This window comes from Glycine max, chromosome 15 (genome assembly GCF_000004515.6).
Source record: "Glycine max cultivar Williams 82 chromosome 15, Glycine_max_v4.0, whole genome shotgun sequence".
Classification (NCBI taxonomy): Eukaryota; Viridiplantae; Streptophyta; class Magnoliopsida; order Fabales; family Fabaceae; genus Glycine; species Glycine max.
In genome coordinates, this window is record NC_038251.2 from 36266863 (window position 1) to 36338951 (window position 72089).

At 36.2% G+C, this 72089-nt stretch overlaps 4 protein-coding genes across 8 annotated transcripts; 2 read left to right on the forward strand and 2 right to left on the reverse strand.

The window, feature by feature from the left end:
• Window positions 1-22129: 22129 nt before the first annotated feature.
• Window positions 22130-31181, reverse strand: LOC100797874 (NYC1-like protein). 5 transcript variants are annotated; one of them, NM_001358945.1, is made up of 13 exons: window positions 30845-31123; window positions 29839-29907; window positions 29187-29248; window positions 29000-29086; window positions 28160-28227; window positions 28028-28076; window positions 27856-27941; window positions 27168-27225; window positions 24477-24527; window positions 23391-23441; window positions 23274-23315; window positions 22467-22577; window positions 22130-22303 (listed from the first exon to the last, which is right to left on the reverse strand). In NM_001358945.1, exons 1-13 carry the CDS (start codon window positions 31110-31112, stop codon window positions 22256-22258), a joined length of 1050 nt encoding a protein of 349 aa, NP_001345874.1. In that variant the 5' UTR covers window positions 31113-31123; the 3' UTR covers window positions 22130-22255. The 5 variants fall into 5 exon arrangements, with proteins under 5 accessions (NP_001345874.1, XP_040865390.1, XP_006598008.1 ...); XM_041009456.1 differs by lacking the exon at window positions 29000-29086 and having other exon boundaries at window positions 22174-22303; window positions 30845-31180; XM_006597945.4 differs by lacking the exon at window positions 24477-24527 and having other exon boundaries at window positions 22174-22303; window positions 30845-31180.
• Window positions 31182-32748: 1567 nt separating this feature from the next.
• LOC100786049 (DExH-box ATP-dependent RNA helicase DExH3) lies at window positions 32749-53970 on the reverse strand. Its single transcript, XM_041009610.1, is given in 17 exon segments — window positions 32749-33662; window positions 33838-33948; window positions 34053-34205; window positions 34603-34662; window positions 34776-35084; window positions 37481-37554; window positions 37557-37755; window positions 45132-45240; window positions 45242-45300; window positions 49170-49300; window positions 49405-49564; window positions 49756-49944; window positions 51128-51223; window positions 51872-52075; window positions 52078-52113; window positions 52212-52299; window positions 53469-53970. Coding segments are annotated over 17 exon segments (2484 nt in total). The 5' UTR covers window positions 53504-53970; the 3' UTR covers window positions 32749-33191.
• Window positions 53971-65496: 11526 nt separating this feature from the next.
• Window positions 65497-66798, forward strand: LOC102670459 (uncharacterized). The gene is made up of 2 exons (XM_006598452.1): window positions 65497-66246; window positions 66322-66798. The coding sequence occupies exons 1-2, from the start codon at window positions 65497-65499 to the stop codon at window positions 66796-66798; spliced, it is 1227 nt and encodes a 408-aa protein (XP_006598515.1).
• Window positions 66799-68567: 1769 nt separating this feature from the next.
• On the forward strand, window positions 68568-69122 carry LOC102659385 (uncharacterized). The gene has a single exon (XM_006598453.1). The coding sequence runs from the start codon at window positions 68568-68570 to the stop codon at window positions 69120-69122; it is 555 nt and encodes a 184-aa protein (XP_006598516.1).
• Window positions 69123-72089: the final 2967 nt, after the last annotated feature.

Sequence of the window (72089 nt, forward strand, 5' to 3'; positions counted from 1 at the left end):
TTCATACTTATAATACATGGCAATAAAACTATATTTAAAAAAATAAAAATAAAAAATGCATTTAATTATATCCAAAAAGTGATGCATTTGCATCTTTTATTACTAAATATAGTTATGACAAAAATGAATTAATTTTTATATACCTCAAAATTACAAGTTACTACTTATACATTACAATTTATCCCTTTACTGAACATTTTTCATGTAGAATTCATTGTATTTACCTTTCATTGTGTGCTCCTATAACATTAATTTGATCATTTTTTATCACTTAATAAAAACCTATTAGTATAAAATAAACTTATTCAATATCTTAATATAACAAAAATCATTTAGCAATTATCAGCAGGATGTGGGAATTTAGAATTATTAATCCTTGCTAGACTTATCTCAGACTTGGTAAGAAAGAAAGAACAATAAACTGTTTGGTCCAATCATGAAATATTGGTTCCATCTACTTATTAAATTCATTACAATTAATTAAAATAACCCAACTATCAATTTACCCAGGTTTACAATTATAAACCTCTAACTATTTATCATTATTAACAAATTGTTTATACAAAAATTATTTAAAAACTACAAATTCTGTCTATAAATTTGCTAAATAAATAAAAACACTCTGTACGTATGCACGGGTGAGTAACTAGTTTTTATATAAAGTTTTATTTCTTATATCAACCAGTATATTATCGAATGCAAAATTACAGCTGCATCTTATTTCATTTTTTACTACTACATTTTCCATTCTGCACACTGATAATGTACTGCAATATGTTATCTTGCTATATACATTTAACCACACTATTGATTAGTTAATACCTTTTTAAAATACCAATTACTATGTTCAAACCTATAATTGCTATTTTTACCAATCTTTAAATTAATTTTTGCAATCTTCATAATATTTTTATATCCGACAAAACAATACATCTACTTATTTTATTCATTAGAGATTTTTTATATCAACCAATTATAAATTTTCCAAGTTTAACTTTCCAAAAAATAAATAAATTTGTTGTCATCATTCTAATATAATTTATAAACAGCTTATTCATCATTTAAATTGTAATTAAATTACATTAAATTCCAAAATTTTAAAAACTATTGAAGTTTTTTTTTTTTTACAAAAAAACAATGTCCATACAATTACATAACTCCAACTATTTCAATTTATTAACAAATTGCTTAAACAAAAACTAATTTAAAATTCTAAATTTCTTTACAAAATTATCCTAAACATATACAACATCTTTTAGACTAAACAACCACAAATTGCTAAACCAAAAATAACAACCCCTGCATTCGCACGGTGAGTAACTAGTTTCTTTTAAACATAAATTCAATGCCCATCCAATTATATAGCTTCAGCGATTTTATATTATTTAAAGGTTCTTTAAACAACAAAATAAAAATTCATAAATTATTTTACAAATTGTTTTAAAAATACCCACAACTATTTATACTAAACAACAAAAAATTGTGGAGCGAAGCGATGCGAAGCACCCCATGCATATGCATGGGTTAATAACTAGTTTAATTAACCACATCACATAACATCAACAAATCAGCATAATGGCTCATCCAAATGGGCTTATTTTCATGTTAACAGTTATATGCAACTGCCCCAATACAATTAATTAATCCCATGCTAACATGGATCAAATGAAATTGCAAATGGTAAAAACATTGGTTCAATTTACTTTGTGGATTGGGGATGTGCCTTCTTTGTTTTGCAATGATAGCATCTTTGTATTAACCAATTCAGGTGTAATCCAATAAAAAAAATTGCACCCACATTGTTCACCTTTTTTTAAGCTACAAACAAACATGACGCGTTTGTTGAAATAGCATTTTTGATACAAAAAGAATTTATGTTATAAAATTTGGAAAGTACAACCGTGACGAAAATATGTTGTGCTGTCTATTTTTTTCTATATAAAAGGAAAGAAATAACAACAACCAATTAAAGGATCAACAATGCAATAGGGATCTTGAGCATAAAATAGGTTACAACACTCATCTTACTAAGCTTATTAAGATGTTCAATAAATTATCAACAGAGTACTTTTTGTAAAGCTCATTGAGATGATGGCAAATATTTCAAGGAAGACAGTGCTTTAGTATTTCCCACAGGAGTACACCTGCACCAAAGAGGAAACTACCCCTTTCAACTATGTAGCCTTTTTTTTATATATTATGTGCAATAGTATCTCAAATAAGGGCAACTTGTTGCCAAAAATCTTATATTCCAAGGGCCCTCTAAGGTGTAGTCTTCAATTTGGAATGTTGTACTCAATAGAAAGGTCTTGAATTGTGGTTTTGTGCAAAAGGCCTTTATTCCACCTTTTTCCTGCTTGCCTCCTCTGTCATTGATCTTCCTACCTCCTCTGTCATTTATCTTCTCTGGCAACCTTCTCATTGCCAGTGACAGTTTCAGCCAACTTTCTACCAATCTTCCCAACCTCACCAATAACCATTTCAACCAACTTTCTAACTTATTTTTAGCAATCTTTCTGGTAACTATTTGTCAAATCTGCAGCTGCATCAAATTTGCATCTGCTTCAAATCTCCAGTTACTCTTATAATTGAATTACAATGAAATTGGGAAAGGTGCCAACCTTGTGATGTAATGGAGAAAGGGTAGCTTCCTATTGACTATAATTAGTCCTGCCATGTTCAGAAATAAATCTTAAGACATAGTGGTTCAATTACACAATATAATGAAGTTACATTGACATTTACTAGGAAGTTAGGAAACACAGACACAATATGCAAACATGCTAATATATAAATGAATATATATATATATATATATATATATATATATATATATATATATATTATTGATAAACGCCTTAAACATTTGCAACCACAATAAGTTGAAAAAGTGGTTTAGCTTCCTACAAATCCATTTGCTACATAGTCACTTTTTTTTGGGAGGAGGAGGGGGGGGGGGGGGGGGGGGAGTTTCGGGGCAATTTTGGAAAAATTGGGGGTGGGGGGGCAATCCCTCTCTTGGGGGGGGGAAGTTCAAAACTGTCCCCTGGGGGGGGACCGAAAAAAAAAGAGTTTCTTGAACACAAAAACTTTATATCTTTTTTTGAACAAAATACTTCAAAAATAAAATCAACAACCTAAGTAACACAACTATTGGTGTTCCGTAGAAAATGTATGAAAAGCACACAAATACACAATTAAGACACGTGGGTAAGACAAGAAAGCACAATTTTTTTCAAGCTTTTAGCCACAACAGCAGTCTTACGATGTTTCATGCTGCAAGAATGATCATGCTTACAAGTAACATAAAATCAATCACATGATAACAAATGATACAGGAGCCAATCTAGCAATTCATGTGCATAGGACACTTATTTACATCACAATTTGTTGAAGAACATTCTGACTTAAGTACCAAATATCATTCAATAAACATGAATTAAGAAAATTATAGATAAAACTCAAACAATTTGCCTCGCACTGCCACTAAAAGAATGAAACTTTAAACAAAAACACTTTTTTATCTCACAATTCAAACTTTTTCAAAATGATAGATCACCCAGGTTCAGGTCCATACACAATTGCCCTGTGAAGACTCGCTTGCACTACGGCTCCTGTGGTTTCCCTTAACGAAGCCACTGCCTTTGAGTTGCAGTCTTATTCTTCAACTCTTCAACAGACACGCACTTAGAGTCCCGAGCCTCCAAAGAAATAGATTACCAATGAAACCTCCCGATCATCCTATATTCATATTTATAAACATGATATAACTAAGTTAATCTTCCTTTTTCCTTCTAAAGTCTCCATCCAAATTTTCCCTTTACCACATTCCATACATTGCAAACTAAGAGATATATTGCAAAACTACTCCTCATACAAAGGGCATGCATGTTCAAAACTACAACACATAACATAGCAACATAGAAGAACATTGAGGCAAACCCAATTGTAAAATGAACATCAATCAAAAGATCAATATAAGAAGCAAACAATAAAAGGGACAAGTGAACCAAACTACAACCATAATAATAAAAAGTGACAAAAAAGTGGAAATACCTTCACACAAAGGGACTTCCTGGTAGTGATGTGCAGATTAGATGAGTCACCAAAGGTCTGGAAGGATTGCAGATTAGATGACTCCTGACAGGTGCCTTAACCCTGAGCCGCTTGCCCTTTGCATCGTGAACCAAGTCCGCACAAACTAAAAGTAACATAAAAACTGAAACATAAGCCTAAGGAGAGAAAAAACCTTAAAAATGAAAACTACAATCGATTGGGGCATACCCTTCTCGAGGTTATTGACGTGCTAGGAGGAAAGGGTGAATGTTAGTTGCGGATCTGCCCCAGAGCTTTTCCAAGCCGAGCTTTGTGGGCTTCATTGCAACATATGTTGCCGTTAGTGACACCGATGCACAAAAATGGAAGAAGAAGCCGCTGCTGCATTTGGAAATAAGAGAGAACCCTTCTTTCGTCCTCTGTTTCAATCGTGCTAAATTGGAGAACCCTCTGCTTCAATTGTTTAACTGCGACCTCTGCTAGGGTAACGTTACACCAAAGGGGGAGGGGAAGGCGAACCCTATTCCAAAGGGGAGATATCTCTCCTGTTACATATTCAACCGGTTTCCCTGAACGAATCTCAACCATTTAAATTTTATAGTTAAATCGGACGGACACAGTTGGTTATCACTTTTTTTCCAAACTTACGTTGGGTGCGAAAGGTGTTTCACCTTCGGACCCTAGTCTTCGCCAAGAAACAAAGGCAGAAGACACAAAACTAGAAATAAAATCAACCAAATATATGTACAAAATATGACAAGACTCAAATACCTTTGCAAGCACGATAATGGTACCATGAAAGGATGCAAAGGATGAACCCTAGCATGCGAGTCCCATCAATCACGCGACTGAAACCTTAGCAACCAAAATCACAAACCAAAAAGATTCAGAGAAGAAGGAAGGAGAACATGAGCGCAGTTCAAAGATGAAGCAAAAGGCGATTACCTATCACTATAGAGGAAAACATGAGCATGGAAGGAGAAGACGAGTCTAGCACCATCACGCAGGAGAAGACAAGGCAGAGGAAAATGACCCTCTATTTGCACGGAGAAGACGAGCCTAGCACCACCACAGAGGAGAATGACCCTCTATTTCTGTGGAGGAGAATATGACAGGGAGGAGAACACATTGCAAAGAAGACGATGGGGGGAAGAGTGTTTGCATGGAGGAGAAGACAGTGACGCCAAGGAGAGCACAATGACATGAAGGAGAAGACGAAACTTCATGTGTGTGTCTAGGGTTGTCACTATTTGGGTCGAGATGGGTTGAGAAAGAATTGTTGGGGTTCACACTACCAAAGATTAATGAATTTAAAAATTAATGTAAATTAATTTTAATTTCAAACAAAAGATTAACACCGTCAACAGGTGCCAAATATATGATTAAAAAAGGAGGAGATATATGTGTAAATAGTGTAAACCTGAAAGGAGGTTGCTGTAATTTACTCTATTGTTTTACATGTTATAAATTATAATAGTTGTGTTTCAAGTACTTGACTCGCTATATCTATTTATTTGCAGATATATAGAAGTGCAAAAACAGTTCTTGAGGACATCAAAAAGTATGTTTGTGCTCCATCTTGCTCCAGGGCACACACTAGTATATATAGAAGTGCAAGGAATACTTATCTCATTTTTCCTTTACTTTCTTACTATTGTAAAACCTCTTCTAGAAAAATGCACAAGTGCATTTTCATAGCACTATATGCATTTCATAAGGTTTTTTTTTATCTTGACTTAGAATTTCTACCCAATTTATTTTATAGTAATTGTATCATATAATAACAATTTAATAATCCATTTTGAAACTGCATTACTAGACTCTTCGTGCTCCTAAAGCTTATCAGTGGCATATCCAACTTAGATATGTTGGGATTCAATTCCAAATATTGGGATTCAATTAATCAGCCTAATTTTGATTCTAACAGACAATCATCAATCCTAACCACATGCTTTCTATTCATGTAGAGAGAAATTACTATACACAAATGAATAAAACCCCTTTGTGTTCCCATACTCAAAATCATGATGAAAACTAGATGCAGAATGTGACATCCTGGAAATTTCTACTCGGAATTTTTGTAAACGGTGCATTTTGGATGGTTATATATATATATATGAGTATTATTCAGTGTATGTATATATGTATATACTCCTGGTAGAAGCAAGTATATTGGGGGAAAGATACGCGAATTAGGCTAATTAACGAAGAGAAATCCATAACTGGATGGTAATAGGTTAATTCTCCATTAATTAGTCTAAAAATCATCGTTTTGCGTGCAACTTAAAATTTAAAAAAACCAACCTCTGCACCACACTCGGGGTTTTATTCTGAGCGTTTTGATATATATATTGCCTACTTTCGAAAACTGGCCCCGACAGGCGCAGAGAAACGCGAGGGACTGGAACCAAAGAAACGGCACGCAAACTGAGGCAGGATTTTGGCATTTCAAAAGGTCAGATTTTTCTCTTCATGTGGAAGAGCATGAGTCACATCAAGAGAAAAAGTGGGCCTTTTTGCTCCACTCAAATGGAGACATGTGGCATAGCTTAAAATAAAATAATAGAAAAGAGAAAAGCCTCTTTAAACCAAAAAGTTGTTTTCTCTCTCTCCTCACTCAACAGAAAATTTCAGAAGCTTTCTCCCTCTCCCTCACGTTGCTTTTTCTTTCTCCTTCCTCTCCATTGAAGCCTCCATTAAAGCTCTAACCTTTGGTCACCATTTCTGCTCCAAATCGCGAAAGGAAGGCATTTTCGGAGTCGTGAAGCGCATCTCTACGTGTGGGACCTCGAAACCTCAGGTTTGGGTAGACTTCTACTCACCTAAATTTCCGTGGGTATAGGGCTTTGGGAGATATGATGGGTAGTTTTACTTGGTTTATGCTTTGTGATAATTATTTGTGAAGAGATTTGTTGAAAGCGTGTTGAACTTGCCATGTTTGGTGTGAGTCAAGCTTACCCATTCAGTTTTAGGGTTTTTATGATGATACTTGTGATGTTTATGTGCTGAAATTGTTGATGGAAAACTGCTAGGGATGAAGGGTAGAGTTAACCTAGGGTTAGAAAGAGAGAATGTAGTGTTATGAGTGGAAAAAGAGTGAGGCTTTGAGAGTTGGAAGGCCAAATCTGGATTTAGTGGTATTTGGAGGTTAAAGGGAGTTAATCCTAGTTTGAAATGTCATTTAGGACTTATGAGAAAGCTTGGGTTGTGCAAGAGAGAAAAACAAATGACCAAAGTGAAGGCAAGAGCCATTTCCAGGGTAAAATTGGGTGTTGAGGAGTCAAATTTTGATTCGTTAGAATTTGTCATAAAACCAGTTTGAGCAAGTTTAGATTGATGATATAGACTTGTGTGAGGTGAGAGTTTGTTCCAAATTTACCCCATTCTCATTTTCACTTCTCAAACCTCGAAAATCCACTAAATTGAGGGGTTTTAGATACCTAGATTTTGAATTGCTTTGGTTTGAAGCTTGTCCTTGGTTTAGACATGATTGATACATGATTTGGGACTTGTAGGATTCAATTTGGGCAAAATTGGATGAGGGAAAGTGTGATTTCGAAAATCTGCACTTTATGCAGAATTTTGCTGTCAAATAGGTGCAGCAGAATTTTGGCTTTGTGCAGAAAGTGTTGTGTATTTGCTGGTTGTGGAAAGAGTAGTATAGATTTGGTTCTGGACGTTTTCTAGCAGATCCCAACGGTCATAATGTAGATTTATGTGCTAGAGACTTCCAGTAAAATTTTCGAGTCGATTCAACGGTTAACGAATTGGAACGAAGAGAATATTACTGGGGTATTTGAGTGTGAAAAGCTGTGATGTTGGTTTGTGTTTTGGGCAGAGTTTTCTGCCTCTGCCCTATTTTCTTGGCTGTGTTAGTTCCTGATGCTTGGATGTTGAATTACTTGGATTTTGTGGAAGCTTGGGAGGATTGATGGGGACCCGGCGTTGAGAGGAACGAGGATAAGGGCTACGTGGGAGTACGTGAGCTTAGTTAAGGTGGGCAACAAGGGATGGTGGGTTTATACGTGATTTGTGGATGTGGAGAATTGTTTTGCACCATCGCCCGACCGCCACCTAGTACCACATGTGATGGATACCCCATAATCCTACAAGCTTGAAATGAGAAAGTGTGGAAGGGTGAGACTTCCTACTTTTATCCGTTGACCACAGAGTGGTACCTGGAGATATGTCGCGGGGGTCAGGAGACCTTGGGGACGTCAGGTGGGGTGCTATTGCCCAAAACCAAGCTTGACCAATCCCGACCCAACCCGGGCATAGTCAGTCAGTGAGAACCTGTGATGTACCTAAACAGGCGAGCTCCTGGCAGTCAACCGATAAAAGAACAAAGACCACAAAGCAGGGAGGCTTGTGTGGTGGCTGGCCAGCAATGAGTCTTGAGTGAGATTTGGGATATGGCCTCTGGTAATCGATTACCAAGGGTAGGTAATCGATTACAAGGCTTAAAAGTGAAGACAGGAAGCTAAGATGACCTCTGGTAATCGATTACCAAGGGAGTGTAATCGATTACCAGGCTTGAAAACGAGATCAGGAAGCTAGGAGGGCTTCTGGTAATCGATTACCAAGGGGTGTAATCGATTACCAGGCTTAGAAATGGGACTGGAATGTTGAATGGGCCTCTGGTAATCCATTACCAGGCTGTGTAATCGATTACACAGAGGAATAAGCCACTGGTAATCGATTACCAGTCATGTGTAATCGATTACACAATGCATTTTGTAGGTTTTCACGTCCTGAAGCTATGTAATTCGAGTTTGGCCTCTGGTAATCGATTACCAATGAGGTGTAATCGATTACCAGAGATGAAAAGCCTTGAGATATCCCTTTTACTTGCATGTAGTGGTTATGGGACACATTGTGTTGCTACCGCAATTAGATCTCTCGTGAAAGAGTCTACCCCTTTCCTTTTCTTTCTTGTAGATCACGATGGCGGCGCAACTAATCCATGATCGAGTAGAGATGGAGTGCCTAGAGGGAGCTTGGGAGACCCTCAAAGGCAATGCGAGGTGCCGATTCCGGGGCACGATTCAATTCACAGCTACTTCATTGGTGCATCCAGATGAACCCGCGCGCACGCTTCAGCGCACTGTGGAGTGGATACTACCCACGCCTACACCATACCGTCTAGTGGAGCCAGTCCAAGTGATCGAGGTGACGTCATCCGAGGAAGACCCTGAGGAGCTACCTCCTGAGCCTGCTGTGCATGCTCTTGACTTTCTAGAAGGTGATGAGGACCCACTCCCTGAGGTGGATTCTCCCGAGGATGTCATGTCGGCATCTGAGGTAGACTCTACGGAGGATAGTGGCCCTGGAGAGATGGCGATTACTGGAGGCTCTTCATCATAGTAGACAGCTCATTGGACCAGTTTTATATACTTTTTGAGGGTGGGTGTATCTAGGATTGACTGTTAGGTTTACTCTTTTGTTTTTGTATGGGTAGACCTATTGTATAGGAATTTGATGATTGTATACATGTGGCTGAAGCCACCACAGTGGACACCTTTGCTCTGGATGACACTATGTATTTTGCAAAACTCCCATATTTTGGACAGTTTTAAATGATGAATGCACTTATGTTTAATCTTGTTATTTGAAAAGAAAGCATTAGCAAACTTTATTTGCAAAGGAGTTTATCGACCGTATTTTATTTTATTGTTTTCACGTGACGACCTAAAGTAATGGCTGGCATACCTTTCCTTTGAAAAAGCAAAATATATTAGATGTTATGCGTGATCAGAAAGAAATGACTTCGAATAGAGTTGTGAACTGGCCATTCAGGACTCCATGGCGATGATTTTCCTTCTGAACTTAATTACTGTGAAATAGAGAAAGAAAAAAAAAATTCCCATGTTTTGTTATTTAAATCATTACTAATAAACCAGACATTATTTTGGGGACGCCACACAGAAGAGTACCTGGATTAGCCATAATGCAATGATGATGAAAGGTTGATCATAAGATTGGTTTTATGATCTTCCAAATGTAGGGAGCCCTTTTCTTTTCTTTCTCTGAATTTTCTCTTCAGACGAGGATAAAGAGAAACTGTACGCGTTGCTCTCTACAAATGGGAACCATAACCTCTTATATTGGTAACTACCATCAGTTACCCCAAATTTGATAATTACAATTTGGTCCCTCATCAAATTATAATATTACTGATGGTATCTACACAATTAGCCTTTCATGACATATATGCCCTTAGCCATACTTTTATATTGATTAGACCACTTTAATATTTTGACTAATTATATAATGACCCTAACTCATTCAATTATGTGATATATATATGTATGACCCAAACTTGCTAACAATCTTTCATTGGTCACGAATATATATATATATATATATATATATATATATATATATATATATATATATCCTTACATCCTTATGAATGTGTTAGACTTTATGAGTTTAAAATTTGTCATTACATGCCTTGAGCATATTCCAAAAACCTTGTCCATTGATTACATCTGCTTGTAGAACCAAAGCAGTTTTCATTGTATCAATCACAACTAAACTCATCAATGATCACTAATGCTGACAGAATCAAATGACATAGACTCATCATGAAATGTGTAGCATGAAAAATTACGTGAAGGTGGCCTGTACACGTCTATTTTCAACTGGTCCTACTTTACCTCAATGAGATCATTTAATAACCTTAATGTACAAAGTGTAATAACCGAATAATAAACCATATATATATAACCAAATATATCCAAAAGTCAATGTATGCATACATAAAATCTAACATAGAACATAAAATACATAAAAGTGACTAATTCCCACTAAACCAAAGATTCCTCGAACTGTAAAACACCCATATGAGCAACATGCTCATGAAAGACCTTGGGTGGAAGTCCCTTAGTAAGAGGATCTGCTATCATGGAGTTTGTCCCTAAGTGTTCTATGAAAATTTGTCCACTCTGTACCCTTTCTTTAACAACTAGGAACTTGATGTCAATATGCTTCGACTTGGTCAAGCTCCTATTGTTGTTAGAATACAATACAGTTGATTTGTTGTCACAATATAACTTAAGTGGTCTTTCAATTCCTTCCATAATTTCCAACCCCGTGGCAAAATTTCTCAGCCATATTCCATGATTTGATGCCTCAAAACATGCCACAAATTCTCCCACCATGGTGGATAAAGTAGTAAGGGTTTGCTTGGCACTGCGCCATGAAACTGCACCACCAGCTAACATGAAAATGTAACTTGAAGTAGATCTCAAACTATCTAGGCATCCTGCAAAATCCGAGTCAGAATACCCAGTGATCTCCAACTGATCTTACCCTTGTATGTAAGCATATAATACTTTGTTCTCTTCAAATACCTCATAACTCTTTTGGTTGCTTTCCAATGATCCATTCCTAGATTGCTTAAATATATGCCTAATACCCCAACTATGTATGCTATATCCAGACGCGTGCATACTTGGGCATACACCAAACTCCCTACAACTGATGCATAGGCAATCTTCTGCATTTCCTGAATTTCCAAATTTCCTTTTGGGCACTGTTTGAGACTAAACTTGTCTCCCTTAGCAACTGGAGTATCCCCGAATTTACATTTTTGCATGCCAAACCTTTTAAGTACCTTTTCAATATAGTTCCTTTGTGATAATCCTAGAATACCCTGAGATCAATCTCGGTGTATCTGAATTCCTAATACAAAGGAGGCGTCACCAAGATCTTTCATTTCGAAGTTTCTTAATAGAAATCTCTTGGTTTGGTGCAACATGCCTATATCATTTGTGGCAAGCAGTATGTCATCAACATATAAGACCAGGAAAATGTACTTGCTCCCACTGAATTTGTGATACACACAATCATCAACAAGATTCATCTTGAAACCAAATGAGAGAGTTACTTGATGAAATTTGTGGTACCATTGATGAGAGGCCTGTTTTAGCCCATAAATGGATTTTGTCAATTTGCAAACCATATTCTTTGGGTCTCCTGACACCAAGTTTTCTGGTTGCACCATATAAATTGTCTCATCAATGTTGCCATTGAGAAATGTTGTCTTGACATCCATTTGATGAAACTCCAAATCATAATATGTAACAAGAGCCATGATTTTCCTGAAAGAGTCTTTCGATGAAACTGGAGAGAAAGTCTCTTTAAAGTCAATCCCTTCCTTTTGGGTATAGCCCTTCGCCACAAGACGAACCTTATACCTCTCCACATTACCTTTGGAATGCCGCTTGGTCTTAAATATCCATTTGCAACCAATGGGTTTCACACCTTCAAGTAATGGGACAAGTTCCCAAACCTTGTTGTCTTGCATGGACTTATACTCCTCATTCATTGCTTCAATCCACTTTTCTGAGTTAGAATCTTGCATGGCTTGATGGAAGTTGACTGGGTCATCTTCCATCATACCATTATTTTCCTCTTGTTCCTAGATAAATACCACATAATCATCTGGAATAGCACTTCTCCTTTCTCTTGTAGATCTCTGCAAAGGTATTGGCTCATGAAGCATAGGTTCTTAAGGATCTTGAGTTTGTTCTTCATGAACGACCAAATTATCTTGAGTGGGGGGTTCAATAACAATATCTTGTAGATGTTCTGAATTTGCTTTATCAAAAGCAACTGTATGAATCAGTTCTGGAATTGTCACTGATTCTTCCTATAAGACAAAGTCTCTAACCTTATTCTTCCCCCCAAACTCAATATCCTCAAAGAATGCGGTGGTTCCTGTCTCAAAAATTGTCTTTAATTTGTGATCATAAAATTTATAGCCCCTGGATCTTTCAGAATAACCAATAAAGTAGTTGCTCACTGTTCGAGAGTCTAATTTCCTTTCATTTGGCTTATAAGGCCTTGCCTCAGCTGGACATCCCCATACATGAAAATGTTTCAGACTAGGCTTTCACCCAACCCAAAGCTCATAAGGTGTTTTGGCAGCTGCCTTGGTTGGCACTCTATTTAGAATGTAAGTTGTAGTCTTTAGTGCCTCTTCCCAGAGTGGCTCTGGTAAGTTAGCATGACAAATCATGCTTCTTACCATATCCTTAAGAGTTATGTTTCGTCTTTCAGCCACACCATTCATGCTAGGTGACCCCGGACGTTGTTCACCTGAACCGTCATATTTGTCATAGTATTCACCACCATGGTCAGATCTGACACACTTTATTCTTTTGTTGAGTTGATTTTCAACTTCAACTTTAAATGTTTTGAACACATCCAGAGATTGTGACTTTTCATGTATAAGAAATAAGTATGCATATGATGAGAATCCTAAAACTGGCCAAATACAGGCTAAAGGCCCAAGTGGAGAAGGACAAAGCCCCCGAGTGGAGAAGGATGAAGGCCCATAGGTAGAAACACTATCAAGACTATTAATTGTTGCTGAAGGCCCAGATTAATTTGAAGGCCCATAATAAATATGTTCTAATTTTTTATTTATAATTTTTTTTCCCAAACTATTTTGAAGGCCCATGTCTATTTTTATCTTTTTGTTCAGATACACTATAAGTATTGGTTTTTGTTTTCAATGAAAAGACTTTTGGAATTTTCATAAAATTTGGTGAGAGCTTCTCTTTGGGTTCCTTGTTGAACCAGTCTCAGACTTATCAAGGTAATCCTTGTGGCGTCTACCCTGACTTATCTTCCTTCACTGGAAGTGGCGCCCTCCAAAATCTCCGTAGCCTGTATCAAGCGATCCGCTCCTAGTCAAGATCACATCATCTGGTATCAGAGCTTCGGCTCTTGATACAGGTTTTATCCTATCCTATTTTTTTTCTTTATAATTTGTCCAGGTTCGTGTTTTGTCCTTGTTCTGTTATTTGCATTCTTGTTTGCATCTTGTTTCGTTCTTGTTTGGGTCTTGTTGTGTTCTGGTTTTTTGTCCTTGTTTTGTTATTTGTTTTTCTTGTTTGCGTCTTGTTTGTGTCTTTGTTTCGTTCTTGTCACGTTTTTGTTCTTGTTCTTGTTTTTTGTTTCTTTCAGACTTTGTGTAAAAAAAAATATGTTTGAGTTTTGTTTCAAGTTAAAAAAAAAGTTGCAGAAATTTTGAAAAAAAAAGTGGGTGTTTGATCTTTGAACACGAAATTGAGGCAATTAGAGGCATTTTTTTTTTGTTTGGCAAGTCTGTTATTCAAATCTTTTTTATTCTATCTATTATCTTATCTATTATCTTATTTGTTATCTTCCTTGTTTATTCTATTTGTTATCCAAATCTGATCTGTTATCCAAATCAAATCAAATCAAAATTTGTTATCCAAATCAGATCTGTTATCCAAATTAAATCAAATCAAAATCTGTTATCCAAATCAAATCTAATCTGTTATCCAAATCAAATCCAATCTGCTATCCAAATCAAGTCTAATCTGTTATCCAAATCAAATCCAATATGTTATCCAAATCAAGTCTAATTTGTTATCCAAATCAAATCTAAATCCAAATCAAGTCTAATCTGTTAACCAAAATCAAATTTGATTTGTTATCCAAATTAAATCTGCTACACAGTCAGTGATAATTAAATTGTCTTTCCTGTTATATACCTTGTGTGTCTAATTTGATTCACCCAGGAACTTAAGAGGGAGTGAGTGGTAAAAGGCAAGAGTGAAAACATCACGTAAAAGCCTATATTGAGAGCATCAAATACGAGTGAACAACCATCAAAGAGAGAAACACGTGAGTAGAGTATGGTGAGGTCTTGAATCTTTTTTTTAAAAAAAAATTACTGCAAAATTCTTTGTTCCTTAATCATGGTAGGAGCTGGTGACAATGGTGGTGTATATCATCAACTGGACGGATCTCAACGCTTATTACTAGATGCAATGACTACACAAATGCAACATTTGTTGAACCGTAACAATGAAGAGCTCTACAAGCGAATAGAAGGACTAGAGCACCAAATGAATCCAAATGCTGGGAGACCTTACGGTGGCAATAGAAGGGTCCATGATGGATCGAACCGAATAGAGGGGCAAGACAGAATTGAGGGAGTAAAACTCAATGTATCCCCTTTTAAAGGCAGGAGTGACCCAGACGCCTACCTTGACTGGGAGATGAAGATTCAGCATGCATTCTCCTACAATGATTATCTTGAAGAGCAGAAGGTGAAGTTAGCAGTAGCTACATTCTCAGACTATGCCCTTGTTTGGTGGAAGAAAAATCAAAGAGAGATGAAGAGAGAAGAAGGGCGGGAGATAGATACATGGACTGAGATGAGAAGGGTTATGCGAAAGAGGTATGTTCCAACTAGCTACAGTAGAACCATGCGACAGAAACTCCAAAGGTTATCCCAGGGAAGTTTGATTGTTGAGGACAAGGAGATGGAGATGGCACTAGTGAGGGCCAACATTGAAGAGGATACCAATGCAGTGCATGATGGCTTCACCAACAAGATTTCTTTCCAGCACCATGACCAGAAAATTATTCTTAAACCTCTATCCCTCAGAGAAGTGTGTGATGACCAAATCAGAAGGAGAGAAAAGAGAGAACAAGAGAGAGACAACAATGAGGCACCACAGAGGAATAGAAAAAGGAAGAGTGATACACTTGAGAGATGGAGTGATACACAAGAGAGAGAGAGATAATTCTAATCAGTTAACTATTTATGTTTCTCCTAGTGTTCAACCCTTATTGCAGGAATTTAAAGATGTCTTTCCCAAGGAGATTCCTCATGGACTGCCACCTTCAAGAAGCATAGAACATCAAGTTGATCTCCTTCCAAAAGCTTCATTGCCTAACAGGCCAACTTACAACAGTAAGCCCCAAGAGACTCAGCATAAGGATGCACAGGCCAAAGTTGAGTATGTGAAAAGATTGTATGACCAAGTGAAGGTGCAAATTGCAAAGAAGAATGAAAGCTATGCCAAGCAAGCCAACAAGAAAAGGAAGGAAGTGGCACTTGAACCCGGTGATGATCCTGAACATTTGAGGGCAAATGTTTTCCAAGAAGGAGGGAATGATGAGAATCCTAAAACTGGCCAAATACAAGCTAAAGGCCCAAGTGGAAAAGGACGAAGGCCCAAGTGGAGAAGGATGAAGGCCCAAGTGGAGAAGGATGAAGGCCCAGAGGTAGAGACACTATTAAGACTATTAATTATTGATGAAGACCCAGATTAATTTGAAGGCCCATAATAAATATGTTCTAATTTTTTATTTATAATTTTTTTGGCCCAAACTGTTTTGAAGGCCCATGTCTATTTTTATCTTTTTGTTCAGATACACTATAAGTATTGGTTTTTGTTTTCAATGAAAGGACTATTGGAATTTTCATAAAATTTGGTGAGAGCTTCTCTTTGGGTTCCTTGTTGAACCAATCTCAGACTTATCAAGGTAATCCTTGTGGCGTCTACCCTGACTTATCTTCCTTCACTGGAAGTGACGTCATCCAAAATCTCTGTAGCCTGTATCAAGCGATCCGCTCCTAGTCAAGATCACATCAGCATATCTAGAGTAATCATCTATGAATGATATAAAATATTATTGATCATTCCATGAAGGTGTATGAAATGGCCCACAAATGTCTATATGTATCAATTCCAAGACGTCTGTAGCCCTATGTGCACTTAATTTCTTGCTTTTGGTCTGTTTACCTTTAATGCATTCAACACAAACATCAAAGCTTGTGAAATGAATGGAATCCAAGATTCTGTTTGACACAATTCGTTCAATTCTGTTCTTAGAAATGTGACCTAAGCGCTTGTGCCATAATGCTCCAGTGTTTGTAATATCAATTCTACACTTAGTACCACGCAAGTTTGCATTAAAGGATTCACCATAGGAAGCTACAGTATCAAGTAAATATAGCTTATCATTAGCCAAGAGTGAACCAGTTCCAACAATATTTGAATTGAAAGACAACCTGAGCATATTGTTTCCAAGTGAACACAAATAACCCAATTTGTCCAAATAAGAAACTGAAACCAAATTTCGTCTAAATGACGGTACAACAAAAGTGTCATTCAAATCCAAAAAAAAAGTAGTACATAATAATAATCTAAAGTGCCCTATAACTTCCACTTCCATCTATTTACCATCTCCAACATAGATCCATCTTTCAAAATGAATTGGCTTCCGGTAGCTTAGGCAACCCTGCATTGAAACACTGATGTTAGTAGTGGCACTAGAATCTAACCACCAAGTGTTTCTAGGTACTGAAGCTAAATTGACCTCAGAACAAAGTAAGAAATATACCCTTCTTTGCACGCCAAGCATGATATTTGGTACATTTCTTCTTTACATGTTCAGGCTTACTGCAAAAGAAACAGTCGTCACTTTGATTTTGTTTCTTTTGTGCTTGACCCTTAGCAGCTTCATTCTTGGGTTCCTTAATTCTTTTTCTTTTGCCCTTGTCTTTAGAGGTACTCACAACATGAGCACTTTCAATTCTTTCTTGCTTCAACCTTTCCTCTCCTTGCACATAGTATGAAATGAGCTCATTAAGAGACCATTTCTTATAAGAGATCTTAAACTGACTAAACTGTGAAGGTAGAGAAATTAGCACTAAATAAATAAGCAACTCTTCTGATAGCTCAAGCTTTAGTGTCCTTAATTTTGAAGCAATATTTGACATTCCCATATTCCTATAATGTATTCCCTGACATTTCCTTTACCTTGATACTTCATGGAAATCAAGTTCTGAAGGAGAGTACTTGTTTCCGCCTTATCGCTTTTTGCAAAGCGCTTTTCAATTTCAGCAAGGAATTCTTTGGCACTAGTTATATCATCTGAAACAGTGCCCCTAAAGACCTCAGGAATGGCACGCTTAATGAACATAAGACTCATGCGATTTGAGTGATCCCACTTCTCATGAAGTTTCCTCTATTCACATAAGAAGGGGGTTTCTTTCTCAATCCTTACTGCAAGGTCTAGATCCATGCAGCCAAGAACAATTTGCATGTTCTTTTTCCCGTCCTTAAAATTTGTACCATTAAGAACCGAAACCGAATTCAGATTAGCAGATATAGAAACAACAACTGAAAAGATCAAAACAAATAATACAATAATTTGCTCACATAACAGTTATCAATGCATGCATTTAAATAATGGTATATCTCATCTCAAGATATCTAGTGCACCATTAATATCAAGTATTTGGTAATGTTCAAACATTGATAATAAAAGCTTATCAAATAACAAACCCATCTTTTGATGTGACTTATCATTTACATGCAAAACCTCATAATTATTACACATTTAACATCACATGTGTGTATGTAACTTAGTTAAATGGTAACTTTCCTTTGAGTCAATTACCATTCATATAAATAATTACACACGTTAACATTTAACATTTTTCATGAACATTCTACACAATAGAGGTCACTTTGGTGATATCTTGATTCAATTAGCTCATTTAAATGCTAAATAATTAAAATGATATACCATAACTAAATTTTGAACATTGATGCACCAAATCCAAAATTAAAATGTTTCTTGAGTAAATTATTTTAAGTTTATTTATTTAAATTATAGAGGCCCATGATTATTATTGTAATATACCGTAGTGGCCTCTAAAGTAAGAACAAACACATAAATGATGCATTTAAATTTATACCAAATGCTTTATATCATTGTTCATTCCACAGTAATGTGATAATAATCTTATTTCTTTCATAAAAAAACACTGTATCTAATGTGTGTATGTTGTCCAAACATCATACATGAAGAATCAAGTATGGGTGGCTCTGATACCAAATGTTGGGATTCAATCAATCAGCCTAATTTTGATTCTAACAAACAATCATCAATCCAAACCACATGTTTTCTATTCATGTAGAGAGAAATTACCGTACAAAGATGAATAGAACTCCTTTGTGTTCCCATACTCAAAATCATGATGAAAACTAGATGCGAAAGCGTACCTGGATTAGCCATAATGCGAAAACTATGATCTTCCAAATGTAGAGAACCCTTTTCTTTTCTTTCTTGTGTACAAGTGGGGACCCATAACCTCTTATATTTGATAACTGCCACCCCAAATTTGATAATTATAATTTGGCCCCTCATCAAATTATAATATCACTAATAGTATGTACACAATTAGCCTTTCATGACATATATGCCATTAGCCATACTTCTATATTAATTAGACCACTTTAATATTTTGGCTAATTATATAATGGTCCTAACTCATTCAATTATGTGATATATATATATATATATATATATGAAACTTCGTACCCCATTGCCCAAAGGCTCTTCGCTATGCGAAGGTATGGGGGAGGGATATTGTACGCAGCCTTACCCTTGCATATGTGATATATATATGACCCAAAATTACTAACAAGATAACCTCTTCTAGAAAAATGCACAAGTGAATTTTCATAGCACTATATGCATTTCATAAGGTTTTTTTTTATCTTGACTTAGAATTTCTACCCAATTTTTTTTATAGTAATTGTATCATATAATAACAATTTAATAATCCATTTTGAAACTGCATTACCAAACTTCGTGCTCCTAAAGCTTATCAGTGGCATATCCAACTTAGATGCTTATAGCTACCTATATAGCTAGCCTTCCATTTTATGGTGATAAACTCAAGACAAAAATTTGGTGCTGGAAGTGTGATATAAAGATGTGCTGTTCAGGAATGGTAAGGAAAATCTCCTTTGGCAGAGGGAATTAGAAAGCTATACGCATTGTGTTGGCTATTTTCTATCTTAGACTGTATTTAATTAATTTCTTTCCTGCTTGACTAACGGTTTTCCTTTCAATATGTGGCAGATGCATATGGAGGAGTTTCAATTTTATGGGACATGAAGATCAAAATGAGAGAAATATAGCTAACAATTGGAGATTTGCCAAGAGAACCAGCAGTTCCAATTTCATATAGTGTCATGGAGCCAAATGATGCTTCAAGTCTTCCTAATACAATAATCTGCTGCCAGCTACCATTAGTTTGCTTTTGCATTTTGATTTTTAAGTTTAGTACAAGACTACTTTCTAGATTTTTTAAGTTAAGTCATATCCTCAGTTGTTTGAATTGTAAATCTTTAAACCATGTACATTATTTTGGTTATTGGAAATGAAACTTATTCATTTATATTATGAGTATTTTATATTAAATTGTCTACAGTTCTTGCAAAAGTGAAAAGTTCTCATGTAAATCAAATTAAAATGAGATAAATTATTTTATATAGAACAAGTTATAAAGCATTAAATGAAAGAAAATGAATTCAAGATGAGGATGAAATGCTCTCCCAATCTCCACGGTTTGTATCCAGCCAATTAAACTCGGAGTAGATAGGAAAGGAATTAAATTTGGGTGTGGTTAGGTGCACCCACCATTTCACTTGGATGGGCAAAAAAACCCTTTGTTTAATTTAAAAATTAAAACGCGCACCCAACATCAGTTCAGCTTCCTCTTCTGCATTTTTCTTTTCCTCCGCTGTCGTCTTCACTTGAATTTGGCTAATTATATAAATTTTGTAATAGTAAATATTTTTTATTTTTAAAAAAATATACGGATTAAATGATTCATATGATTTATATCAAAATCAATTATCACAAAATTTATTATTTAAATTTACATGCGCATTAAATATACATTAGAAATTTTAATGTTACGTATAGTAACATTATTTATTTCATAATGTAATTTACTCATTAGCTTAGTTGGTTAAAGTGTTGTGTTAATAACTTAAAAGTCATGGGTTCAAGTCTTGCTTTGACTATTAATTTTAAATTAATCCGTCACAAATATTTTTCAATAAAAAATTTTAAAAAAAAAACTCTTCGAGTGTCCTACGGAAGAACAGCAACACCCATTAAATTTTGGGTACCTGGGTTAACGGACAGCAAAGTCGAATTTTGGCTAATTGACATTTGAATGTTGGGATTTTCTTCCAGCACCCACCATTTTTCCAATACATCCAGAAGTAGGAGAAAAAACCAAAATTATCCTTACATATACCCACATACGAATTATCAATCTGTATAATCCATTAGCTTATATGTGTAATAAATATACATTAGAATTTTTATTATGTAAGCTTATGTGTGTATTACATATACATTAAAAAATTTGTTGTTATATATAAAGACGTTATTTGTTTTTTAACATAATTGGTCTATTAACTTAATTGGTTAGAGTGTCGTACTAATAACGCAAAAGTTACAGTTGCAAGACCTGCATGAGCCATTAATTTTAAATTATTTCATAAAACATATTTTTAACAATCCGTATGGACCACCACAGATCCGTATGGGCTATATGTAAAGACAATTTTGGAATTATAAAAAATATGCTAGGTGTAGAAGAAAAATTATTAGTACAAGAAGAAAATCCCTTGAATGTCTTTAACTAATGATTAAAGTAGATTAGGTAAAAATAAAAAAAGAAACATTGATTTTACTAAAAAAAAGGTAAATTACAAATTAATTTATCTCAAGACACAAGCATTGGTTCATAATTTACCTTTGACTGCTTGCTAATTTACATAGTATAACCTTGCACTAACAATGTACAATTACAATTTTAACTTAGTTATGATCTTATTGGAAATTATCACATAAAATCATACAAATTATTTTAATTAATTTTTCTCAAGTAAACTAAATTTTATTTTAATTTATATAAATTAAATAGAAGTACATAAAAATCACTTATTCCATATACTTAAAAGGAATTCAAATGCTAATGTACATGTGTGTGAGGTTGTAGAAGCTGGTAATGTCAACAGAATTTGGTCTTGGCAATTAGCATTTAGCACTTTAATTCTATAAGCTGCAAACTGATCCTCATAATGATTTTATTCATCTTACTAATGAGTTTCTTAAAAGAACTTATTAAGAAATCGATCAATAAAATTGCTTATTGAAAAGCATTACATTTTAAAATTATGATGAGTATCACTTTTCTATAAACCTTTTGATTTGTACTCTAAGGACATAGTCTTCTCCATAATTTTATTTGTCACTAAATGAAATAAGAATTAATTAATTCTTTCTATGTTTTAAGATATCAAAGGTTTTGATGATTCATTTAATACTTACTCATTGCCTAATGGTAGCTCTAACCAAGTTTTTTTTTTCTTTTGCAGCTAACCAAAGTTATTTTGTAACCTATATCCTACCGTCAAACATGTAAATTTAAGTTTCACTTTGAGGTAAAGAATGCTACAAAAGTTTTTAAAAAATGGAGTGGGGGGATGAATAGATATTTAAAACAAGAAATAAAAGTTGCACATAGCACAAATATTTATGCAGTTCAATCTTCAAGAATGTATCGATTCCTTCTTGCGCCGAATGCCAATCTCTGTAAAGTTAAAGAGAAGGAAGCATTAAGTTCTAAACAAGAATGAAATGCTAGATTATGTTATGGAAATTGCCCATGTTGTAAGCAAATGAGAACATGAGCATGGGTGAAACGAAGTGATAATGCATGCAAATTGACTATGTAGATTAGGCTTTATCTTAACTGAAAATATCTGGGAATAGGCTTTCAAACCCGTGAGGAATCGAATGTATGTTGGTTTCATTGATCCATTTGCAGGGACAGATCTAATGTTTGGAACTAAGTATTCTGCAACCTGTCAACCCCCACAGTATATGATAAATGAGCAGCATTTGTTATCCAACACAAATTTCATATCGCATATTGGAAACAAATGGCTAAAGAATCACTCATTCGCTTATATTTTACTTTAATATATGTATTTCTACTGTCTAGAGTGACTAGCTCTGTCAGGGGGAGAAGATTTCTCATTAAATTTTAGCTCCTAATTTCCTGCACATAGCTTATCTATCTATAAATCTGGATTCTGAATATAATTATCATTAGAAGGAAAACATTTTCTTCAAACTACAACAGAGTCTATATGATCATGTGGTCTAGAGTTTGATCCTTGCCGACCCATTATCTACTTCAACTAATGTTGAATTTTACCACAAGGTAAATGGGTTTGTGCTTTGTCCAGGCTTCAAACCCAAAGCACTCTTGTGTGAGGGGCATGCTAGAAATTTTATATAAGAACATTCATGTGCCTTAATCTTTTGAGGAATTGGTGTATAAAAGTAATCATGAAGGAGTTTACTTGGAATATTTAATAGATTCTTATCACTCTTCTACTTTAGTTTATTTGCATGAAGTTTGTCACAAAAACAGAAATTTATGCAACATGAATGAGCACATAATTTTTTATGATTATCAGGTGATCATAATGATGGTACACCACACGGAAAAATGCTAGCTTATCTATCACCATTCCCTGATATGAAATTCTTACCACTTCAGCTGGTTCTGCCAAGACATTAATGAAAAACTTTGCCTGCATATAACAAAGAAGCCATTCAGTCCAAAACACTAAGCAAAAAATAGTAATATAACTTGGTTGCATATCTACCTGCTTTGTATTAACACCAGACATGAGAAGATCCGTTGTAACCATTCCTGGCTGAAACATTGAAAAGCAAAAACAAAAACAAAAAACTGTCAACAGCATGGATGAGAGCATCAACCATTAAAACTGTAGGAAGTTCTTCATAATTTTTTTTTATGACAGGTTGAAGAATACTTAGTTCCTTCATAATGTACTTTATGTGTTGGATAACATATGCAGCTCATTTATCATATACTGCGGTGGTTGACAGGTTGCAGAATACTTAGTTCCAAATATTAGATCTGCCCTGCCAACAGATATCTAATAGGAAGTCCTTCATAATGTGTTTCATGTCTTTAAGGTGAAACAACGAGAAATATAAGAAAATATTAGACTACACTAAATAGCCACATTTAAATAAAAAAAGAAAAAATAAATAAATAAATAAATAAACTTCCAAGCGAGTATTCAGGAAATTAAGAGTTTTTGTGGAAATAACTTGCAGCTAAAAGCATTTGGTATTGAAGATTGTTTAAGCCCACTAATCTTTACCATAATTCTCTTTAATCTGGTCAGGCCAAATTCATCTTCCATCCTTTCTCCTTTCAAAGATTTTATCTACTAATCTACTATACTCTTGCACCAAGGGTATTTTTCTTTCATTATGATTCTACTTTCCCCTCCTTTAATATCCAATCTGTTAAGCTTGCATGACAAGTTAATAATTGCAGAATGAAAATTTAGGAAATCAAATTCATCCTCATTTCCCAGCATGATCTGCATAAGCAAATATGACAAATATCATCTGCTGTTTTGCAATTTGAATGAGATCCTGAAAACCACTGTATTTCTAAAAGGCTGACGGATATCTAATAGGATTGCACATAATAATAACAAAGAATTCCAGTACATCTAATATATTGAAGTTTACAATGGATTAGTAGAGGGATCTTGACTACGTTTGACCGAAAGCAAAGGGACACAAAACACATTTTTCCCTTTATTATATGAATTAATAACTATGACAATACTAAAATTGGAGAAACATGCAAGTTTTCGCATCCATGAATCCATGCCCATCATACATTATCATAGGATACAAAAACCTACCGAAAGATTATGCACCACAACGTTTTTAACATCTTGCATCCGCAATTCTGCCTGTGAAATATCAAGAAGACTGTCTTATATATGTACACATGTATGTCCATAGCCATAATAATAATTCTTATTCAAACAACTTTATTAAGAAAATGGAGGCAGACAACGGAAGAGATTTTTATCTAAAAAGAAGCATTAAGTTTCCATTTTGTCTTGTACCTAAATGATTTTATTAAAATCTACAAGATAATTGATGGAATTCTTGCAAAAGAAATGTCTCATGAAAGAATAGAATGAAAAAAAAAAGAAAATTCTCTACTGGCTTAAAACTTCAATAAATAGCTACAAATGTCAAAACGCCATTCTGTAAGCAGCTAAAGAATTTTGGTAATAATTTAACTTACAATCCTATTAGATATGATCAATATTGTCAGTCAACTCAGGATGCCCAACTGATTATTCGGCAATATTATGTGATATGCTCATTTCTTTTTTAACACCAAGAATTACATTGAGTGAATGACAACAACTAAGACTTTTCCACAAAGTGGGGTCAGCTATACGAATCATACTTATCATAACATTATATTGTAAATCAAGTATATAGACAAATCCTTAACCGCTAAATCCCTCTTAAAGGTTTAACCTATAGCTTTTCTCAGTTACGCTCTTGACTATGGCCTCCACAAGTCTGCTGCCCAGAATTATCACTATTCTGCTGCCCAGAATTAGAACTATTCTGAGAGTGAGGGACCGTAGCTCTGAGATGCGGGATCATGGAGCACAAGAGATGAGTTTGGTTGATAATTTGCATCAAAACGAAAAAAGCTATACGAATCATACTTATCATAACATTATATTGTAAATCAAGTATATAGACAAATCCTTGACCTCTAAATCCCTCTTAAAGGTTTCACCTATAGCTTTTCTTAGTTACGCTCTTGACTATGGCCTGCACAAGTCTGCTGCCCAGAATTAGAACTATTCTGAGAGTGAGGGACCGTAGCTCTGAGATGCGGGATCATGGAGCACAAGAGATGAGTTTGGTTGATAATTTGCATCAAAACAAAAAAATGACACGCTGATGCAGTGTGACCACATTTAAAACACACCTGACTCTGAAAATTTGCGAAGCGACCACTGCCATGGCCACGGCCACCACCGCTGGTACCCCCGCTGGCGTCAGTGCCAGCGCCACCATGCTGTCCATCACTGCGATTAAAACCTTCACTAAAAACCACCACAGCGGCTAGATCCACCACGAAAATTAGAAAAACTTTCAGGCTCATGTTTGTTGGGCACTGTTTGAGCATGCTTGTGACGGAAGGAGATTCAAAGAGAGATTGCTTGAACTTATTCAAGCGAGATTCATGAACAAGGAGAAGTGCTTCAACCTGTGCGATAGGCAGAAGTTCAAACTTGCTCTCGATAATTGCAATGATTGAGTGATACTTTGGCGAGAGGCCTTCGAGAATAGAATCGATATGCTCCTAAAGCATGATCGGGCTTCCAACTGAGGCCAGGGAATCCGAAATCGCCCTGATCTGCAACAAGTACTCACGCATTGACTTTCTGCCAAGCATCGTCGTTCAGAGGTGAGTTCGGAGCTGACGCGCAGTGGCTCGCATTTGCATATGAAAATAATCGTGAATCTGCTCCCAGACTTCGTGTGAATGAGCTGAACCAAGAACTCGAGAAAGGACCGACATAGAAAGCATCGATTGCAGCCACGTAAGAAGAACTTGATCCTGCTGCTCCCACATTTCATACTCGGGATTTTCAATCCCTTCACGATCTTCTTCAGAGAGAAATCGTTGGAATTTGGGGATTAACAACAAACCGCTGAAGATGGTGGGATTCAATAACTGGCTCAACTTGTTGACACCAGAGGAGAACGGTTGAACTATCAAGTTTGTGAGAAATGGAGTTAGGAAAAGAGGAAGAAGTGAGGAACGCGTTCTGTTGTGCCATGGAAGATCTCACCAAGCTTTTGATACCATGTTAAAGTTCTAACAGAATCATAAAGAAGATAAGAGAGAGAGATTTGCGAGAGAGAGAACTTAACAGAGAATTTAATAGAGCAAAGAAAATAATATTAAGCCACTTAACAGTGTAGTACAATCTGGTATTTATAAACCAGAAAAGTCAGTTATAACAACTATCTAACTTCTAACTAACTCACTTTAGTTGAGAGTGCAGTTGAATACTGCAACTCTCTGGATATACTCTAATAAACCAAATTTATACTCCACAATCCCCATCTTTTCTCTTAATCTATACTCAATCATTTTTCTCATAATTTCATAGTGTGGCTCATAAGTTTTATAACTTTGTAGTTAGCACAATTTCATGGTCTAAACATTTAGAGAATGACAATACAAAATACATTTTGGTAGAATTTTTGTGGGTCTGAATTCATCTTTTCTTTTGTATATACTAGATAAGAACCATAGTTTTTTTAAACATGACCAAGCTGATAATTGTAATACAGATCTCTCAATCATTAGAACAGCTAGGAGTCGAAGAAAGCAAGAAACAATGAAACAACTCAAAATCAGTTACCTGACATGATTACCAATAAGAAGGAAATACTCAAAAAAAAATTAAGCAACAGAACACACATGGACAGGAAATGACTAGAATAGTAGATAGTCAAAGTACATGAACAGAAACGCTAACTTTAACAAGCAAAACATTAACCTGTAATGACTTTGTTAAATGCACCACACTTCTCTTTGTTGCTCCATATGCAGCAAACCTAAGAAATACAGGTAGAAATCATGAATTTTCACGAATTTTCACCATCGTACATATAAGACTGGTGATAATTTTGTATGTTGATTAAGATTATGATTTCAAGAGGAATTTACTGTGCATTTCTGGATTTCATCCAAAAAACTAACTTTAATTGACACCACTGATAATATGCTACCTCCTAAGCTTTGGTGCCTTTTCAAGTATTTGAAGAGATTATACAAATTATTAAATTGAAGAAACTAGAAAGTACTCGTGATCTATCACTTTCATTTCATCAAAATGAGAGCAAAATCAATGTAATGTGACTACGTGAGACTGCACCATGATTTACCAAATGGTTAACAAGACTGATTTAGTATGTCAAATAACAACAGATTAATGATTATTTAGTATCATAAATTATTTTTGTCATGTTGCTAACCAAATCATGCAAGACTTTTGACCCAAGAGACACTATAGAAGTGAACCTTTCTAGATTTGTAGAGCACAGAAAGTAGTATGCACAATTAGCAACCATGCCTAATTTCACTGGCTGTCCCATTAACAAATAAACAGCAAAATTTCAACAGTATAAGCAGGAAATTGCACCAAAATCAATGAAGGAAATACTCTAGTAAAGCCAAAAAAGTACCTAGGAGTTGGTCTTCCATCTGAACCTGCCCCGTCTATATTGAAAATATGACCTCCACGAGGTTGGTTCACCATCATCTTGATTGCCTAAATGGAAACTAAATATCTATGCATAACAGTGCACTCATTTTGTTCATATTTCATAGTACCTCTTAGACAAGAATATATTTTACCTCTCGACAACATATCATCAAGCCAAGTGTATTTGTTGTAACCACCTCACTGCAAGCAAAGAATAGAGAAATTCAAAATTTGTTATAATTTAAAATTTTGACATTTAGGGTAAAAGGTGCAATGAAGCTCACATAAGATCTTCATCTGAAGCCTCAACAAGTGGCTTATAGCTATATGCATTTGATCCAGCATTGTTTATCTGTGTCATTCTCAAAATAAGGTGAGAAAGAGTAGAATTAGTATACTTAAACAAATATATTGAATGAAAGGATGGAATTAAAAATAAAATTGATAAAACTTCAGTATTGCTGGAGGGGGAGCATGGAAAGGAAATGATTGTTGCTATGTGTAAAAGACAACAAGATGACCAAAGAATTCTACAATGCCTAAGTAATTAATAAAGCATAAGTTTCCAGGTACTGATGGCAAACATTTACTTATAGTCAGGTGTCAAGTAGTCTAGTTCAAGTTCCACCATAATGAACTAACAAGTAAAAAACAGTGTGGCTAGCCATATAAAGTATCCACCTTCCAAATAGGTCATTTGCTAAAATTCAGTTTATATATAAACTGTGTGCTTAAGAAGACTTTTCATGAAAGGTGTTAGCACAGTAGCAGATTTACTAAGCAAGACATTGTTAATTCTTTAACTTGCAGATATAACTGCACTAACAATTGCTTATTTTCAGAAAAGAAAGCACATGACATTTCAAAATAAAAGGTCCGGGTAGAACATGTTATATAATGTCATTGAACTTATCATAATATGATATCTGGCACAACAGAAAAGTAATTTAAAAAGTCATTTCTCTGGTCATACTTGTAATTATATTAAAAATAACAGCTTACATAGTTGATCAGACCATGACTTCAACAATAACAACTATTTAAAATTAAATCTTAACAATATTTTCGCTCCAATATATGCAAAATAAAGAATCACAACACAAAAATAAGTCAGACATTAATACCCATATATCAATGTATTTCATTTTTTCTTGAGCAAATGAAACTAAATTCTTCACATCCTCTGCATTTTTTACATCACATTTAGTTCCCTGCAGGAAACAAAGTGTGAACATGAGAACACACACGTAAACCTGCTATGTGTTTGTCATAGATGGGCTACTACTAACAAAGAAGTTTAAGAGGAGGTACCCACACATGCTGCTCCCCAAATTCTACTCTCAAGTTCTGGACAGCAGTCTTTACCCTTTCATCTATTAGATGAAAACAAAGATGTAGCGAAAGACAGAGAAATCAGATAATAAGACTGAGTAAAATCCCTGGCATTCAGAAATAAGTTGCAACATGACTTAAAATTTCAAGAGAAAGCACATATAACAGGGACAAGGACTAGCAGAAAGGAAACAGATATCCTTAAATGATTATCTGACAGAATAATAATCTTAAAAATAATATAAAATAACTATGATTTACTCTCATATTCTAATGCCAAGAGATGAAATTAAAAGATAAAAATTAGTTACATTCTTCTATGGAATAAACTTTTCAACAACAAAATCACATCAAATCCTAGAGAAATTAATAAATAGCATATGAATAAATTTCTGGTAACAAAGGTAGATGAAGCTGTGCAGTGAATTCGAAACTAATTTTTTTTTCCAACCTCCACTAACACTAACATAACTAAAAGGTACTAAGGTGGGAAAAAAAAAGTGATCACAGTTGAATCAACAGTGATATAAAATTTGAAACATTGAATAAGTATATTATATAAATCACAAAATAAACAAAGTGCAAGGACGAAACATATTGAAACACCAAGAGTTTCTCACTTTCTCCGCACCTGATCTTGAGCAAATCAGGACGTTGTCACCAGCTTTTAAAAACTCTTTCGCCAACGCATACCCTATTCCTGAATCATATAAAATTATAACACCAACAGAGAATAAGTTAGAAAATATCTACAAAAAATATATAAATTATGATGTTCATGTACATGTTGATACATGTATTTGAGAGACACAGGCTACTTAGCAGAGCTCCAATTCATAAATTCGAAACTCAAAATAAAGTTCAAGAAAATTACATTTTCAACTAAATTCTTAGATGGAGGCACGTAACAATGTAGTTTCATTTTCAAGTAAATTAGCCACTAAATTGCGAGCTACTTACAAGAACATCATTCTACTCCAAAAATAAATAAATAAATTAGTATTTTAGCATGGGATAAATATTTATCAAATTCATAGTAAATAAATATTTCAAATATACAAATAATAATTTAAATGATAATGAATAATTTAAATTACAAGCTATTTTTAAATTGAAACAATACTCGGTTATAAAAATTAAATAAATAAATATACAAGTACAGATAAAAAAGAAGGTAGTATGAGGTAATTGAGTGAGATAACCTACTAGGTTGGCTTAGTAGTGAAAAGTTAGTGTAGAATCTATAATGGCAGATGCATTAGGTTTGAGTTCGATTTTCGTTTGTAAAAAAAAAAAAGTAATTGAGTGAGATATTTTTAGTCAATTGTGTGGACAGTGTGTGAAATGCACATCGAGAAAAGAAAAGAGAATACTAAGAATGTCCAACAAAGAGAGTGAGGTTAAAGTTGAGGATTCTAAGTTGTTGATTCTAATTTATACTAAAAGTCGCCAAGGTTGTAAAAATCTGTCTCCGTGATTTGGACGCAACACCAAGCTTTTTTTAACTGTCTGCAACCGAAACGCGACAATAATTCGAACTGCATGGCCTCATTTGCAGCGATATCAACAAAGGCGACGAAACCGGAACACGACCGTGACAGATATTTAAAACCTTGCTAGTATAAGAGTAAATTAACCTTTGGTTGAGCCAGTAATCAAAACGTTGAAAGGAGGGAGCATAGGCTCAGATTTGCCAGAAGCCGTAGCGAGAAAAATTGGAGAGGTTGAGTTTTTTCTGGAAGCAGAGACAGAGAGGGTGTTGGAGGTGCAGAGGTTTTGGCGGGAAGCAACGGTGCAGGGTTTGAATTGGGAAGGTTGCGGAGAGGGCGAAAGTTGAGAGTGAGAAGAGAGCGTTGATGTTGTTGGATATGGGAAGTGGAAGGAGAGAGTGGTGGTGGAAGCCATTGACTTGGTGCGAAATGCGAATGAGAATAGAAGAGAGAAAGGAAGAAGGGATAGTTGCTCTCGGGGGTTGTGTTTAACGATTTGTGTGGTGGTTTGCTCCACGCACTTGGCCACGTGGCACACCAAGCGTCTACGTGTACCACGGTGGGATTCACTTGGGTTGACTACTTGACTGTGTACTTGTTGTGACTCTTGAAAATAGAGGGAAAACTATTCTTTTATTTATTTTATAAATTTTTGTTTTAGTTCATGAATTTTTTGTCTCTGAATTTTTTTCATCTTTACTTTTAGTTCCTGAATTTTTTTGTACTTTTATTTATTTTAAAAAGATTAAAAATAAAAACAAAAAAATCATAAGAATTAAAAGTAAGAATGATAAAAAGGTTAAAAGACTAAAATAAAAAAAGAAATTCACACTGTGATGCAAAATTGCATGATGAATTAGGAAAACTCCATCAAAACCAACAACAACCAAAGTAACAACCTTCATGAGCGGCAGCTCTGACAAGTTTGACTCCAACATCAAAATCAAAGTAACAACCTTCATAACCAACCCACAACAATAATAAGAACAACCCACCACTGTTAAGTTTGCCAACTCTAGCGAGCTTAACTCCAACACCGCCAACAAGCAGCCGAAGCTAGTGCATACCCTAAAACAGCCTCATCTCGTGTGGACCCCACAACTTCACAAGTGCTTTGTCGACACTATCACATAGCTCAACAGAAAAAACGACGCTCCCAAGACCATAATGCAACTCATGAGCATCAATGACACTATCATGAAGTTGCATTCATCGTGGATAGAAAGAAACATACAACAAGAAGTTGTAGAGGAAATTATGTGTAGGATCTATTTATTACTATGAACCTTAAATTAATCTAAGGATTAAAAAAAAATTGTGCATCATACACAAAAATTTTATTTCCCCATTGTAACTTGAGCCTCATCGCACTAAGTGAAAAAGTGAATCTAACAAAAGCAAAAGTCATAGATCCTAAAAACAAAAACAAATAAACTGCTCAGTGTAAAAGTCAATTAGAGAAAAACACTTGTTACAATGATAAGAAACACAATTAAAGAAAAACACTTGTTACGATGATAAGAAATGCAAGACACAATAGAAGAAAGAAAACACAATTGTAATTTATATTTTAAAGATAAAGGATGCTATAAGAATGATAATTAATACTAATTTATTCCATTCTATTTATTATCCAAATAATGGAATGACAATTTTTTTTCATTCCATTATAAATATATCCAAACAATGAAACGAAAGTTTCATTTCATTATATTCCATTCCACTCCTTTCTATTTTAGTCCATTTTATTATATTCCATCTTTTTTCATCCATCCAAATATAACTTTAGAAAAAAGCTATAGAAATGAAAAATAATAATTTGTTACATTATGTTTACTATCCAAAAAATAGAATGACAATTTTATTTCATTCCAATATTCCATTATAATATATCCAAAACAATGAAACAAAAGTTTATTCTATTGTATTCCATTCCACTCCATTCTATTTTCAATCAAATTTCATTTTATTCCATCTCTTTCCATCAATCCAAGTATAGCATTAAAAAAAGCGAATCAAATAGTTTTTACCAGAAAAAACATGCAGCAAAATATAAAATATTGATTTCATTATGTTGCTATAAGAAATTGCAATGTTATCCCTAACTAACAACTTTATGTATCTTGGTCTTTGACATTGACACAAGATATATAAAAACATTGGTGTACAGATTGATACCAAAATGTTGGGTTTGGCTTGAAGGGGGACGGCTAAAATATACAATGAACTTTTAAGCGCCAACAACTGCCAAGACTGAGCACCTCATACCAGGTCTCCTAAATCCCTTTCTTTCATCATCATACATTAAATTGCAGGGAGCTGGGCTATGAATCCAAGATGAAAGGATGGGATCAACTCACCTATAACCATGTATTGATGAAATGTCACCTAAATCCCTATCTTTCATCATCATGCATTAAATTGCATGATGCTGGGCTACTAATCCAAGATTAGGATAGGACCAACTCGCATAAAACCATGTATGGACGACATGTCAACCATGGCCTTGCTTTGATTTTCTACGCTTCCCTAGGAGTTTTAGCATGTTGTCAGTTATATCAGGAGGAGACTTATCATCTTCATGCTGATTATTGTCAGAGGTGTGAGTCAACCAAGCCAATGCCTCTATAGCTGCATCCCTTTCTGCAAGTTGCTTGTTTCTCTTTGGTTTGCCAACAAATTGCATTCCCTTGAACTCCACCAGTGCCCTAAACTCATTTGTCTTAAGATGTTTCGTTTTGTATTTTGGTGGGGAGTGCCCTGCTCGCATCAACAGTGTCTGCAGCAAGCTCTTGGGATTTGTTCCATCTTTCGTAAATTTGTTTTCATCATTGGAGGCCTTAGGCTTCCGGCTTTCGCGGCCAAATACAAACCTTCCTTCACATTGATCCCCTGAAACCAGCTCCTGAACAGCAAGCATCAAGTATTTCCCTTCCTTGTGAATGTCAATGCTAGGATCTTCCAGCTGCATTACAAACCCAATATCATTTTATTTATCTTCAACCAACATAACACACTACTTAATTCAACTAATAGTAGTCAATAGCTTCTAGAAAAAGTTAAAGCTCACATCAAGCAGCAACCTATCATATTGGTAAGTAAACAAGGAATATTATTACAAGGAAAATATATCTGCTAACCTTCTTCTGGATAAGCTTATTGAGCTCTTCCTTAAGCTTCACATAGCTGTCAGCTAAATTATGATCCATGAAGAAGTCAACATACCCATCTAACATTTTCAGATGCCCAGCCTAAACCCATGAGAAGGGAGAAGAAAGAAAAAGGGCATGTTACTGTATTGAAATCCATGGAGATATTCTACCAGAAGAAGCATGTGTATCAACTAATTAATCACCTGTATCCCATTACTTAGAGCACCACCAAAAAGGATAAGTATTGAATCAGATACACCAGTGGAATCACGGATGAAAACAGCATTGACCTTAACTTTCTCACCAAAAACCAACCAAGGGTAAGGAATGGTCTGGTAACGTGCATTCACTGAATTCTGGTCAAAATAATAAAACTAATCAGCAGCAGAACAAGAACAACATAGGGGCAGGGAAGGGTTTATCTTATAATAAACCACTATCAAGGAGGCAATTTTGGAATTATGTGTAAATACTTAAAGCAGAAAATGTTTTCTTAAAAGCAATGCTCAACTAGGCTGAAAAAGGACAAAAAACTTACATGTAACACCATAGGTACTGTTCATGCTATTTTCCAATTCAAATTGTCATTTCATCTCAGAAATTATTTCCGATTTATGTAACTGAGATGAAGGAAGCAGTTACCAAGATGAAATTTTAATTTTAATTGGAGCCCAATAGTACTAAAAATCAAGATAACAGATGAATTTATTCATTGAAGGTGATAAGAAAAAATAAAATTGGTCTGTCACTTACAGCATACAATAAAACCTGGCCATCATCCATTGTTTTGAATGACATGGATGTCTCCCTGTGCTGTACAGAGGAAGAATTAATTAATCAAATAAAACAGTAAAAGCTCAACTTGTAAACTAATCATAGAACTTACCGAGGAGAAAAACAAAAATTATAAGAAACAAATAGCTCACCACCACTGATGCTATGCCAGGAAAGAGTCCAGAACATATGACTGCACGCACAAGAGACTGATTGTGACTCAATTTGTTAATGACACTCGCTTCTGCATCTACCAAGCAAGCTTCTTTCAAGATAAAGCTAAACTGTTTCTATAGTGAATGAATAACCTGAAGAGTTTGGGCTGATAGAAAATTTCTCCAGCAGTACTCGTAAGCCGACCCTTCTCTTTCCGCATCTTTACATCCTTCATATGCTCAAACAAGAGCCATATGATCACTGTAATCTTTAGCAGAAAACCTAGACTTCGCTGTCCCTGCTAACTGAAAACAAAGGCAGAAGTTACAGTTAATTATCTTTAACAGTGTAAACTTAATTTTTTATCAGTGCTTGGTCCAAGAAAAAATTTGTGATGATAAGAAAAGCAATTGGCTGATGACACAAAAAATGAAAAGGTTCAAAGACTAATTAATCTTTAATGGCCCACCATCATATTAAATTATTGCCATTATAGAACACGGGAATTACAATATCAGATACCATGTGGAGATGATATCTGACCCAAATTGACTTATGCACACCCAACTAATGAAGTAAATGGATTACAAGTTCTAAACTGAAATTCCACATTTAGTCCAACATCAGTAAGCACACCTTCTAATGCATGTCATAGTTAGTTACCAGTGATCACTAAGATGTGGAACAAAAAGAAGGGAAAGGGTAGTGAGGATTGGAGGCTTTTGTCAACAATGAAGGGAATGTGATTGGTAATCATCCTGGGAAATTGCATTGTAAGATCCTGCACACGAGGCAGGTGGGGAGCAGGAAGCAGATTGTTAGAGAGAATGGAATAAAGTTTGAGTATGAATTGGAAAGGAGGTAACAGAGTCCTCGAAGACTCTGCAGTGTGTGAGTCAGACATTTTCCTTTTTCGTAGTGTTTCTTTGTAGTATTTATTTTGTACAAATCATTATTTATAATGATATTACATTAATATCAGTATCAACAGTAGGAAATCAGTGAGCAGGGAGTGGAGATATTTTACAATAATCAATGAGTATTGTTTTCCAGTTAAACGGTATTCTTGTACCAGTTTCTGATCACTGTATGAAAAGAAAGATTTTATTCATAAGAAGGCTTAAGGATTCAACACAGCAGGATGAGAAGATATTTTATTAATTTATTTATTAACAAAACTCGGTATCTTCACATCACATTACTAATGTTTTCACAGATCTAAAGATGCAACTATTGTAGCCACCATGTTATAGATAAGATTAACCATTCTCAATTAAAGGATTTTAAATTACATTCAAGAGAATAACAATTTAAAATATCATATAAATATGTTATAGATATAGTTTAAAATAACTCATCTTGTATATTAATCTAACATATGAAGCACAGACCTGACACTGGGAAACGTCATATATATATATATATATATATATATATATATATATATATATATATATATATATATATATATATCTGTAAAATATGAGAATAAGTTGAGAAGAAAACATGTAGGGGGAGCAGTTAGCCAATTAGTCCATTAGTTAGCAATAAGGGATTGGTCACAAATAGGGGGAAATTAGATTAGAGGGATTAATTCAGTGAATTTGATATTTACTACTTTGCATGTGAAAGGAGAAATTCTTTGTGAAGGGTAAACCTGTTAGGAACCAATAAAATAAGGGAAGCAAGGACTTATCTCCTTGCTTTGTACATTTTTCGTTCAACCAACAATATCATTATTCTCCTCTCTATTTTTCTGTTCTTTGGTTCCTACAAATTGGCTGTGAAGGGGAAGTGGGGAACCCTCGGAGGAGATACTTCTTGGCTCTGTAATTTTTTGTTCAACCAATATTATTATTCTTTTTCTCTTAGGATTTTCTATTCTTCAGTTGCTAACAAAAACTATGAAAGATACCACCAAAATCCACCTGCATCCTATATTCCTATTATCTGTCAAAATTATGACACATCAAAAGTAGCATCTTCGAACATCAGATATAGGTCAAGATGCTACTAAATTTTGTGCAATTTGAAATTCTCTAGTTCCCTTTATTTACTGCCAAAATTTCAAGTTGGTTTATTTTATACAAATGACGTCACATGATCTGTGTAGTCAATCTTACCTTGTGGGATAAGGCATTGTTGTTGTTGTATTAACATGCATATTTTGCATTTTTTTTTAAAAACAAAAAGAACAAACAGCACCATAGGTTCTGCACAAACAATTGGTAACCATTTATTGTGGCTGTTGCAGGGTGGGATCAGATACAATCTGTAACAATGTGTTCTTTGGTTCAGTATAACTTACACCGGGCTTTAATATATATTACACTTTTTTTGCTGACCAAACAAAAGGTTCTGGTTCTGCACAAACAATCCCAAGAAAACGGAAGAGGCAACAATGACAAACTTATGACCATCAAGAAAAGAAAATAACTTATTTATCTTTTTTAATTGCACCAACAGATTGTTTATTGTTGAATATACAACAAGCATTTTAAAGCAACAAGAAAATTGATTATTACTTTATATAACTAAATTTTAAAGAAGAAAAAAACTAATTAAATGACTTATTTCAATTTGTTGCCAACAAAAAGAAATGGGCCAATCAGAAATACATATCACACAGAGAAAGAATAAAGATTTAGAAGTACATGGCGATGCAATATGACAGTCCAGGGAATCAACAAATGGAAATAACAGCCTGTTCTGAAATTGCCATTGAACCATGACATGTTAGAAGCAGAACCCTATTGGGATCTCCTAAAAGAGGATTGCTTTAAGCTGATCTCTTAAAGAGCTTATATTCTCCCACCCAGTCATAAATACTAAGACAGCACCCGGTCGTTCCTTCCGACATATATGGCATAGAACAGCCTCAATGAGATTAAACCCAATGCAGTCAGGTGCCCAAGATGCTAGTGATTCACGTGCCTTGGAGCTATATTTCTCAAAGCTTGATTTAGAAAGAGCATCCTGTTCAACAGAATGAAAGTAAGAAATTCATTTTCCCAATATATTGCACTTCAGCAGACTTTAGTTTTAGATATATTAGGGAATTGCAGAATATTCCAAAACAAGACACATTTATTTACTATCGACTATGAATTGAAGTCTAATAAATATACATCCCTAGTTTCAATTTTCAAACAATTAAGAATAAGCATGCAGCAAGGCGCAACATCAGGGTATCAGCTTGCTTTCGAAAGAGAAACTCAGGCCAAACAAGAGAATCTAAATTCTTCAAGGCAACACTAAGAGTTTTAAACTTAAATGTAATTAAAAAATATAATCACTCTATGCCATCACTGTCGTGATGAAAAAGATTGGTGGCCAAGATTGAGGATAAACAATTTGTCTTGGCACCAATTGAGATGATAAACAATATATTTCTTTCTACCTTCATTAAACTTTATTCCATTTGTTCACTTCCTTCCCTACCCTTGGTCCTATACACCAAAGATGAAGAATAAGTTGATGCTCCATCGTTTCTAAACTCATAAGAATGGGGTTTTGGCAAGAACCTTAGAAGAACTACAATACAAAAGCTAGTCATTGTAGTTGTAGAGTCCAGGGCTATATAAATCCCACATCAAAATCTCAAGTTTGAGAGAGAGAAAAAGAAGAGAAATTGAAGATATTATTGATTCAGAATGAAAAGCCAATTACAACTGATTTGGTTTCTCTATTTATAGAGAAAACAGATGACATTACACTTAACCTGACTAAGGCAGTTAACTAACCATAGTTACTACTCTAACAGAATAACAGCTCTAACAGAATAACAAATAACAGAATCACAGCTATTCTAACTGAATCATAACTGCTCTAACAGAAAAACAGCTGCTCTAACTGAATCATAAAGTAAAACTTACTTAATACACTAATACCCCCTCAAACTACATAGGGAGGGCGAGCCCTGGTGCAGCGGTAAAGTTGTGCCTTGGTGACTTGTTGGTCATGGGTTCGAATCCGGAAACAGCCTCTTTGCATATGCAAGGGTAAGGCTGCGTACAACATCCCTCCCCCATATCTTCGCATAGCAAAGAGCCTCTGGGCAATGGGGTACGAAGTTTTATGTTATTGTACAACTATAAAAACAGTTCTGTAAACTAAATGTGAGGACTGTTAGCTTTTGCTAACAGCACCCATCTAGTGATAAACAGTTGTAGTATGATGGTAAGGGCAGTTAGCTTTGACTAACTTTCCAGATCAATAAAAATCAGTTTCACTTTTCTTCAGATTTCTCTCTTTTCTCTCCTCTCTCAGTCTATTCAACATGGTATCTAGAGCCATTTTTTCGTAATTGTGCTTCCTTTGCAAGGTCCAGTATTCTGCGTTCATGGCTTTCGCTCATTCGAATTCAGTTTCTCAGTCATTTCCCAACTCCATTGCTGAAAAACTTGATGATTCTAACTATCTTCATTGGCATCAACACATTGTACTAGTTATTAAATCACATAGGTTGCAACGTTTTATTGTCAATCCAGTTATTCCTCCTTGTTACCTCACAGAGGACGATCGAATTGATGATCACGTCAACCCTGATTACGAAGGATCAAACGCTCCTGTTATGGCTGCAATCCACTCTTTCAAAATCGGTATTATTGCGTGTTCTTGGCTCAAATCATTCCTATCAAGTTTGGGTAAAATTCACGAGTAGTTTAGTCTTCAAACGAAATTCCGTGCGCAATAGCTTCGCACTGCGATGAGAGCAGTTACTCTTGATGGCAAGACGATTGAGGAGTGCTTGCACAAAATCAAAGGGTTTGTTGATGAACTTGCTAGCGTTGGTGTTCCTGTTCGTTATGAGGAATACGTTGATGCGCTCATCGAAGGACTACCATCTAATTACGCGTTGGTGGTTTCTGTTATCGAAAGCAAAAAGCGCACTCCATCCATAGCAAAAATTGAAGCTTTGTTCTATGGTCACGAAACTCGACTCACGCGCTACAACAGAGATGCACAGGAGATGAGTTCCGCTTTGTTAAACTACACTCAAGGCTATTTGCATCCAAATGCTTATAAAACTGGTGACTCTGGTGGTTCTCGAGGTTTGTATGGTCGAGGTGCATTTTCGGACCGAGGTCCTATTCTTTGCATTTGTTTGAATCCATGTAACTTCAGCTGTGGCTTAAGCCAAGCTTCTCCTGTATTCAGCTTCAGTGGAAGATCTAGCCACAATTTGTTTCTTGGACCACCATGAGACCAAATTAGGACCAAAATAAATCACTGCACTAGAGGTAGACCTTCTATCATCTGGATCCGAGGCCCAATCAGCATCACACAGAGCTTTGATAGTAAAAGGCTGAGAGGAAGGTGCAACCTTGAAATGCAGACCATGATGAATAGAGCCTTTGAGGTACCTTAGAATGCGTTTAACAGCTGTCCAATGAGAGTCCATAGGATTAGCCATGAACTGACAGACCTTGTTCACAGCATAGCTTAACTCAGGCCTTGTAATGGTTGTGTATTGGAGAGCACCAACAACAGACCTATAGAGAGATGGATCACTGAATAAATCCAAGCCAGCTTTGGTTAACTTGCAATTAGTAGTCATAGGGGAAGGAATGACTGTGCTTCTGCCATTTTGGTTTTCTGAAGTAAATCTCTGATATATTTGCTGAGTCAGTAGAATAGTCCCATCAGCCACTGATTTGATTTCTATACCAAGAAAATAGTCAAGTTTTCCCAATTGTGTAAGAGAAAAATTGGAATGTAGCTTGGTGGTGAGTTGCTGAATTATAACATTGAAGGTACCAGTAATAATAATATCATCTACATAAACAAGAATGTAGATAATGTGTCATTTGTCTTTACAAACAAACAACGAAGGATCGCACTTGCTGGCTACAAACCCAAGCTGTAAAAGAGTTCCTTTGAGCCTATCAAACTACTGTATTGGGTCCTGTTTAAGGCCATACAAAGCTTTTTATAGCTTGCAAACCAAGGTTTTATCTGAACTTTCAAAGCCTTGTGGCTGCTGCATGTGGATAGTGTCTTCAAGATGGCCATTTAAAAAGGCATTATTGACATCTAGCTGGAACAAATCCCATTTATCAGTGATAGCAAGAGTGATAATCAGCCTGATGGTAACAAGTTTTATCACAGGAGAAAAGGTTTCATTAAAGTCACAACCAGGAACCTGATGAAATCCTTTAGCCACTAACCTAGCCTTGAACCTGTTAACTGTCCCATTAGCATTCTCCTTAATTTTGAAGACCCACTTACAACCCACAGCTTGTCTGTCTTTGGGAAGAGGAACAAGATCCCAAGTTTTATTGTTAAGAAGAGCCTCATACTCTTGTTTCATAGCAGCAAACCATTGAGGGTCAGCAAGATCCTGTTTAACGGTCTTAGGTTCACAATGTGCCAAAAACAATGAAGGATGCAGCCTAGGTTGATCAATTCCAGACTTGGATCTGGTTTGCATAGGATGGACATTTTGAGGGAAGAACAGGATTAGAAGAAGGAGAACTGACAGTGTGAGACTAAGAAGAAGAGGTACTGGACAGTTCACTTGGATTTCAGTTTAAGTCAGAAACAGTGTTAGAGTGTTCATTAGTAACAGAATTTGGTTCAGCATTTGAACGAGGAGAAGATGATGTGACATTTTGAGAATTAGGGAATTCAGTATTAAGGGATGTAGAGGGATCAACACTTAAAAAAGTAGAATTAGTTTCAGCATGTTGAGAAGAAGGAGTGGGTTCATTAGAAGAAGGTGAAACAAGAGGAATATGAGCAATAGGTAAAAAATCACTCTTAGAAGAAGTGACAGAGTTGGATAAAGATGGAAAATGATCATTGTGAGGATATTTAAGCTCATTGAAGATAACATCTTTGGAAACATATAATTTACCATTAGGGGAGAGACACTTGTAGCCTTTGTGAGAAGTGGAATAGCCAAGGAACAAACACTCATGTGACCTGAAATCAAGTTTGTGTTTATTATAAGGTCTAAGAAAAGGATAGCAAGAGCATCCAAAGTTCCTCAAAAAATTGTAATTAGGTGACTTGTTGAACAAAACAATATAAGGAACTTGAAATTTAAGAGAGGCAATGGGATATCTATTTATCAAATTAACAGCGGTTTGGAAGGCAAAATCCCAAAATTTTAAAGGGAGAGAAGCTTGTTTGAGATGAGTGAGGCCTAACTCAATGATATGCATGTGTTTTCTTTCCACAACACCATTTTGATGACGTGTGTGAGGGCAAATTAGCCTGTGAATGATCCCATAGGTTTGAAGAAATGAGGTAAGAGGTCTAAATTCACCTCCCCAATCTGTTTGAACACTCTTAATTTTGGTATCAAATTGGAGTTCAGCCATGGTTTTAAATTGCTGAAAAACAAAAAATGTTTCTAATTTATTTTTAAGAAAATAGATCCAAGTGAACTTAGAATAGGCATCAACAAAGCTGATATAATAAAAGAAACCATTTGAGGATGAAATATGAGATGGTCCCCACAAATCATTGTATATAAGTTCAAGAGGAACAGAGTATACAGTTTAAGATAGATAAAATGGTAGTCTATGTGACTTACCAACACAACAAGCAGCACAGAATTCGAACATAGTTTTATTAACTATGGGTATATTACAATGATTAAACACAAGCCTTAGTACTAGGTGTTGTTTTAACATCAGAAACCGGGTTTACAATGGAATCAGAAATTTGTGTATTAGAACAACTAGAAACAGAAGTAACAGCAGAATCAACACTGGAATTAGAAAGTAAGCAGGTGGCTAAGGCAGTCTTTGAGTGCAAGATGTGGAAATATGTAGAGGTCATCAGGACCCAGTGAACCTTGAAGTAGGACTTCATTGGTTCCCTGTGATTTCACAGCACAATGGTTAGGATAAAACTCAAAGAAAACATTGTTATCATTAGTAAATTTGCTGACACTGATTAAGTTTTTAGTGGTTGCAGGTACATGTAATAATTGTTTTAAGGACAAAGAGACTCTAGGATTAATAGGGGAAATAAACATAGTGTAACCAGAAGACTTAATAGAAAGGCCTTGGTCATTACCAATGTATATTTGGTCTGACCCCTCAAATGGACCAAGCTGCTGGATGTTTTGAGACTCTCCAGTTAGGTGGAAGGATGCACCAGAATCAGGTATCCAAGTAGTAGAGTTAGGATCTTGATTTTCAAAATAACCAGCATTGCACTAGGTTGGGAGTCTTTGTGAGAATTAGTTCCCTGATTCTATTCTGAACCAAAGGTGTTCGATGAATTGCTTTGAAACATTGGTTCCATCAGAGTGAAAGACACGTTTGGCTGAAAATCAGAATCATAGCGAAAATGACACACCGCTATTGTGTGACCAAATTTGAAGCAAACTTGGCATTGAAAATTTGCATAACGACTATTGCCAATGCCGCCGCCACGACGACCTCCACATGGCCAAAGTTATTGTCTCCATGACTATAGCCACCGCTGCAGTCAGAATCATTGCCTCCACGACACTAGCCACTGCCACGATTGAAGCCACCACAATTTCCTAAATAATTGGATCGATTTTGTGAATTGAAATTATTCAAGGATGAATTGTAAGAATTCGAAGATGAAATGTAACCTTGAGCAACATTAATCGAAGGTGAATCGGCAAAACACTTCTAAAACTTTTTCATGCGTGCCTCATGTGCAAGCAGCAGTGCCTCTACTTCTCCAATCGGAAGTGGTTTGAACTTACTTTCAATCACTGAGATCATTGTGTTCACGGGAAGAACAGGATCTCCACACGATCCAAGCGCATCGACTATGTATTTTATGCGCAGAAGAAACTCACGCATTGTTTTGGCTCAAGCATTGTAGTTCTGAGTTCTGTTCAAAGTATCCTAACTTTCGCACTGTTTGCTTTTGAAAATACTCATGGATCTGCTCCCAAAGTTGATATGAATGAGTGCATCCAATTATTCGAGATAGGATTGAAACTGAATGAGTCGATTGGAGCCGCGACAAGAGAATCTGATCTTGATGTTCCCAATCGGAGTATGTTGGATTTTCATTTCCACCTTCACAATCTGCCTCTTTGAGAAAGCGCATCGAGATCTGAGGACTTGCCACGAAACGCTGAAGTGTACGAGCCTTGATGCCAGGTTCTACCTGTTGCCTCTGCAGCAAGAAGTTAGAATTATCTAACTTCTGAGAAATCGGATGAAAAGGAGTAGCGGAAGTGGAATTCTGATTTGTCACCATGAATAGACCTCAAGCTCTGGATACCATTATAGAGTTTGAGAGAGAGAAAAAGAAGAAGAGAGATTGAAGATATTATTATTGATTCAGAATGAAAAGTCAGTTACAACTTATTTTGTTTCTCTATTTATAGAGAAAACATATGTGGTTACACTTAACCTGACTAAGGCAGTTAACTAACCATAGTTACCACTCTAACAGAGTAACAAAAATAACATAATAACAAAAATAACAAAATCACAGTTATTCTAACTGAATCATAACTGCTCTAACAGAATAACAGCTGCTCTAACTGAATCATAAAGTAAAACTTAATACACTAATAAAATCCCATACTTCCAATGTGGGACCCAAGTCTCATACTTTGCAAATAAGATCCTGATATCCCACAATGTTCCACAGCGACAGCACCCACACTGGCAGGCTGTGCACTAGCCCTTTTGAGTGAACATTGCAATGCCAACATCGCCAGCACACCACTCATTTTGCAGCTGAGACATAGTAAAAGGCTATGATATTAATTGATAAGAACCTTGGGAGCACCACACCATGAAAGCTAGCTATTGTAGTTGGAGGGTATAAACCCCACACCAGAAACTCATATTTCCATTATGGGTGGGATTCAAGTCCCATATCTTGCAATTGGATAACATACCATCATGCCCCACAGCCCTAGCATCCATCCAAGTTGGTTGTGCACTAACCCTGTGAATAGTGCTAGGCAAACACTGCAAATTGCAATGCTGACATCACCACCCACGCCACTCATTTTGCGGTTGACAGATGATGAAAGGATCTAAAACCAATGGATAAAAACCTTAAGAGATCCTTTTATGTACGTTCACCATCCCCTCTCATCCTCATATCACTTTGATATTGGCTCAGGGAGGTGAACATACCTATATTTCTATCTTATTTATATGTGACTATTAGTACTAAATCCTCTCAGGAACTTGATCAGCATTTTCAATATTAAATATTTTTTTCCTACATACATTTTCAGACAAAACCTACGCAACTTCCAAGATTGCACTAACACCACAATGAACAAAGTGACAAACACATTGAAAATCATGAAGAGAAGAAGTTCTTAAGCATCAATTAAACTTAGATGTCAATATTTAGGTCAAATTTTTAAGGTAGCTGCATACCTCAACGAGAGCAGCGATCTGGTTTTTCCTCTTCCGTGGTGCTAGTTGCTTTTGTGTCTTCCACAATTTCTCTTGACCGTAATCATCAATTTGGTTGAAGGAAGTCATTTATATCCGGTCATTTCAAAATATCTTCTAAAAAGTGTGCTCTAACTGGATAGGTGAAACCCTGGGCAATGAACAAAAGAAATCAAATCACATTGTCTTACGAATAGCATTGCAAACACAGTAAAAGAAGCTTACAAGAAAAGATTAAGTTACATTATTGTATCAGAAAAAGTTATAAATGAGCATCATGCCTCCTAAATTTTAAAATGGACTGAGCTATTAAAATGACATGTATCCCATGATTCAATGCCATTCAGCAAGACAGTGGCAAGTGCCATATGATGAATCAAAGATGTCTCTGAATCATTCAATAAATGCAAGAATTGGAGTGATTCAATACCAATGATACAAATTGCAAGATTTAACAACTTGTTATTTTTTTCCCTCTTTCCCCAATTATCATCAGAGAAGTTGAAAAGTCGTAGAAGATAAAAATGTTATTTGAATATTCTATTGCTTTGATTTCGTTCTTCTGAAACAAGGACTTCATGCAATCACTCAAGAACTCTACGTACCCCATTTGGTTATTTGGTTGCATGCTCTATTTTCATTCTTTTGAAACAAAGGCTTCAAACCCACACTAGCTCACTACATATGGCATATGTGCAATTTAATTGGCACAAGATAGTTCTTTCTTGTTCTTCTGAGATATAGGCTTCACATAGTCACTTTTTGTGACAACTAAGGCTAAGAGGGGAAGGATGCTACTGGATAACATTTTATTGTCCTTGGCAATAGATTGCATGTGACACCCTCTACCCTGACATATATATAAATAAACAAAATATATAAAAATATCGGTAACCAAATTCACACGGATAAAAGGTTCACATTCACTTCACTATTATCAATTAAAACTTATTAAAACATATTCGGCTCAAAATAAGGCCGTCAAAATTTACAAAAATATTTTGTTAAATCAGTGAGATAAAATAAAATAGACTAACATCATGCAATTAATATAAAAACTTATGTCCCACTATCACATCCTATCAGAGCATTGTATTATGACGTTCTTCAACATAAGATTCCTTAAAGCGATTCACCTAGTCATCTGCTCCCCCGAACACAAAGTTCAAGATCATCACAGGATCCAAACACAAATAACACACAAGGAGTGAGTTATCACATTCCTAACTAATAGAGAAGCAAGACAACTAGATACACATATCATATAAACAAAATAAAACTTACTTAAATATAACTCACATAATTTCACCACTTTGTCATTCAAAATTCATCTTTCAATCTTCAATCATCAATCACATTACACAAGAATCACACACTCTGATCAAGACATAATAATACATCAATTTCATAATAAACAATTAGCAAGTGTATGCAACAGTTATGCTAAGACTCAATCCTATATGCGATGTAGTACCATGTCAGTGAAAAATCACCCTGGGACGCTTAGGAGTACATAACAAGACACACCACACAATGGATTTGTCAAGTCACTCTCACTAAGTAAGATCATAAGGAGACCAGTCAAGGTCACGATGTTTTGCAAGAATGCTCCAACCATATGAGATCAGTATAGGCTTAAAGGAGCACTCAAACCCGGTGACCCCCAAGGCCTACACTCCGAAGAGTCCGTCAGGGCCTCTCCCTCCTGATTCAGGTCCAACCCCTAAAATCATTTTATCACACAGACTCTATCTATGAACTATACAAAACACATGATTCCTCAATTGTTCTCAAAATAGTTTTAACTCGTTGCCCTTTAAGGGTCTTAGCATTAACTCGTCGCCCTTAAAGGGACTTAATATTAGCTCATCGCCCTAAAAGGGACTTCACATTAACTCGTCACCCTTAAAGGAACTTATAGTCGTGTGATTGTATAATTCATAGTTCATAACTCAATACACACAACATCTCAATCACGTGCATACTCAGTTTATCACATACACTTGATCTCAATCACAATGGTATAATCTCAATAACAATACTATAATCTCAAAGCAACACGTTATTCCACAATTCATCACATATTTCATTCATAGACACTGCTCATGAATTATACAATACTCACGACCTCACACTCGTGTTTTCAAACATGTTTAACATATTGCGCTACAATTTAACACAGGTTCCTAAGAAACCTACAATTTCTCTTTAACAGTGCACATCAACATTGGTCGGGTTATTATATAATTCACAGCTCGCAACGTAATCATTGTCACATAAGTGTTAAACACACACACTTATTTGCAACCAAATATTATTTCCACAATTTAACATCTCATAACTCATAATCACATTACACAATAATCATATTTGCATGACACAAAACATATATATATATATATATATATATATATATATATATAGTAAATCAAGCTACATTATTTTTAATCAAAAGAGTTTTTATAATAATTAATTTAATGTTACATCAAAAGAAATTATCACTAAGCATTAACCTTACAACTTTATTTAATTTATTATTTTATTATTGTAATAAATATATACACACAACATATTGATCATCATCGTGGAAAAAAAATATATAATAAGATAATAATTCATATAAAATAAGTCATTAAAAATAATAATATTTAGAATATAATTCAAGTTAATAAAAAGAGCTCAATTTTTTTAAGGGTTCACACTCAACACAAGAACACATTAATTTCACAACAATTTCTCTTTGGGACATCAAATGGTTCATCAAACATATATAATTCACAGTTATAATTATAAGGACAAAATAAAAATTGCAGAAACACCCCAAAATTCATTTCAATTAATACTCTAAGGATCCCTACAAATGTTTTCACTAATCTCCAATTGTGAATAACTCATCCCTCACCTTTAAGCGGACTCACGTGTCTTCTGAAAGCGATAGCGGCATCTCTAAGAATTTTCTAAGATTCCTCAATTTTTCCTCTGATTGCTTTGATAGAGTTCTCAAACGTTAGAAAGAAAGAGAAGGGATTGAAGCCTTCATTCTGTACTGCTTCGTGCGATGCACATTTCTCCCTCCATAGACATTGTTTTGCAAATCCCAACGGTGGAGGTGTGCGGAATTGGATCGGGAACAACATATCAAATTTTCACGACAATCCAACGGTTAACGAAACCGGGATCGTAATTTTACCTAGACAACTCTAGGTTTCTACGGGAAAGGAAAAGGCTACGATGTGAAGGATATTTCTCTCAGCTCAGACATGTTATCGAAATTCCCAGCAGTCAGAATGCTCAGAATTGGGTTGCGAACCTGGTGCTTAAATTTCACGACGATCCAACAGTGAATGAGTCCGAGATCGTCGTTTTTCTAAAATAGGTTTGGTGATTTGCGGGAAGAAGAGAGGGTTTTGAGAGAAGAAAAGAGAAAAACGAAAATGAGGCGAAGAGGAGGCACCTGACTTAACATAGCTATTTATACCTAGGATACTCAGCCTTTTATTTGCTCTATATTTATTTATTTATTTATTTTTACTAAAAAGCTTTTTAAATTTATTTACGAAAAAAAATGGAATGTTACATTGCACATCAAAGATTCAAAATTAAGGTCCAATTTCCACAGCGTGGGGTTGGGCACTCTGGCTGAACTACCGTTTAGTAGGCTATATGCAAACAATAACAATACACATTAGGAATTATGACACATGAATTTTGAGTTTGACCATTAAGAATGGAAAATAGAACTATATAGCAGCTTAAAATTCTCTTAAATGCATTAAAGACCAAGCAAAGGTTTGTTAATACAATTGCATGTACACATTCATCCACCCAATTACCCTACCTTCGCACCCACCACAACCCCATGCACACACAATAATTTAAATTGGCATACAATAATTTGAATTCCAACACTAATGAACATTTAATTGCATATAGTCATTTAGGCATCTAACATTCAGAATAATTGAAGTTCAATTTTCAAAACAAACAAATCCTCCACTAAAAACTAAAGGACTGTCTTACCGGAATATGAAATGTAGGAGCACCTCCGAAATAATTCGAAAAAAGCTCAGCATTCAAGGTGGCACTCATTAAAACCAATCTTAAATCACGACAGCGTGGAAGCAGATCCTTTAACACAATCAGTAAGAAGTCTGAGAAGAACAAAAACCAACAGTGGAAAGCATAAGTCTTCTAAGACACTTCTTTAGCATTATATAAGGTATTACTGATGTTAGATTGTCCGTTAGGAATCTACCTTCATTCATGCCTCTTTCATGAATTTCATCAACAAAAACATGGGTTATACCATTCGGGTTTCGATCACTCAACAACCTTCTAAGTAATATACCACTGGTACAAAATAGCAGATGGGTGTTTTTTCCTTTCATTCCTTCTAGTCGAACTTCGAAGCCAACCTATCAAAAAACCTCTGTTGTGGTATAGCAGCAAGAACAAAAATATTCCAAATTTTAAAATCCCATTCAAGAGCAAAAAAGTAGTTTATGAATCTTTTATTTTCTTCATGAATACTAATATTTGCACCCATGTTTTTTGTACTATTACATGCATTTGTTCTTTTGTCCATTTCCAGAAAAACAGGGCTTACTGTTTCACCAAGAGGCTCTCCTCGCTCTGCTGACACTCTCTCTGCCACTGCCATAACAGAGATCCTTCGAGGCTGTGTGCAAATAATGCTACAAAATGCTCCACGACCAGACTCTATCTCTGATTCTAATACATACTGAGGAAGTTGAGTGATTTTACCACAGCCAGCCTCTCCAGATACAACAATCACCTAGATCATTATTCATCAAAATAAGGTATCAATTATGAATACATAATGCTAACAGAGTTCGTGGCATTCAGTTCATTTCTATTGGAAAACCACAGACAATTAGACCCAGTAGCACGGTAAGAATAAGGGCAGGTTGAAGTTCAGTAAGTAAAATTCAATAAAATGGCATAACTATAAATGGGTGTGAAGCCGTTGAAAGCAACCTGCTGCTCATCACAAAGATTCACACCATGATGAAAAATTATACAAGTACTTACTACTTAGCATCTATGAATATTAAGTCAATAAAAATACCAAATTGATCATTCAAGAAGGAGGGGGCAAAAGGAAGGATTGTAAATCAATTTTAAAAAATCTTTGACACAGGACATGAAAAGACCAATAAAACATGCACAAATACCAAAAAAATAGAAAATGTGATCTAATTTTGATGTGGCTTGTGTGCAATTTTTCCATGGGGTGTAGTGTTGATTTCAAGGACTCATTAGTGTATCCCAAGGGCTTTTTTGGTTTCTTGTTTTTGAAAACTGTTTTGTTTTAAAAAGTAAAAAACTTGTTCGTTAAGTGTAGTTTTTGACAACTGATTTCAAAACTAATCTCTTTTATAGTTTTTAAAAGCAAAAAACCATAACATCTCTAAGTTGTTTTGGTTTTCTACTTGCAGTTTTCTTCTTCCTTACACTTCTGCATCCTCTTCCTCCAGTTCAGCTTAATTTTATTTTTACCTACTTTTCAGTTGATGGTAGTCCTTGCTAGTTTGGTAGAAAAACACCAAGAATTGTAATTGATCTTAGATTTTACATCATTTGAATAAGTGTTCAAGTCCAGTTTCATTCTTCTGTTCTTATTTGTTTGGTATTTATAGTTTATAATGAAGTCCTAAAACCTTGTGGTAGTGGACTCAATCCCCCGGAAGCAAAGTCTTGGGTTCAACTGTTCAAGTCTTGTAGATGGAAAAACGTGGTTGGAAGGAGAGAACCCCACCAAAGGTGACCAGCAAGATTCTCCGACAAAGATTAGTCATCAGCAAAGCCGGTGAATGCCCTGTATCAATAACACGGTAACAAAAAAAAATTGTGGGATTAGGGATGGTCCATATAGTGTTTGGTTTTCAAGGTCCAAAAAACTAAAGACATGCTGATAGCTAAGCAGACATCTAATGAAACACATTTAGCAAGTATACCTGATTATGTGCTATAGCTTCAAGTAAACCTTGCTTCTCCTTGAATGATGGTAGAGACTTCCGGAATTCCAGCATCTTCCTGCCCTCAGGAGATTCCTATACATAAAAAAGTACAATATATATAATTTGAAGCCAGCAAACATGAATTATTGCAAGAACCTTCTACTTCATAAAATGGAATTACAAAAGCAGCTCCAGTAAAATAATTAGTTCGTAACATAGTTGTCAAACTTCATTTACACACTTTGAGCACGGACATGCAAATATCAAAATTGGAAAGCCTTCTAGTGCCAAACTTACAGATAAATCATGGATATGCAATGTTTACAAACTATTAGAATAGCAATTAAGACGAAGCTCTTCCATTTGCCATAACATAAGCTTGCAATAAATGGTCTCAGCCATGAAGACAGCAGCAATATGACCAAGTAACCAATTTTAGTATGACAAAAGGAAAGGGAAGTTGTTATTTTTCCATATACAACACAACAAAACTAAGACTGGCAAATAACAGGCTACAAAAAGGGCTGGGCAATGAAGAACATAACAGTGGTCATTGGCCAACCTAAAAAACTAACCAGACTAACTCATAGTTTGGATATGAAATTGGAATGGAAAAGAAAATTAACAAATTACAAAAAATAAACCAACAGTCACACACTCTTGATCATTACTATTCCATTCCAAGCACATGTGATACCAAATGCAATATCCAAATGGAAAATTCAAGAAATCAAACAAAACCTGCCAAGCTCTTTGCATGTTACGCATCCTCAAACTCCTCTTCTGGAGAACCTTTTCCATAACAGATTCATCCACAAAAGAATCAGCATTTTCATCCATGTCTATATCTTTAACTTGATTAGTGGAGTTCAAATCATCCAGGCTATCAGTTGTCTTTGCAGAATTCAGCTGAAGTCTATCAAGGTATTCCTGCAACAAACCCTCACCTCAACCCTCCTTTGCAAGCTTAGTGGAATCACCAACTGTGACAATGGAATGTAGGAGGATTATTTTTCTAGGATGACAGCAATCCTGGTATAAGTTGAAGTTCCATACCCACTGGTCCCACCCAAGTTATTACCTCTCTTTGTGGACGTTTGTCATCCAAATCTGGACAGTAGTTAGGAAGAGGCACCTTGCTAGCAACAACCACTTTTCCAAACAACTCACTGTGTGCATTGCGATAAATGGCAATACCAAATTACCAATCAATGATTGAAAAGAAAGGACAAAGATTCATTTAAAAGCGTGAAGTAATAATTAAAAGTCGATCACAGTAATTAAGTAAAGATGCATAAAGCAATGAGTCTTTTTTTCTCTCATTCTACATGGCCTATGTCTCTAGATACAATCTCCTGGTCATTTTTGCTGCGAAGCAGCATGCTGAGTTTCCATTTCCAGTCATCAACATTGGCCACCGTAGATGATGCCTACAAGAACCATTAAATTTTCTTAGAAATAGTAGCCCTCTATACCAGAGCTGGTCATGGTTTTCACTTTCCAGAAGCTACTGAACACAGAACAATAGATTGAAGATTTAAAGTTTACCCAAATTAGGCATAAATCTCATTCCATATTCAATTCAAGGGTCTAAGCATACACTCGTGATAACCCATAACTTGGAAACAGGTAGTATTTATTATTACAGAATTGCAATTGCAGAAAACATATCCATAACTTGTTAGGTAGCCAAAAAAAATTTAGCCAATAAATTGAATTTTGAGAAATTCTAGGAACACTCTTCAACCCACTCTTTTGAACACTTCTATACTATTGGCCGAAATTTATTGAAAATTACGAATTTCTGTGGATCTCACTTCTTATTTAATGAATCTCATGATTTTGCAGTTTCCAATAAATTTTAACCAATAGTATAGTAGACAATATGTTAGGAGGTGCCGTGTTAGAGAGGGCGTTGCTTCTCCCCATATTGTCAACTGGATTTCAGTTTAATTCAAACAACTAAAAAAAATTACAGAACAAACATCATCACAAACCCCACTTCAAAAGCCTAAACATAAATCATTTGAAGAAAAAAAAAAAACTGTTTGTTCTCAAAAGCAGAAAACATTCTGATAACCCAAAATTTCAAAATAGGTACTAAAAAATTATTTAACCTGTTACGTTGCGAATAAAACTTCATAACCCACTAAATTCTAGTCATCGTTATATTTCACTACAACACATGATGCGATTAAAACGTATTAACATAACCACACAAACCAGACTTAAAATATCTAAACAACAATATAAAAAATCATTTCCACCAAACCCAAATATCTAAACATATTAAAAAGCTATAAAATTCAAAAAAAAAAAAAGGAGAGAAAAGAAAAACCTGTTGGTTCTCGAAGTCGCAGTCGTATTCGTCATCAGAGAACTGTTCGAGGGAGTAGTAGCTGGAGAAGAGGCGCGTGGTGATGAGTGATTTCGCGTTGCACAAGGAAGAGAGCCAAGGGTGAAACCTGAAGAGTGGGATTACGGTTTAAGAAGAAGAAGGGGAAACAGTGACGCACGTGACCGTGATGGTGAAGTTTGAGGGACTTGGTACGTGCTATGAGAAGAGACGCTGCACACAACTTTGAATTGCGCATTGTCGTTCTTGAGGCATTGCTATTATGCTATGGCTTAGCTTATGGGGCACCTCTTTCTTCACACCCTCCTCGAGTGTTCAATTCACTGGTGTGTGTGTGTTTGAAATGTGAAAAAAGGAAGGAGTGAGACTCGTGGGTGGATCCGACCCGGTAATCTTTTGGATTGTTGTACCCTATGTTTGGATACAGAGAGAAGTACAGGAAGAAGCAGGAGAAAAGAGTGAATTAATAGAAAATAAAGAGATTTTTTAAATGTTTCGATTGAAAAATGTAGAAGAGAAAGTAAAGTTAAATTTTATCTTCTTTTACTTGGTTGAATAGAAGAGTAAAGAGGAAGAAAATGATCTTTTAAAAAGACATATTTATCTTTTGTATATATATTATATAATATTTTTATAAATAATAAATAATGTCATAATTTATGAAAAGTGGAAAGAAATTATTATCCTAATAAGATTATATTCAGTTTCAATATAAAAAAATATTTTTTTATTAAAAATGTATCTATAAAAACAAATGAGTGAATCCATTGTTTATATTTTATCTTGTGAACTATTTTTGGGTTGCCACAAGGTGTTCAAAAAGAGATAAACTTATTAGTCAGTCATTCTAATTTTCTCACAAGATACTTTCATTTAAAAAAAAAAAAAGAAAAAAAACGAAGTTATCAATTCCTTCACTTATGTATCTATCCACCCAACAATTCTAGCACCCTTTGAAATTTTAAAGAAAAAACATCAAATAGCTTCATGATAAACTCTACATAATTAAAGTTTTCTTTGTGAACTTTAAGTTGTAGCCAAGTAGCAAACATCACTTCAACAAGCATAAAGCAATAATCATATATCGGATAAAGTATTCGATCAGGTAGAAAGAACACCTAATGCATCCAAACTAAATATCATCTCGGTCACATATCCATATTTAGTACAGTATGTCTCGACCTTCTACATATGCAAATGACGGGTATCATTCAGCCATGATTATTGTCAATAAACCCACTTAAGGGTGATCACTTGACTAGAAGTACCTAAGCAGGATTAAGAGGTGTATTATTTAACTGGTAATCAAGACGAGCATGCCCATAGACCCCAAGCGTAGTAAGGTCAATATAAAAAAGGGTGAACCCCCTAAATAAGAGGACTGATTCATTTTAAAATACTCACTAAATATCATCAACAACTCTGAGTTGAACTCTTACTTAAGCATTGGAGTGTCTTTTGCATGTAATCCATTCACTTTTTGGACTCACACGCACTGGAGACTTCGACAAGGAACCACCAGAGAAGACCCTTCAGCACAGTAGAAGTCCCTTCGACACAGTAGAAGACCCTTTAGTGTAAAGGTAAGTGTTCCGTTCATTTGTGACAGAAATATTTTGGCACCCACCGTGGGGCTATGTAAGATATACCCTAATCACCATAATGAAGACATTCACGTAGAGGACCAAATCGACTTGTCCTCAATAGTTTGGAGACTATAGGCTCAGGTCTCTAAAATGTAAAGGCACCACACCAAAGAAGTCATCACCCTTCAACGCAAGAATGCTCACCTATGGGAAGCCCATAGGTCGCAGCAACCTAAGGCTAACCTGCCTGAAAGAGGAGAAGTCGAGTCAACCGCAGTTAACTTACCTAGAGCTACCAATTTGAGCGTGCATTTGGACACTATTCCTTCATCCCTCAACACTTTCGGAAGACAATTGTTGTAGTTTAAGAACCTCTTTGTCCCTAACATTATGGAGGTGACTCTTCCTTCCAACTAGAAAAACTTGACTATTGAGAAGTATGATGGTACCACAGACACAAACGAACACCTAGATATGTACATCACCCAGGTGAGCATGTACACCATGGATGATGCAATCCCTGCCGATATTTCCGACGTCACTGAAGAGGCAGACCCTTCATTGGTTCACGTGACTACCCCTCAACTCCGTGGATTCATTTGACACCCTGGTCAGCTATTTTGGCACATAGTTTGCCCCTAGTCGACCTCACCACTTGACGTCTATGGCCCTTGTCAACATCTGATAGGAAAAGAGGGAACCATTACAGACCTTCATGGAATGTTTCAGAAAGGTTGCATTGAATATTTGAAACCTTGACCAAGCAGTGGCTATGCATCATTTGGCAACAATGTTACGACCAAGACCTTTTGTCAACAGCCAGTGCAAGAAACTGGCATCTAACCTTGATGAACTATGAATGAGAGCAGCTAAGTATATGCAGATGGAGGGGTTGGTTAAGTATAGAAACCAGGTGCGGGCCGATGTTGTGTCGGCCAAAAAAAACAATGACAAGCCCAACTCTAACAAAGCTCGTGATGACGGGAGGAGGGATCGACCGCTACAAGAACTGTATTATGCTCAATACATTCCCTTACCGCTAATAGATCCCACATCATGGATCTGGCCTAGGCTATAAATATTTTAACTATGCCAAAGAGAGCTAACACCCCACCATAAGCCGACTACTTAAAACAATGTCAGTATCACAGCAATCGTGATCACTCAACGGAGGAATGCAATGTCCTAAAAGAATAGACAGAAGAACGCATTGAGTGTGGCCACCTAAAAGAGTTCATCTACAAGCTACAATCATGCAGGCATAATTATGCAAGCTCCATTGGAGCTTGTAGGCCTAGGATCTTCTTCATCAATGGATTCCTTTGCTCCTTGGAAAATGAATGGCAGCGGAATGGAGAAGGAAGAGAGAGAGGAGACGCCACTTCAAGGAGAAGATGAGTCTAGAAGAAGCTCACCACCATAGGAGGCCATGGATAAGAGCTTGGAGGAAGAAGGAGATGAATGAAGGGAGGGGGAGAGAAGAGCACGAAATTTTGTGCTCCAAATGAGCTTTGAAATCTGAAGTTTAATATTCAAATGATCAAAGTTGAAAAAAATGCACACACATGACCTCTATTTATAGCCTAAGTGTCACACAAAATTGGAGGGAAATTCAAATTTCACTTGAATTTGAAATTGAATTTGTGGAGCCAAACTTTGGAGCCAAAATTTCACTAATTATGATTAGTGAATTTTAGTTATGGTTCAGCCCACTAATCCAAGATCAATTCCAAGATTCTCCACTAAGTGTGCTTAGGTGTCATGAGGCATGAAAAGCATGAAGGACATGCACAAAGTGTGACTATATGATGTGGCAATGGGGTGTAGTAAGCAAATGCTCACCTCCCCCTCTAAAATTTAATTGGATTGGGCTTCTACCAATTCAATTAAATTTATTTCCAACCACACACATCAAATATCCACTTAGTGCATGTGAAATTACAAAACTACCCCTAATACAAAAACTAGTCTAGGTGCCCTAAAATACAAGGGCTGAAAAATCCTATATTTCTAGGGTACCCTACCTACATTATGGAGCCCTAAATACAAGGCCCAAAAATAATGAAACCTTAATATAATATTTACAAAGATAAGTGGGCTCGTACTTAGCCCATGGGCCCGAAATCTACCCTAAGGCTCATAAGAACCCTAGGGCCTTCTCTTGCATCTCTGGCCCAATCTACTTGGAGTTTTTTATTCAATGCCCTTGCGGGGTAGGATTGCATCACTTCAGATGGGAAGTTGGCGGTCAACTGGGAAGGGCCCTTCAGAATCTGACACAATTTGAAGAATGAAGCTTACAAGTTAGAAGAATTATCGGGGAAGGTCATCTTAAAGACTTGGAACTCCATGCATTTGAAAGTCTATTATAGTTAGGTGCATCTTTGTTACGAGTGTCATACTCTTTTTCCTACCTCATTTTTTTATTCCTATAAAAATGTGAAAGGGTTTTTACTGAGGAGGTTTTAACAAGGCGCACTCCGGCAACCAACTGGTAATAAAAATTTCTCCTTATCTTTATCTTTGATTACAAGTTTGTATATCTGTAGACTAACTAACAATTCCTTCCCGAGTACTCTCCTCGGCTAAGGTTGAACTCAAAGACTGACTAACAATTCTCTCCCAAGTGCCCTCTTCGGCTAAGGTTGAACTCAAAGACTCACCAACAATTCCCTCCCAAGTACCCCCCTCGGATCAAGTTGAACTTGAAAGTTTATTAAAGTTATACGGCTTATGATTATCATTCCTTACACTTTAGTTAAAAAATAAACTTACACTTGTGCAAATTCACTTTTATAGTTTTACCGCCAAATACACTTTTTAGCCAAGCACAAAGATAACTGAGCTACTATCAATAACATTAAAATTATAACAAGCTAGCCAACACTTGGAAAAGAAATTTCATTCATGATAAGCTGAAGACCAACAACTACGAAAGCAAAAAACCTACACAAAAATTATATATGTAAACCTAAAGAGGTCAATCCCTAGGCTCTACATGGTCTTCGTCCTCGGCCCCATCGGCATGTGGGTCCTCTGTTGGAGTTGTTAGTCTCTTGTGATGGAGGTGTAGCCAGCCCATCTAATGATCCTTTACAGGGGATTGGAGGTCCTATAACAAGGTCCAAGACTAAGAGGATGAAGCAAGCATTGCAAAGCCTGATTCTAAAGATCAAAGAGAAAGAAGACCAATGTGAATTAAGGGATGCACCTAATTGGGTCACTCTCCTACAAATTGATGAAGATGGTTTGAGGCCAACTTGAAGAATAAGATTTATTTTCATTTTTAATTGTATTTTGGGCCTATTTTTAGACTTGTAATAGGTTGCCACAACCTTTCATTGTTATTTTAAAGTATTTTAATTATTAGATTAATTATTGGGACTTGGGCCTAAATTAGGGTTATTAGTAGGAATATAAATAAACTCCTTAAACACTTTATTGGTAGATTTTGAAGATTAATGAAATTTGAGAGTTTCTCTATTGTGAGAGCTTTTCCTTTGTTCTTGGGTTAAGAACGTTGGTTCTACTAGTAGGTCGCAATTAGGGTGATCGAGGCTGTACCCGAATCAAATAAACATGAAAATGCAGTAACTAGGAAGTGATCCTAGGTCGTTTCCCAACGAGCAGTGACAAGCCAAATGTTCATAATATACTTGCAGTAACAGTAACGATGGGGGGGGGGGGGGTTTGGTTGTTTGGTAATTAAAGAGCAGACAAATAAAATGGAATACGAAACTACTAATATTAAAAACGGGTTGTTTCCTCTGATTCAGAAGCCACTCTCTTATCCTGGGTTATGGAGAATTCGTCCCTAACAGTCAACCACTTAATCCAACCCTATTTCAATTTACTAAGCGAAAATCAACTTAGGGTTTTCAATACGTGATTAGGCACCACATACACCAGTTAGCCCTTCGTTCATTAAGCATGAACGCAAGTTAGGCTCAGAGGCAATTAATCGAACACGAAGCGTGCACTGATTAATATTCACGAAATTGGGATAACTGGTGAAGGGAAAACTGCCAGGAAACCACATTACAAACGAAACCTCAAAGAGAGTTGGGCTTCGTCCTCAAAAGGAAACAACACCAGAAAATCTAGCCTTCCATGGATTCAAACAGAAAACGCAAATGAAACATGAAGCAGAAACGTAAATGAACAGAAACGTAAATGAACAGAAGCGTAAATGAAAGTAGAAGAAGAAACAAGAATGAACTCGTAATTAGAAGCAGAAAACGGAAATTTGCATTAAGAACGAAAACTGTAACAAGGGCACAGAAAAACGTGAAAACCTAAAACCAAAGCTCTGAATAATGAAAATAGCATAGCAGAATAGAATGCCCTGCACGAATCCCAAGGCAGCTATTTAAAAAGAGTCACTCAGAGTCACTGGGCCCTATTACAATACTCTGGCCCAAAACGAAATAAACACTGAACAACATAAAATAAAATTGCGAAATTTCCTAATTAGAAATTAACTAAGGTAAGCGCTGCTTTATTTGCCCTCTTCAAGTCCACAACCAAAATCCGGATTAAGCCCAATGTTTCATTAATTCCTGAAATTAGATTAAAAACATCAAATTAGCTAAATGAGCCCAAATAATAAAACTGCCTAATTAATTGACAATTAAGACCAATCAATAATTAAAATGGTGCAAAAAGGGTTTAGAAAATAGAAGAAAATGATGGCACATCATAGGGTTATGCTCATTTTGATAACTTTGGTTCTACTAGAAGGTCACAGTTAGGATCAAGTTCTTTTCTTTTTATACTCGTTTTCAAGACGATCCTAAGTTATCTCTTATCATCTTGGGTGTAGGGGCAATATATTCTTTAGGGATATCATTAATCAGCACAAGCTTCTAATTATACACATCTTTGTTGATGTCAAACACACTTGGGTTAGACACTTCTCACAGATGGAGCACCTATTGAAGGTAGTGGTTGAAACCGACCTCATGTGCATTATATACATCATCGAAGACCTTTTGCTGAATCTATTCCTTATCTGCAGTAGCCTCCTCCGTCTTCAATTTGAATATGAATATAAAGCAATAATAAACAAAGGAGATTAAGGGAAGAGAGAGTGAAAACTCAGATTTATACTGGTTCGGCCACACCCTTGTGCCTACGTCCAGTCCTCAAGCAACCCGCTTGAGATTTCCACTATCTTGTAAATTTCTTTTACAAGTTCTAAACACACAAGGACAATCCTTCCTTTGTGTTTAGAATTCCTTTACAACAAGAGACTCACGGTCTCTTAATCCCTTAGAGAATGAGGAGAAGAAGAAGAATGAATCTCTCTAGAAAGAGATAGATTTTACAGATTGAGCACTCAAATAATTCCTTAATGAATTGCAATTGAATTGGCCAAGGAATTTTTAAGAGGATAAAATGATTTTTGCTCTTTGAGAGGATAAACACTTGTTGTTCTGAAAAACTCTACAAAAATTGTGTCTCAAGTCACATATATATAGGCTTATGATAGCCATTCAATAACCACACAAAAAGATGTGACTGTTGAGAATGTTTACTGAAAAACTCCTCTGGTAATCGATTACAATAAGTGTGTAATCGATTACACTCTTTAAAATTTGAATTAAAACGTTCAGAAACTGCTGGTAATCGATTACCATATTTGTGTAATCGATTACACAGTGCAAATTTTGAATTCAAATTTTAATAGCTATTGTAAATCAGTTTTGGCCACTGGTAATCGATTACATCCTCTGGTAATCGATTACCAGAGAGTAAATTTGTTGAAAAAGACTTTTTTTAACTTAAAATTCTTGGCCAAACCTTTTGCGATTTCAATTGGAATTCCCTTCCTATTTAATATCCTTTCTAAGACTCTATAGACTGTCTTGATCATCCATCTTGAATATCTCTAATTGCTTTGTCTTGAGTAAATCTTTGAGAAGCATATGATTCATGTAATCCTTTGGCATCATCAAAACATTCAGCTTGATCCTTTGTCTACAAAATATATATTTATTTTTATAATACAAAATTTTTATAACACATTTATATAATGGTGATAGATGAAAGAGGAGATATATTGATAATTGAATGTTTATGAGAGAGAAGAGATGAAAGTCTTAGGAAATTTAATGTTAACACACATGAGAGACGACATAGAAATGATTATTTTAAAATTGAATAATAAATTACTATAATATTCTTAAATCAAAATTACTAACACTAATAAGTTTATTGGTTTTTTTTTCCAAATATTTATGGTGTTGGTTGTAACACCCTGACAAAAATTACAACTCGGACTGACAGAGGAAACTCTATGTTGAGTCTTTTATGCTTATGCATATTTAATTGCAGTGATTATGTGTGTGTGTATCTTTGTCTATCTCCTTTTTTCGGATGGTAAATATTTCTCAGAACATGGAGTGTGAATCAAACCCATGTTTCAATTGAAATTGAGATATTGATGCAAGTTATCAGGTATATTCATATCTGAAAGAGGTTGACAATAAGTTTTTTCAAAATGGACTATTTGTCCCTCTACTTTATCCATTTTTGTCTAAAAATTCAAAAGCAAAACTACCTACTTATGGCACCCTTTGGCATGTCCAACATGGCTATCAAATGGTCATTCAAGCTTGTCAAGTGAGCTTATTAATAGCATTAGGCCTAGCTTTGAATCACATCTCATTGTTTATCTGTTAATAGTTTGAGAATGAAAACATAGGTAAACGTGAAGAGAGAATGAAGAAAAGATATGGGTGAAGTGTGTGTTTTTTTTATTAACTGTTGCAACCCTTCAAATAGACTTTTCCATAATAGAAACATTAGAAAATATCTCTCTATTAGTTACATTAGAATCTCATATTTGAACATGATAACTTTCTCCTAAAGTTTAGGCAACATAGCCTTATTTTGCTGAACCATAAAACTAACTACTAAAGCCTTATGACTTTATTGACCAAGTAAAAAAAATAGATAAACAAAAATATCTAACATTCCCTCCCTTGAACTGAAACCTAGTCTTTCAGTTTACTAGTTGTGCTTTTCCAACGTGTCTGTTAGTCGTTTTATACGACTAACTTTTGTATAGAAACTTTTGATAATTATATAGAATCCCTCCAAGTTACAGTTCTTTTTGTAGGATTGTAAATAATTTTTGTTAATAAATTGATCATTACTCATTATAATCTTCCTCTTGTAATTAATGTAAATTTCAATTCTATTTCAGGTGAAAAAGGAGATTTTGTGAAGTGCTGAATCTGGTGTCTCGCTAAGCCTGGGTTTGTGCGCTTAGCGAGTATGTCCTGCTAAGCAAGGCACCAGCACGCTCAATGAGACACAAGAATCCTAAAGAGAATCTGCCTTGCAAGCACGCGCTCAGCGCCTTGTCGCTCGCTAAGCGAGTCATTCGTCATCTTCCAGACTAAGCACGAGATTGGTGCTGAGGCACAGTTCACTAATGCACGCTAAGCGCGAGATTGGCGCTCAGCGAGAGGCCACCGACATGATTTCCATATAAATCCTGAAAACACATAATTGGAAGGTAGTTTTGGAGCGTGCGGACCTAGAGGCAACTGAGTAGACCAAAGGAGACATGTTGAAGAGCTTTGAAGGTGTTTTTGAGAGATTGTGAGGTTTTTAGAGGTGGAGGAGACATCCCCACCACTTTGTACTGTAGAAGCAAAGCTTCATGGTGAATCAAAGGTGATTCAAAGGTGTTTTGATGATAACAATGATGATAACAAAAGATGATGACAAAGGTGATGACAAAAAGCTCAAAGATCAATCAAAGAACAACTCAAGTGAATCAAAGATCAATCAAAGAACAACTCAAGTGAATCAAGAACAATTCAAGAGTAAGAGTCAAGAATCAAGATTCAAGGTTCAAGATCTCAAAAATCAAGATCAAGATTCAAGACTCAAGATTCAAGAATCAAGAGAAGGCTTAATCAAGATAAGTATGAAAATTTTTTCTCAAAAATTGAGTAGCACATGATTTTTCTCAAAAACATGTTTACCAAAGAGTTTTTACTCTCTGGTAATCGATTACCAGATTGTTGTAATCGATTACCAGTAGCAAAATTGTTTTGAAAAAGTTTTCAAATTGAATTTACAACGTTCCAATTAATTTCAAAAAGTTGTAATCGATTACAATGTTTTGGTAATCGATTACCAGTCCCTTTGAACGTTGAAATTCAAATTCAAATGTCAAGAGTCACATCCTTTCACATAAAAGCCTTGTGTAATCGATTACACTGATTTGGTAATTGATTACCAATGACTGTTTCTGAATAAATCAAAAGATGTAACTCTTCAAAAGGTTTTTGACTTTTTCAAATTGGTTTTAAGTTTTTCTAAAAGTTATAACTCTTCTAAATGGTCCTCTTGGCCTGACATGAAGAGTCTATAAATGCAAGGCTTTGATTTGCTTTTCAATACACTTTTACACTTATTCAATCAATCTTTTACAAGCCTTGAATCTCTTTGAACTTCTTCTTCTTCTTTGTGCCAAAAGCTTTCTAAAGTTTTTTGGTTTTCTAAACCATGAAAACTTGTGCTATTCATCTTTTCATTCTCTTCTCCCTTTGCCAAAAAGAATTCGCCAAGGACTAACCGCCTGAATTCTTTTTGTGTCTCTCTTCTCCCTTTTCCAATAGAACGAAGGACTAACCACCTGAATTCTTTTGTGTCTCCCTTCTCCCTTGTGAAAGAATTCAAAACGACACAGTCTGAGAATTCTTTCGATTCTTCCCTTTCCCTAATAGAAAAGTGTTCAAAGGACTAATCGCCTGAGAATTCTTTTGTATCCCCATGCACAAAGTATCAAAGGTTTAACCGCCTGAGATCTTTGTCTTAACACATTGGAGGGTACATCCTTTGTGGTACAAGTAGAGGGTACATCTACTTGGGTTTGATTGAGAACAAGAGAGGGTACATCTCTTGTGGATCAGTTCTAGTGGAGGGTACATCCACTAGGTTCAAAGAGAACCAGGGAGGGTACATCCCTTGTGGATCTTTGCTTGTAAAAGGATTTTTACAAGGTTGAAAGAAATCTCAAGGACCGCAGGTCGCTTGGGGATTGGATGTAGGCACGGGTTGTTGCCGAACCAGTATAAAAACTCTTGTGTGTTTGTTTCCTTCTTCCCTACTCTTTTACTTTCCGCTTTGCATTTAATTTCTGCTTTTACTTTCTATTAAGTTTCTCTTCTACTCCTCATTCTCTTAACAATTTAGTAAAAGCCTTAGAAAAGTAAATTTTTAATTAGTAAAGGTTTAGGAATAATTAATTCAACCCCCCCTTCTTAATTATTCCGAGGCCACTCGATCCAACATGTACTTTTTCAATTTCTCTTCTTCTCCTCTTTAAACTTGTAAAAATGAGCTTCCTTGCAATGGAAGGCTAAATCCTCAGTTGGGAACTTCTACAGAGTAAATGATGTAAAATCTTTCATATCTATTTAATAGTGTTTTCATGTGTTCTTTGTTCCTATCGGCCTTTAATTCTCGCATGTTTTTGTCTTGATCACGCAAACGCAAGTGTAGTTAGGATTATCCTCATTGGGAAATGGTTTGATCCTTAGAACTTGATAGGATAGGGCTAATTTATCGTATATCTGGACACAGAGTGCGGTAACTTGGTTTTTTGGTATGTTGTAACCGTATTGCTGTTCGGTTATGCTAAGTTCAACAAGAGACATCTAAGAACGAAGTCTAGTTAGGATTAGGCTAAACTCACAAGACATCGGGGTTTAGTAGTTAGGACCTTAGCATAGAATACATGAGCACTGTTAAGTAGAGAAATATCCTTAAATTACATCAAAATACCTTGTAGGAGGAACCAACACGTTTGCATATTTGTTTTCACACACCATTACTCACTTTACTCGCTTTCATTTAGACTAGATCTTACTTTTATTTCTCTTTTCAACCATTAATTGTATCACCAACGCCTGCTCACCAAATGACAACTTTTACCAAGTAAAACAAGTTCCTTGAGATCGATACTCAGTATTCTTACCATTTTAATACTACTTGCGTGCCCCGGTACACTTGGCAGGCAACAATCAAGTTTATGGCACCGTTGCCGGGGAACTTCTTTCTATTTGGGAAAGTTCAGTTCAATTTGTAAGCATTTTATTTGTTATTCTTTGATATGTTTGTGAATAATTATTTTGTGTTTATAATTGTTTTCCTCTTGAATTGAATAACCGTTGTTTCTGTTAGTGTTTTGTATGCACAGATCTTCTGTAGGTGAATTAGTTCCTTTGGACCTGGAAGTTGAAGCAACTTGCTGAAGGAACAGAGCCGAACGAAGACGGAAAATATTACAAGACAGAACAGTAGCTTCCATTTTGGAAGATGAGGCCCAATCCTTTGAATCTTCATGATCCTATTCTCCATCATCAAAGGAATCTGCAACCGATTTTCCTGAAGCCATCATTATGGCCGATAAACAACCGAGACGTGTGACCCTTGAAGACTATTCCAGTAGTTCTGTGAGGCAATTCTTTACTAGCATTGCGCGGCCAGAAGTTCAAACCCACAACAGAACATATCCTTATTCTTTAATTCAATTGATACAAGGGAACCTTTTTCATGGCCTACCAAATGAAGATCCCTATGCACACCTAGCAACATACATTGAAATCAATAACACTGTGAAGATTGCTGGAGTACCAAAAGATGCTATAAGGCTCAGCTTGTTCTCATTTTCATTAGCGGGAGAAGCAAAGAGATGGTTGCAATCATTTAAAGGCAATAGTTTGAAGACTTGGGAAGAGATAGTGGAAAAGTTTTTAAAGAAGTACTTTCCTGAGTCTAAAACTGCTGAAGGGAAGGTAACAATTTCTTCATTTCATCAATTCCTTGATGAGTCTCTGAGTGAAGCACTTGAGAGGTTCCGTAGCTTGTTACGGAAGACTCCCACACATAGTTTCTTTGAGCCAATCCAGCTAAACATGTTCATTGATGGGCTAAGACCGCAATCTAAACAGTTGATGGATGCTTCAGCAGGAGGGAAGATGAAATTGAAGACTCTTGAGGAAGCAATGGAGCTGATTGAAAACATGGCTTCTAGTGATCACGCCATCTTGCGTGATAGAGTGCATGTACCCACTAAGAAGAGTTTGTTGGAGTTATCGTCAATGGATGTGTTGTTGGCACATAATAAGTTGCTTTCCAAGCAGCTTGAAGTCTTAACTGAAACCCTCAGTAAGTTGCCAACCCAATTATTTGCTACTCAACCTTCACTTTCTTCTGTTTTGTAGGTCGTACGTTGTGCTATTTATGGCGGAGCTCATGAATCTGGCCGTTGTATCTCCACTGAAGAACACAATCATGAAGTCAACTATATGGGATATCAACAAAGGCAGGGTTACAATCAAGGTGGATACTCAGGTTTCCAACATGGTCCTAATTATAATAAGCAAGGACAATGGAGATCTCATCCTGGCAACCAATACAACAAAGACCAGGGTGGACCTTCGAACAGGCCACCACAACAAGGGCCAAATCTTTATGAGAGGACTACAAAACTGGAGGAGACTCTCGCTCAATTTATGCAAGTCACAATGTCTAACCACAAGAGCACGGAGTTAGCCATCAAGAACCTTGAGGTCCAGGTGGGACAGTTAGCTAAGCAAATTGCGGAGAAGTCATCAAACAGTTTTGGGGAAAACACTGAGAAAATCCACAGAGGAATGCAAAGCTGTAATGACCAGAAGCAGGAGGCCTGTGTTAGCTGAGAATGAGGGTGAGGTTACTGTAAAGGAACTAGTTGTTGTGGAGGATGTTATTGAGAAGGAAGATGATGAGAAAAAGAAGAGGGAGACACCAATAACTGTCAGTGAGAGGAAAATAAAGAGTGATAAAGAAAAAGAAAATGAGAGAAAAAGAAAATGAAAAAGAGAAAAATGAAAAAAATAATGAGAAGAAAAAAAAGTAAGAGTGAGTTAGTGTTAGTTGGTGAAAACGACTAACTTTTATGTATAAAACTTGTATAAATTGTATCAAACTCTCCCAATTTATGGTTATTTTGTAATCTTATAAGTATTTTCTGTTAAGTATAGGTAATGAATACTTAGTATTTTCATTTTGTGTGTTTAATAATCAATTTTTCTCAATTTTAGGTTAAATAGGCAACTTTGGCAAAGTGCTACTTTTCACTCTTTCTCTAAGCCAAGCTGCTGGCTTAGCGAGAATTCGCTAAGCGCAACCTTCAGTGGCTAAGCGTGAGGAAGAATCCAGAAGAAGATGAGCTGTCAAGTTCGCTAAGTGCACTTCTCCAGGTCATCAAGTGCACCGCTTCAGCTCATCCACTAAGCGAAACAAGTATGCTAAGCCAAAATCCACTTATGCGAGCTAAGCGATCCAAATCTACGCTAAGCGCACGAGCACGAACAAGGCCACCTATTTAAGCCTGAAATCATATTTGCAAAGGGAGTTTGGCATTTTTCTTGAAGAAGCCTTTGCATGCACGAGAATCTGGCCTTGGCTTGAAGCTTTTGCATGTTTAGGAGTTCTAGAGAGAGAAAGGTCCAAGTTCCAGAGAGTTCTGAGAAATTTTGCTGTGTGAAGTTCTGTAGAGACGCGAGTTCGAAGTGGAAGCCATTCTGAGAGCTTGAGATGAGTTTGTGAGTGATTGTGAGATCCTAGAGGTGAAGGAGACATCCTCACCACTTGTGTTTTTGCAGTCTTTCATCTTGTTCTTCCCTTTGTTGTAAAGGAGGTTTCCAGACTATGGAAAGCTAAATCCTCTGTTAGATCTTCCCTGAAGGTACCTGATGTAAATATATTTCTATCTATGTAATGATGTTTTGTGTGTTCTCTGTGCTATATGTTTTTCATTCCAGTGTGCTTTTACCTTGATCACGTAGATGCATGCTTTGTTAGGGTCATTCATCAGTGGGAACTGGTCTGATTCTAAAGTCTTTGATAGTATAATGCGGTCTTGGTTGAGTTTAGTCTTACAAGAGGGATCTACGGACGAAACTTGATCAGGACTAGGTTAGGCTATCATGAGGAATCAGGGTCTAGCAGTCCAAGAGACAACATAGGAATGCATGAGCATTGTTAAATAGTGAACATCCTTTTTAGCATCAGGAACCTATGAGGAAGACCAACGCTTTCTCTACTTGTTTTTACACAGTATTTCTCTTGCGCAATTTTCTTTCTTTTTGCCTAGATAATTTAAATACCTATTCATAACCACAACTATATTTTCATACCAGACGCCTATTTATCGAAATAGCTTGCCAGATAACACAAGTTCCCCGAGAGTTCGATACTCGGTTCTTACTATTTTATACTACTTGTGTGATCCGGTACACTTGCCGGCCGTGAACAAGTTTTTGTAGCAAGAGAGAAAAGAAAGGAAGTAGCTTCTGATGAGGGAAAAGAGGTGCCATACCCTTTGGTACCTTCCAAGAAAGACAAGGAACGTCATCTGGCGAGATTCCTTGATATTTTCAGGAAACGGGAAATTACTATGCCTTTTGGAGAAGCTCTACCAAAAATGCCGCTCTACTCTAAATTTCTGAAGGATATGCTGACAAGGAAGAACAAATACATTCACAGTGAGAACATAGTAGTGGAGGGTAACTGCAGTGCAATCATTCAGAAGATCCTTCCACCAAAGCATAAAGACCCTAGGAGTGTGACCATTCTTTGTTCAATTGGTGAAGTCTTGGTGGGAAAAGCTATCATTGACCTGGGAGCCAGTATCAACTTGATGCCACTCTCTATATGTAGAAGGTTGGAGGAGTTGGAAATAATGCCCACAAGAATGACTTTACAGCTAGCAGATCGCTCCATCACCAGGCCATATGGGGTGATTGAAGATGTTCTAGTCCAAGTTAAGCACTTCAACTTCCTTGCAGATTTCGTAGTCATGGACATCACTGAATATTCAGAGATTCCCTTAATTTTGGGAAGACCGTTTATGTTGACTGCGAAATGTGTAGTAGACATGGGAAGCAAAAAGCTGGAAATGGGATTTGAAGATCAAAAGATCAACTTTGATCTTTTTGAAGAAGATAAACCAGCAACGAATCCGAATGGCTGCCTATAGGTGAAGGAGTGTGAAGAGAAGGTCCTAAAGGTTAGGACCAAATTCATTTGATAAACCAATGAGGTAATATGCATCAAGCTAATGACGTTAAAAAGGCGCTTCCTGGGAGGCAACCCAGTTCTGATTTTCTTTAGTTTTTATTTTGTTGCATTGCATGGTTTGGAACTTACTCATAGTTGTTGCATTAGGGAATATCAACTGGTTCTATATTGGAAAATTGGGGTTACTTAAATTCTATGAGAAAGTGGACTAAAATAACTTAGAAAAATTGTTGAATTCAGTCCACTCGCTAAGCGCATAACTGGCACTGAGCGCATCAATCTCATGCGCTAAGAGAGGATTGCTTACGCTGAGCGCACAACCCCTGTCTTTCAAGCTAATTGGGCATGCTAAGCGAGCCCTATGTGAGCTAAGACCAATTCTATTTGATCTGAATTGGGCTAGGTGAGTGTTCACTTGCTTAGCTAACAATGGTTGCTCGCTAAGCGCAGACAGCCTGCGCTAAGCCCTATTCCTTGCGGCCAATTCACTCATTGAATTTGGCTAAGCATGGCCCATTCACGCTAAGAACAATTTCTTACGGCCCGAATAGCGCTAAGCGAGCATTCTTTCGCTACGTGTGTGCACACTCTGAAAAAAAGGATGAATCAATTCGCTAAGCCGGCTTTGAGCCCGGCTAAGCGAGAGTTGCAGGCATTCAAATCTGTAGATCTCGCTCAACGTGACATGAACTTGCTAAGCCCAATTTTATTTTAAAAAATGATTTTTCAAATTTCAAAGTTGGGCTGAGCGAGTATGCTCGCTTAGTGCGTGAGTTGAAAAACTCAAACGTCACACTCACTCACTCAGTGAGTTGACGCGCTAAGGGAGAAGTGCGAGACTGTCAAGAATAAAGCGTAACTGCCCTAGGCAGTCACGTTCCTTCTCTTTTAAAGTTATTTGCCTTCAACTCTCTCTCTCTCTCAGAACAATTTCATTTCACATCATCTCACACTTCTGAGCTCTTCTTCCCTCTCTAATCCATCTTTGATAATTAAGTAAGTTCTCTAACTTTACTTTGTTATTTTATTGTTTAAAACCATAGGGTAGATGACTTTACTTTTGAGGTTTGATTTTTGTGGATGAAGTGTTGTTAGATTAGTTAAAAATTAGAACTTTGTTAGGGGTTTTGTTCTGTAGATAATGTAGATCATTTTGCATGTTAAATTTTAAGGTTTGAAGGGCCTAATAAAGGCTTACTTGAAGAGGCTAAAGAAGCCTCGTCTGTGTTTCTGGAAATCTCGATAAACTCACTAAGCGCGCCTGATGCGATGAGCGAGTTCATTGATTTTGGTTGAATTTCTAGATTTCTAGACGAACTCGCTAAGCCAGCCACGCTGCGCTATGCGAGTTCATCTTTTATATGAATATTCATCTTCTTTGTCTTAACTTAGAAACTTTTTTGTGTGTTTCCTGATGGGCTAAGCGAGCTTATCTCGCTAAGCCCAGATAACTTAGAAAATTTTTGGGAATGCCGTCTCGTGCTAAGCGCAGCCATCCTGAGCTAAGTGTTATTCCTTGCGGTCTGCATTGGGCTAAGCGAGCTTGAACTCGCTAAGCCCATATAACTTAGACAAATTTTTGGATTTTGCCTTGCGCTAAGCACCTCACTCCTACGCTAAGCGCTATTCGTTGCGGTTTGTATAAGGCTAAGCGAGTGCCTAACTTGCTAAGCCAATTATGCAGAAAAAAATTTTCTGTCATAACTCACTAAGCACACCCCTATTGCGCTAAGCCTATGAGTTATTTCTCATATGGTGCGCTAAGCAAGCATGCTCTAGCTGAGCGCCCACTGTGTTTTTCAGTTTTTAATATATGTTTTCAATTTAAATAGAAGTTAGCTAATATAGTTTTAATGGTTCTTTTGTCACAGATGGCTTCAAGAAAAAGGAAAAGCACGACTTCCAGGCCCCAACCTAGCTATGATACAAGGAGGTTTACCTCAGAAGAAGCCTAGAACAGATACGCCGACAACATCCTCAGCCGGAACATCCTTCCGAAGAGGAACGTCAAGCTCTATATCACGAAGTTTGACGAGTTTAGAAGGGAGTTGGAGAGAGGCGCAACCTACACAAGCGTCTCACCAACTTAGCTGATGGCAGTATTGATGTCGCGGTGGTCAAGGAGATCTACGCAAACCTCTATGACCCTGAAGATAACTCACCAAAGCAGGTGAGAGTGAGAGGGCATTTGATAAAGTTTGATGCGGACACCCTTAACACATTTCTAGAGACCCTAGTGGTATTAGAGCCTGGGGAGACCATCCCCACATATTCCAGATTTTGTAGACTAAGGATGGATCCTCAAGAGATAGCGGCTCGCCTCTGTATTCCAGGCGGGGGCTTTGTTCTGAATGTTGAAGGCATGCTGTGGAAGCTACTGAGGAGAGACCTCACCACCTTAGCACAGACTTGGAGTGTGATATCATATTCTAACCTGGCCCCTACATCACATACATCTGACCTGAACTTGGACAGGGCACAATTAGTTTATGGGTTGGTGACGAGGATGGACATGAACATTGGAGCATTAATTTCAGGACAAATCTCACTCATTGCTCAGTCTAACTCCTCTAGGTTGGGATTTCCTGCCTTGATCACAGCTCTCTACAAGGCAAAGGGAGTCACTTCTGATTCCCTCTCTTATGAATCACTGAGCCCAGCCATTAATTTGGCATATATCAAGAAAAATTGTTGAAACCTAGATGAACCTTTGGTCTACTTTCCAGGGCTAGGGCCAGAGTAGCTGAGATCCCTTCCTCATCCACTCCTCAAGACCCTCTTATACCCACTTCTGCTCCACCACCAGCTCCAGCTCATCCAGGACCTTCCATAGACCTTATCATGGTGATGCTCGAGAGCTTATACCGGGGACAGTACCTGTTGATGCAGAATTTTCAAAACTTAGCTCTGTATCAGCCGTTTATAT

Coding starts and splice junctions, on each gene's coding strand:
- LOC100797874 (NM_001358945.1), bottom strand. CDS start 31,112: ATGGCTTCCACCACCACTCTCTCCTTCCACTTCCCATATCCAACAACA. Junction 29,087..29,186: donor TTGGGGAGCAGCATGTGTGG/GTACCTCCTCTT, acceptor TGTTTCCTGCAG/GGAACTAAATGTGATGTAAA. Junction 23,442..24,476: donor TTGTGGTGCATAATCTTTCG/GTAGGTTTTTGT, acceptor TCAATGTTTCAG/CCAGGAATGGTTACAACGGA.
- LOC102670459 (XM_006598452.1), top strand. CDS start 65,497: ATGGCCGATAAACAACCGAGACGTGTGACCCTTGAAGACTATTCCAGT. Junction 66,247..66,321: donor TGCTTTCCAAGCAGCTTGAA/GTCTTAACTGAA, acceptor TCTGTTTTGTAG/GTCGTACGTTGTGCTATTTA.
- LOC102659385 (XM_006598453.1), top strand. CDS start 68,568: ATGCCGCTCTACTCTAAATTTCTGAAGGATATGCTGACAAGGAAGAAC.